Below are 72,089 nucleotides of genomic sequence, written 5' to 3'. Positions count from 1 at the left end.
GTGGGACCATGGCGCCTAGTGCCCTGGTCCTTTAGGACTAGGGTGCCCAGTGCCCTGGTCCCCCAGGACCATGGCGCCCAGCGCCCTGGTCCCCCAGGACCATGGCGCCCAACGTCCTGGTCCCTGGCCCTATTTTGGGCCCGGTCTCTTATGGGGCTTCGGGTCTTTAAGTTTGCAAATTGGAAAATAATGTTTCCTGGTCAGCCTAAGATCGGGAAAATCAGTCTTTCAACCCTAATTGACAAGTATATAAACTACATTTCCTCTCCCATTTTGGTAGATGGAAAAAAGGCGGAAACGATATTCAAACATTCAAGCATTCAAGCGTTCAAGCATTCAAGCATTCCTTCAAGCAATTGAGCATTCTAAGTTTCCATTCAAGGCTAAGTGTTGCATTCAAGACAAAGATTCAACCATTGAAGAGGAGATCACATACTACATACATTACACCTTCGCATGTAAGAATACAAACATTCTTACAACAAGGTTGCAGGTACGCAGTTGTAATTGAAGATCTGGAATCCTTGTGCAGAGACGAACAGATCCACCTTCGTTTCGCGGATTTTTCGGAGGACCGTGTGCACGCCGGGCCTCATCGTCCCGTCAACTTTCGCTCAAATTTGTAGAACAGCACCGTCTCGACATTTTACTGCTAATTCCAAGTCTGCAGCTTCATCCCATATCCCTATCTCTATTTATAAGCGAATCTTTCCTACTTTACATGCATTCCTAGTTCAATCTTTCTATCTACATTCTTTACAAAAGAGGGTATCCTTGATGTCTTAACCCTTGAAACTCATTTAGAATCCGATCTTGCATTGCGTGGGATTGGATCTTGTGGGTTTCAACCCCTCTTTTGAATGTAAAGTCTCCCCTAAGTGAAAACCATCAACCCTAGTGACTCTCCCTTCTCTCTCCTTGGAGTTGGGGAGGGGAGAACGACTAGGGTTTGATTTTTCCGCTTTACAAGTAGAAACATAGCTTTTTGAAAAATCAATTGTGGCTTGATGAAAGTGATGATTCCCCCATCATAGGGATCATCTATTTGTTATGCTCGTGCAAGACTTAGTATATCACATCCTTACCTACCACGGTGGGATTCATAAGGTATGTAGTACCAAAGTCGAAGAAATATCAAGATGTGGGCTGAATTTATCGCAACTGGCCATTTGACCTTAGGGATAAAGAGTGTTTGAAGTGTTTTCATTTTAGTCAAAGACCAAGTGCAAATTGAGCCGACTTCAAACTTTGGAAAACACCTAAAATACATTTAAAGGAAAAGGGTCATAAAAATTCCAAGGATTGGGTTGATCTAGACCCATACTTATTTGTGCCTTTTGAGGCAACATTCTTGTGTTTGTGTGCTTGCTTTGTTTTCTTGTCAAAGAAAGATCAAAAATCAATTCCAAGAACAAGTATTCATCCTACATAAACATTTTTAAAAAAACCAACAAAAGATCAAAAACAAAGAGCAAAAGTATCAAAATATATGCCCATTCTTCACATCTTGAGAAAGAAGAATCTTCATCAACACATCAACTTGAAGAAAAGACCATTGAGCTCAAAGGCTCTTATCAAAAGGAGGAAATTCTTCTATCTTAATAGAGAAATCTTCATCTCTCATAGAGCCTTCTTATGTCACATGCGTCTTTATCTTCAAGGGAAATCAAACGAATTTGATCCAGAGTCATTAAACTGCAGAGCTTTTACACAATATCGAGCTTTGAGTTACCACAAAAACAAAGGAGGCAAGATCAATCCTGACTTCTTTCCAGACATTTGCATCACATATAACGTATCTCGGGAAGAACAACCAACTCCCGGAAGAGAAGAGGAAGAATTTGTCCCATATGTGACACAAAGCTTTTATTGAAGTTAAACATTTCATCCATTATCATATCCATATCTCATCAACTCCCTTCCAACTCTCAAAACACCCAAAGGTTTTTATCCTAAAGTTCTATTCTAATATTGCTTGAATCAAACACAAAACATCACTTTTTAGAGTGTCTCTACATCTAGGATAAACTTGTCCTAAGAGACATTTCTACGCAGGTTAAAACTAGTCTATGAGTGAATCCTCTCATTACTATGTAGTTGAGTCTATAACACATCTCAGATTCCTCTAAACCTTATCAAAAACAACAAGCAAATCAAGAAGAAAACTTTGGTCACATCTACCTTTAAGTGCTAGAGATCCATATGCAACACACCACACCAACCATAAATCTCTCATTTCATCAACAACTCATCATCATTTTCACCCAACTTCAACAAAAACTTAAAAACAAAATGGCTCATACCAGATCACGATCTAGACAACAACAAATTGAAGAGGAAGAGGAATAAAATATCAATGAGTTGCAAGAAGCCCTTGGAGGAAATGTAAATAATGAAAATCCAGGCACTCCTACTCCTATGACAATAGAAAGGGCACGACACAACCCTCTCTTCAATATAATTTTTGATGAGATATTCAAGAGTAATGATGATGGTCACTTTTTAAGACTTGCTCAAGAAGGGGCTAAACTACCCTTTGACTTTGATGTTGCACAACTAAGACAAGCATCAGAACACCAAAGTCGTAATGAGGATGAAAGAGGTCAAGAACACATCAGATACAACTTTCATCAAGGTAATCCCCCACCTCCTCCTCCTCCCAATGAAATAGACATGTTGTGGCAACAAGTCAAAAATCTCGCCCAACAACTTCATAGTGTTGTAAAAACCAGTCAATTTTCACTCAATGACATTTGTCCCTATCCCTTTGATATGAATCTTCATATGCCACCTTTTCTATGAGGGTTTGAAACACCCAAGTTCAAAAAGTATAGAGGAAAAGGAGATCCTCATGATCATGTTAGAGAATTACATTTAGCTTGCCTCGAAGTGGCATACGAGGATACATACCTAATGCGCCTTTTTCCCCAAAGCTTGGGAGGAACAACCACATCATGGTTTTCCATATTACCACGTGGCATTAGGACATTTGAAGAGTTAGTCTAGAAATTTTTGGCACATTACTCACACAACATTGAACATGATATCACCATGGCTGATCTATGTAACACTAAACAAAAACCGGGTAAGCTATTTTCAGTCTTTCTACAACGATGGCGTCAAATGTCTAGCAAACATTCTCTTCAGTTACGTGAACAAGAACTAGTGGAAATATTTATTTCCAACTTAAATGAAGAAATGGAATTTTACCTCAACGTAAAAGACACACTCTTTCAATGACATGATCACGAAAGGCTTAAAATGCGAGTGGACTCTCATCAAGAAAGGACTTATCAAAATCTACAATGAACCAAAGGATGGCCCTTGTCCACGCTTCAATAGTGACAAACCAAAATTCTGGAACAAAAACAAAAATGTCGTCAATGACGGGGTTGTAGATGTGAGAACTATCAAAAGTGCACAACCTGTAGTTCTATTTGCAGGACAAAAACCCCCACCCAAGAATAACACAGTTGCTCCTCCAAATCAAGGCTGCATCACATCTCAAGACAAACCCAGACAACGTCAACAAAAACCAAAGCGAACATACACTCCCTTAGGGGAACCCATTGAAATAGTGTTACGACAGTTGGTTTCTCAAAATCTGGTAACCTTACCCAAAACATCAAATTATGAACCTCAAGTCAGACCTTCATGGTGGAGGGATACCGAACATTGTGATTTCCATCAAGGGAAAGGACATAAGACAAGAAATTGTCACAAATTGAAAGATCTTATTCAGGATCTTATTGACTGAGGTGAAATCGAAATCAAAGGACATGACCCAAAGACAACAAACAATGATCATCTCATGTTTAAAAGTCCACTTCCATCACAAGATCAAAGGGGTCCTTCCACTTCAGGGTGAAACATAGATACCACCAATTATACGCAAGCTGCATATAATTATACTGTGAATCACCTATACGATGCTAGTGAACAGATTGCGACTATAACCATAAAAAATCCCAGCTCCACTTGCAATATTGTTACACGTCGCAGCAAGATTACCATAAAAGAAGCTCCACAAGGCACCCCATCTATCCCAAAGCAGTATAACCTTGTGGAACAGTTAGACAAAACACCCACACTAATATCTATCTTAGAGCTATTGCACCTATCTCCATCCCATAAAACAATCTTGGATCAAGCTCTCCAAGAGGTGTCAGTCCCTGCAAACCTAAATATAGATCAATTCCAAACCATGGTCTGAAATCTAAGATCATCACCTTGTCTCACTTTCTCAGAAAGTGACAAATCCTCCTTCCAGCAACCTCATAATGACTCACTCCATATTGAAGGGTTTATCAACCAGCATAGGATCAAGCGAGTCTTGACCGATAATGGAGCAGACCTGAATATCTATACTCTACAATTAGTCACAGCTTTGGGATATGTGATTGAATTAGTGGATCCCCACAAGAAGATCACAATCAAAGCCTATGATGATGTAGAGCGTTCATCCAAATGCATTGTAGTGCTACCAATCTAAGTGGGCCCTGTGGTGAAACACATCATCTGTCAAGTTTTGGACCTTCCTCTGCCGTACAATTTATTGTTAGGAAGACCTTGGATACATGCCATGCAAGCCATTCCATCCACCTACCATCAGTTTATCAAGTTCTTGCATAATGGTGTAGAGATCACAATCCTAGGAGATGCAAACCCCTTTGCATATTGTCATAATATCAGTCATCAACCAGAGATTACCGTTCCTAACAATAGAGAAGCCATCTCCTCTACATCATACATAACTCCAGCCTCTCTTGCCAGTTCAAACATGACTATACCCAAGAAAGAAAAGCTCAAGATGAAAATAACAGAGGAAGGTCCTGGGGAATACAATTTGAGCCAACTCTTTTGTGTGGGACAAATGCCTACTTCTCCTAGAACACATGGCAAACCTCAACGGTTACTTCAAATGCCACTGGACAAGCCAGCATGTCCTTTAACGCCATTCATCCTAGGAAAGAGTCAAGAAGAAGAAACAAGAGATGAGGACTTAGCAGAATGGATCTATAAAGATCCCATCACCACCGATATTCCGCAAGCTAAGCTTCCCATAGATCAATATGGCAAAGGCCTTCTCATTATGCAAAGAATGGGATATGATGGTCAAAGTTCTTTAGGGCATTTTAAGCAAGGAAGACATGAACCGTTGCAACTAGAATTAAATCCCAAGGATAATACAGGACTAGGCTTTCAAAAGGAGATCATTCCTAAGATCAGATTCAAAGGAAAACCCAGCCAACCACTATATCAGCCTATTACAAAGAGGTCACCTTTGGTTATAAAAGCAACATCAAATGCCATGGCAACTACCCCATCGAGGCTAAAAATCCCAACAAAACCATCTACAACACCTTTAGTCCCACCAATCAAACCAACGATCCCATCAGCAACAACAATAACATCAATAACACTATTAGCAGCAGCAACTGTATCAGAACCCACAACAGTATCTATGACACTAGCAGTTCTAGTAGAAGCAGTAGAGTCAACACTACCGATACTCCCCGTATTGAATTCATTGATCCCCATAATCCTTCCTGCAGCACCAATCATTTCATCTACAAAACCGGTCACACCTACAGTGTTTAACTCAAAGGACATCCCAGTATGGTATAGTAATCAGATACTGGAAAGTGACTCAAAGACCGACTCACATGAATGGGAATTTGATTCCATCTAGCTTAATACTTCAGATGAGGAAGACACATCACTACCTCCACCCCACAAAGACATCCCTGTTTACGGAGAAGCATAGATAAAGACCTCTTGGGTTCCTAAACTGGAAACTTCTTCCACAGACCCTACGTCCCATCCTACGCCTGATTCTGATAGGGAGAGTACCATCAATGACCTTCACCACAACGTCTTAACCCTCACTGACACGTCTCACAAACTTAACCTAATTGTTGAGGTAATGCCCATTATCTATCCTAAACTCATCGAATGGAACCAACCTAATCCCCCATGTCTTGACCTTTTCCAAAATGATGAGGCGATCATTGACTTTTTGGAACTATGCGATAACATACCAAGTGGGGATCATAAAGCCGGATTCACCATTGAACTTAATAGCGCAACATACTTCAGGGTGAATGCCAAACCTTTCAACTACAAAAATATAACAATAAAACATGGATCTTCCAGTGAAAACCACACTGTGGCACTATTTGATCCCACAAAAGTAAAAAGAAAGAGCGTATCCAATGGTGAAAACCTCTCTGAGGCACTAGAGGATGAAAGGTTTCACATTCATCCTTGTAGTACACAACAGGAACGATCAACAATTCTCATTGAGGAAACAAAAGAATACAATGTGGGGACTCCTGAAACACCTCACCACATACATCTGGCATCTCTTTTAACTCCAAAGGAACAACCTAAGTTTGTAGAGTTCTTCCAGAGGCGTCAGATCAAGTTCGCATGGTCATATGCAGACATGCCTAGGCTTGATCCTGATTTAGTCATGCATCACCTCACCGTAGCAGAAGGAGCCAAACCTGTCAAGCAGAAGCTTTGCAAGATGCATCCTTAGATTGCAGTACTAGTTAAAGAAAAACTTAAGAAACTCCCAGATGTTGGTTTCATTGGACCAATTGATTATGCAGATTGGATATCCAATATTGTGCTTGTCCGCAAACCAAATGGGGGCATCCGTATCTGTACAGACTTTGGAGATATGAACAAAGCATGTCCTAAAGATGACTTACCCCTACCAAACATCAACATAATAGTAGACCTAACAACAGGCCATGCCATGCTTTCGCTCATGGATGGCTTTTTAGGATACAATCAGAAAAAGATTGCACCAGAGGATCAATATAAGACAACCTTCACATGTCCATGGGGCACATACTGCTAGAATGTAATGCCTTTCGGTCTCAAGAATGCAGGAGCAACCTATCAACGAGCAATGACCACCGTCTTCCATGACATGATGCATACCATAATGGAAGATTATGTTGATGAGTTACTGGCAAAATCACTCACAAGAGAAGGTCATCTAGACATATTGGAGAAAATCTTTGACAGACTAGAATAATATCATGTTCAACTCAACCCAAAGAAATATGTCTTTGGAGTAACTTTAGGGAAGCTTCTAGGATACATTGTCTCAAGCAAAGACATTGAAGTCAATCTAGCAAAGGTTACAGCAATCATGGACATGCCACCTCCAAAGAACATCAGCCAGCTAAGGACACTACAAGGGTGGCTTCAATCTATCCAAAGATTATTTCACAACTGGCAGATAAGTGTCACCCCTTTACACACCTGCTACATAAGAACATCCATTTTCAATGGGATGCCAGATGTCAGCAAGCATTCCAAATGCTTACAGACTATCTCATGAATACACCATTGTTGGTCCCACCAGATCCGAGTAGACCTTTATTACTCTATATTTCAGCAACTAATACATCATTAGGTGTACTACTGGCACAACATAATGCAGAAGGGAAAGAGTGTGTTGTTTACTACATCTCTCGCACACTGGTTGGCTATGAACTCAATTACACCCCTATTGAGCGAGCTTGCCTAGTAGTATTATTGGCAACCACTAAACTGAGGCACTATCTGTTGACACATAAAGTAAAGCTCATTGCAAAGATCATTCCACTCAAATACTTACTTAGCAAAGCAGCATTGACAGGTTGCTTGGCCAAATGGGTGATGATTCTAAGTGAATTTGACATCGATTATGTGGATTGTAAGGCTATCAAAGGACAAGTTATTGTAGATCAATTGGTCGATGCACCACTCATAGGCGATCATCCCCTCATTTCTAATTTTCCAAATGAAGAGATATTCATGATCACGGCAGCACAACCATGGAAATTGTACTTTGATGGTTCATACACTAGGCATGGCTCGGGGGTAGGCATTCTATTTATCACACCTCAAGGTGACAACATCCCAAAATCTTACAGACTCACATTTCCATGCACCAACAACATAGTAGAGTATTAGGCCTTGATCACAGGACTCAGGCTAGCCATACAATGGAAAGTACAAGAACTACAAGTATATGGTGACTCCCAACTGATCATTTGACAAGCAACTGATGAATATCAGACTAAAGATGATAAACTCATGCCATACAAACAAATGGTGGACAAATTAAAGGCATCATTTACTACTATCACTTTTGAGCAGATACCAAGAGATCAAAATCGAGCTATTGATGCTATGGCTACCATTGCATCTCTCCTAGATCTTCCACATAATTCAACATGCTACGAGTTCTTGGTAGAATAGCTTTGGATCCCCACTTATGATATCCCCAAATCCGAGATGATATGTTGCCTTATCAGTTCCGAATCCCCATGGTACAATGAGTTCTATACCTACCTCCATGATCACACACTTCCTCCTAACCAATCGAATAACCAACATAAAACCTTCATTTGCCAAACCGCTCGATATACCATTATTGCTGAAACCCTATACCGATGCAATCTTGATGGTACTCTCCTTTGATGTCTAGAACAGGATGAGATAAAAAAAGGCTTTGGAAGAAGTACATGAAGGAATTTGTGGAACTCATGCAAGCAGTCCGTCACTAGCCAAGAAACTCCTGTGCACTGGATACTATTGGCCATCTATGGAAAAAGACTCCTACTACTTTGTCAAAAAGAACAAGAAATGCCAAGTTCATGGAGACCTGATACATGCACTGACACAAGAATTGCAACCAATCACAACACCATGGCCTTTTTGTCAATGGGGCCTTGACCTTGTGGGTAAAATCCATCCATCTTCATCTAACGGCCACAAATTCATTATTACTGCCACCGAGTACTTCACAAAGTGGATCGAAGTTGTTCCACTTACCCAAGTCACTGACAAGTAGATCGCCTCATTCATCCTCAATTACATCATCTGCCGGTATGGTGTACCCATGTCCATCATCACAGATAATGGACTTCCATTCAAAAATCAAGATGTTCGTGAGCTCTGTGAGAAATTTCACATCCAACATCGCTTTTCCACTCCCTATTACCCACAAGGAAATGGTCAAGCTGAAGCATCAAACAAAAACATATTAAGAATCCTAAGGAAGACAGTCAATGATGCTGATCATGATTGACACGTTCAATTAAATCTAGCACTATGGGCATACCGCACTAGCATTCGAACCCCTGCAGGCGCAACTCCCTACTCACTAGTCTATGGCGCAGAAGTTATCTTACCTATAGAGGTTGAGATACCATCTCTATGAATTTACTTGCACAATCTCATCGATGATGAAGCATATAGAGTATCACGTCTCCAAGATTTAGAGCTACTTGATGAGAAACGACAAGCTGCGTACAATCACCTCAAAGCCTATTAGCAGCGCATGAAAAGGAGCTATAATCATCGAGTTAGACCTCGTACATTTGAGGTAGGTGATCTTGTTCTTCGAGAGAATCTTCATAACCAACCAAACTGAGAACATCAAGGAAAGTTTTAATCAAATTGGCTGGGTCCATATGTTATCATTGTTGTATTTGGGTCCGGGGCATATCAGTTGGCTACTTCTGAAGGAGGACCGCTAGCAGATCCGATCAACAACATGCACCTTAAAACATTTTATACATAAGCTACATAGAGAATTAGGCTCCCATACATATCAGAAAAACACCAAAAACATTCAAAAAAATGACCTAAAGAAAATACAAAAAAATCAAAATAGTAAAGAAAAATCATGCATCCAAACGGTGAACAACCACTCCGGTGGCACCTTGGGTAAATGCGATGGTGAAAACCTGGCAAATAAGTGCCACTCATAAATGCTATGGCTCCATTGTCTTTTATAATTGTTGCGATCACATTCATTACATGCATACATCCATCCGTCCAAACCATGGCTTGTTATTGATCTGCAATCAAGAAAGTACTTCATGCGTCTTGTATCCCGCTTTTTCATGGTCATGTCTAGAAACTAGGGGCAATGACCTTAACCTATTTGATAGAAGTGGATACTACATTATTTTTTGATTCACTGAGTTCTTCATTTCAAAACTATCTCACAAAATACCAAAAACATTGGAAAACAATCATCAAAATCCAAAAATATTAAAAAAAAATCACAAAATCCAAAAACATCAGAAAACATAAAAAATCAATCAAAAACATGACAACACCTTGTACATACATTTTTCAAAGTAGATACCAAACAAACACTATGAAATACTCCAACGATGACCACTTATCACATTTAACCAAACAATCAACATCAACACTCAAACTGTCTTCAACAAGGATGCATCCTTCCTTACCAAAACAAAGACAAAATGACATTTTCTTTGACAAGAAAATTCTATTTAAGCTATCAAATACTTGGTTGATTTGTGGGTTATTTATTCATATTAGGTTCCTACATCATTGTTTGTGTATCTTCTGCACATTAATCTGATGAACTACAGGGGCATGTCCTAATGGTGTCTACGTGGGAAGTTCACTAAGCTACGTGATTATAGGCAAAGTACGGTCATAGATCACTACGACTTGATAACTACAGCGTATACCTCGACCATATGAGCATGAACCATTACCAAGGATCCATATTATTTATTCTTTATATATGTTGTTTGCTTATAGGTACAATTCTCTTTCTTTGGTTCCTCCTACCTCATCCAAACTAGATAAAGGTTTTTATCTCTTATTATGGTATGAACTTGTCTCAGAATATGATCAGCCCAAGATCAAGGAGGACGATCCAAGTCATGCATGAAAGGTGATGATCCTTTTTTGTTTCGCAAGCAATACTCAGGTCAACTTGACCCATTATATCAAGTTGTTTGTATTAACTTGCTATATCAAAATCCATGTAAAAGAATACTCAGGTTATCTTGAATCATTATGTCAAGTTGCTTGTATTTTCTTACAACATTTTAAAGCTCGATGATGAAAAATAAAGCACTATGGATCGTCATTTCATCTCATCTGTTTATATTGCATTCCATTGCATACTGTCCATCCATTTACTCATTCATTATTCATATATATGATTTTGCATGCAAGTGTGAACAAAGTTAAAAGTGAGCAGTTATGCGAAAATTGAGCTGGTTTTGGATAAAATCACGACCGAGTACTCTGATACATCATCAAGTGCATCATGCAAAGTCTAAAACAACCTTGCATTCATCTATCATGATCATATCATCATCATCATTACATTTAGTTGCATTTGCATCAAGTCCATTTCATATCATTTTGTTGCATAAAGTTACATATAGTTCATTATCATTTATTGACATTAGTCTTATTATATCATTTCATCATTGCATAATCATGACCTTTAGATTCATTCATATGATACAAATGTCTTTGATTGTATTAGCCATTACTATGCATTCATTTAGTATCAAGTTACCAATCATCATTTATCATCATTTATCGTTGCATACATCTCTTTATCTATCCATTAGTTAAAATGAATTCATTTATCCATTTAGTATATTTTTATATTCATTCAATGCTTTTCATTTAGGATTCATTACAAACATGCATTCATTCTACTTTTTAATTGCATTAAGGTGCAATTATTCATAAGTTGCATTATCATTTCACATCATCATATTTTTCACCATTTAGACTCATAAACAAAACCATTTGTTCCCACATAGGTTCATATACATTATCCATATACATTCATTTAGAAATCATCATTTCAACATTTTGTACTTTACATTTGTTACATTCATCTAACCAACACCTAGATGCATTTACATATATAAATCATCCATTTACCGCATTAAATCCTAAAAACATTGCATATCATTATCTCATTGTCTCATCAAAATCCAAACAACCATCATAATCATCATTTTATTATGTATACATAACCATCATGGCATTACATACATCAGGCATTCTATCCCAAAACATCAATGCACACATATATCAACCTGCATCCACATTTTAGCATAAATCATCATAACACATACATATAGGAATCATCTCATAAACACATACATATAGAAAAGAACAAGTATGCATCTAAGCATAAACTCCATACATATCAAAATGTATATCATCACAAAATATGGGATCTCCTCATATATATCATCTCATATCTCACAGTACAATGAAGTCCACAAAATCAACTACCAAGAGCCATCCAAGGTACAGTCCAAAATGACAATATCAGAATATACAAAATTCTCTCTCAGATGCCACTCTGACCAGATGTTGCACCACCATCACCACTTGCTCCCCCACTAGTCCCTGCACCATCTGATCTATCTCTTCGTGTAGGCCCCATCAAACCCCCACTAGCTCCTGCACCACCTGACCTATCTCTCCGTAGAGGACCCATCACACCCCCACTTCTCTGCATCCTCTAAGACCACTCTGATCTGGCCTGCTGCATCTGTGAATAACTCAGTACCCATCGACTAGATGGCACCTCCTGCTCATATAGGCCCCGCCAGTAATCCACCTCTGCACCTACTCTCTGTATCTCCCTCGCCAAAGCCTCCACAGATGACCCCTGTCCCAGTACTACCTCAAAGGCCTGCACTCTCTCCTGCAACTGGATCACCCTATCCATGGCCTGATCTCTCTCCTGCAGCACCACAATAAGCTCTAACTCTCGTGCAAATAATTGCACATCTCTAGCTGAAACCTCTGCCTCCAGATCCTCCACCTGTGTCTCGGTTACTATAAGTCGAGTCTGCAAATGTAATATCATATGATCCCAAAGATCTCCAGTGGCTCCCTCCCCTGTATCCATAGGTGCCTCACCTGTAGCTCCCTCTCCAGTGGCTCCCTCCCCTCTATCCATCAGTACCTCCCTCTCCCCCATACCTCTCCCACCCAATCTAACTCCTCCCTGCATCAAAGGTCCTTGTGATATCCGCAATGGCAAACCACCTCTCCCTCTCCGCTGAACTTGACCACCACCGCCACCTCCACCTTCAAATCTACCACCTCCAACATCCCCCCTTCCTCCACCTCCACCTCTAAATCCACCACCTCCACCATTCCCCCCTCCTCCTCCTCCATCACCACCATCCCCTCTCCCTTGTCCATCTACTATAGGTCCTCGACCTCCTCTCCTCCTCTGTCTCCATCCCCTATCCTCCTCAAAATTTGGAATTGGCTTTGCCGAATTTGATATCAGAGGAATTGGATGAGCCGCCATATACTGCGTATACTCCTCTAACACCCTTGCATCTACCATCTTCGACCGTATATCCCATGGTCTCACCTGTAGCATCCGAAACTTTGCTAATGTCTGATTATAAGGTAGTACTAGCCCCCATGCATACCTCTCTCGAACCACCCTGGCATACTCTCCCGAACCCCTAGGAAATCTCTGTCACCGTCCAAATTGTCTCAAAACTTTGCTAGGCAACTGTCTCTCCAAATGGTAGGTTGTCCTCCCAATGAGGAATTGGGTCATGAACACATACGGCAATGCCTCCGCATCATCCTCCCAGGGCTCACACTCAATATACGGTCTCCAGATCATCAAGTGCTTGCCGCCACCACTCTAACTTCCCCAGGTGGGGCTAACTCATCATACCACTATACATATATACATATGGTTGGTCAACTGCCCAAAATCTCAGACTAACTGGTCAGGTAACTGGTAGAGGCTTCGACGCCCAAATATGTAGCAATGTGACTCCCACTGCCAAAGAGCTCCTCCCTCGGTATACTACCTCATGAAGCTCCTGATATAAGTGCGCCAGCATGCATGGTCCCCATGCAAACTGGGTCCCCTCTATCATCATCTGCTCAATCACCTGACCCCAACCAATAGCAAGTCCATGTGATCATCGATCTGGGCACAGTAGTCCCCCCACAATCCCTAATAGCACTGCTGGTAATGGCTTGTACAAAGTAGCTATATCCTCCTAGACTATCAAACCATCATCAATAAAGACATCCTCATCAAAAAATCTCTACACTGCTAGGGTCCCCCATGCTCTGTCATACGTCACCAGCTCACCTCAAATGGGAATATGCAGGATGTGCCATACATCCTCCAGTGTCACAGTCATCTCCCCCTACGCCAAGTGAAATGTGCATGTCTCACTATGCCAGCGCTCTGCCAATGCTGTAATCAAACTATGATTCATCTGAATCATGGACATATACATCATATCATACAAGCCAGTTGTTGCAATACAATCCACCTCGGCCTCAGTCAACCGATCGCGCAGCCCCTATGTGGCAGGATGCCTCTCGCGCAACTGTAAGACGCAAAGATCCTCCTACACAAGTGCATCAGCCATCATCATCAGTTATTTTGTTTCAAACTTTCTTAAGTTTAAACCTAGACTATCAACAGATACTTTAATCAAGTATCTTTGGGTTTCAACAGGTAAACAATCATGACACACCTAGACTTCAACAAACATTTATTCTAATGACCTAAGTCTCATTGGGGCTGCTATGGTTCAAAAAAACTCTCACCTTCATCTCTCCATCCATCCATCATTGGCATCAGGAGATTTTTGTTCACACACACTGGGGCATCTATTTTCCTGCACAAAAGCACTATCTTGCAAATACAAGCACTATCTCCTAACAATAGCGCTAATACCCTAACAAAAGCGTTCAAATCGCAAAAGTGCTACATTAGCTATGCAATAGCGCTACTTAACATCAATAGTGCTCAATCAACTACTCCATAGCGCTAAACAAACAATAGCACTCCAACACCTAGGAAATAGCGCTAACCTTTACAGAAGCACTAAAACAACTACACAATAGCACCATTGCGGCACAATAGCACTAATTCAATTAACAAAAGCGCCAAAACAAAGTTCTAGCGCTATTGTCTCAACTCAACTTGGACCTAGCTAAAAACACATAAAAAATGCATAAAATTCAAATTCACCTACCGTTGGTCCATAGTCATCTGGCTGCTAGAATCGACGGACTCGCTCTAATCGGTGCTCTGCTATGGGAACTGTCATCCTGACTGCTCCTTGCTCTCCCAGAAAGTCACTATCAGAGCTACAATTTCACTACAGTCGCGGATATAAATGATTCTGTTTTCACCCCTTTCTCCACATATAAACCCTTTGTCATACCCCTAATTTTTTCCCGCTCACCGCCGTGGTCCCTGTGAACTTCCTGAGCCTCCCATTTCTCCATTTTATCTCCGATTTCTTCTATTTTTCACCAGCATTGCTAAATTCTTCTCTTCTATCACCCTGCCAATTTTCATTCTTTTTTGAGAGATTGCCCGATTTTTTGAAATTTCTCGGCCCATCTCTCGAGGGGACATACCACCCATTAAAATAACATTTTATGGGGCATTTCTTTACACCTATTTTTCTTTCTTTGAAACGACACAATAAACCACACCGTCTCAAAGAGGGGCAAATGTAGTCACATAAATCTGTCCAGTTTAATTAAATGAATATTTGCTATCTATTTGATTAAAAACCCACTAGCCATCAGTTAATTAAATTAATATTTAATTAATTCATCTTCAAACATTCTCCTATTAATTAAATAAATTATTCAATTTATTTTAATTAATTCACTATACCAAATTCACAAATCAATTAAATGAATAAATTCTATTATTCAATTTAATCTCCTTTCCTTTTTTAAATAAATTAAATAAAACATTTATTTAAATCACTATTCCCCCCCCCACTTGCATTTTCCTAAAAATGCAAGTTGCAACCACAAGTTGAAATAAATTAAATTTATTTTAATTAAAATCCTATTTTCCCTCACCCACCAAATCCACTTGCACTTCTAAACCCCCTTCTAGATTCTTCTAACCCCTTCCTAATTAACCTAATCCATCTCCTAATTATTGTCACAATCCTAAGCAACTTGAAGCCACTTCTCAAAGACTTCAAAGTCTTTGAAAATCATTAAATGCTTGGGGTGATCAACAAGTTAACCTCTAAAGTCTTCCAAACCATTAATGGCTCTTACATGACCATTTATGGTTAACCCCTAACTCAACCCTCATATGACTCAAGTGTCTCTTCAAGCATTTATTGCTTTGACCATGGTTATCCCTTTTACCTTTTCACAAGAGTTTATCCATTGGATAAAAGCTTTATTCTTTGAATAAAGAATTTATTCACTCAACCCAACCTTGACCTTAACTCCCAAGTTAACTCTCAGGTCATGTCAAGCATTTAATGCTTATTCCCTCTCCTCTCAACCTATCTCATATGGACACTTGTCATCATGGGATTGGGTTGAAAGCCATCACAGGGATTGAATATCATTCAATCCTGAACCTTGTTGAGATTAGTCAAACTCAACCATCCATTGCTCCATTTTTCCTATAAATAGAGCCCATTTCTTCATAATCCAGATCCTGAAACTTGTATGCATCTAAGTTATAGTAAATTTTAGAGAGCATTTAGCATAAATCACTAATATCTTGTTATTTTGGCCTAAAATAAATCAGTTTAGCATCATAGCATCTAATATTAGCTTTTAAACATTTCAGAGTAAACATTTCAATCTTGAACCTCCATAAGCATCCATAGTGCAAAAAGCTACTGAGAGCTACACTAGTTTGGAACTTGGAGAGGAGAGGAACAAAGGAGAAGGAGCTAAGAGCATGTTAGGAGGCATTTGGAGATGTCTCGTTATATTTACTTTCCTAGTTAAATATTTCTTCATGTTTTTGGTGTCTCTTTTGATATGCCTGCTTAGATTAGTTTTTGAATGGATTAACACTAACGATTTCTTGGGTTTTTGTGTGTTATTCCACCACAGGTTCTAGTCTAACCTTCCCTCATTTCGCAGAGCATCACTTACTGCAAAATTATTATCTAACTATGGGTAGGCTTCCCATAGTGGTTTTTCCACGTATAAATCTTGGTGTCATGTGGATGATATTTATTCTCTGATTATTGTTTATGCTTAATTGGTTTAACTGCTATTCTGGTATTTGGTTTAAGCATTCTGATATTAATGTTTTGGGTTCTGGTATTAAATTTTTGATTGCTAAATGTTCTAATAATCTGTGACAACTGATTCACCCTCCCCCCCTCTCAGTTGTCTTTCGGTTATTTGAACTATCTAACAATTGGTATCAGAGCTCTGGTCCTCTTTGTAGAAAGCTTAACCACTTGAGGAAGATCCTATGGTGACTAATAGTTCAAGTTCATCTAGTTCATCTGGAGCTATCTTTCGGAGAGATATTCCTAGTCTTGGTGGAACAAATTACACAGTATGAAAGATTTAGATGGAGACTCATTTAAGATGTCTTGGCAAGGAGATTTGGGAGATCACATAGAATGGTGTTACACCTCATAATCCGACATCTAGCGATCCTCCTCCAACAAACTTGGATAAGGAGCTTGAGAATGATTGTAGAGAAAGAGAAGCCCTCTTGTGTGCATTTTTTGATAAGCAAATAATGGGATTAACTGGCAAATCATCTGCAAAGGTTATATGGGATAAGTTGGATACTCTTAATGAAGGTGACCCTACTGTAAAGATTGCTAAATTTGATGGTTACCGAGTGAGATATGAAAACTTGAAGATGGAAGAAGATGAAAGGATTACTGCATTCATGGAAAGGGTAAATGAGATTGTTATGGGAATTCAATGTTGTGGTGGAAATCTGAGTGAAGATGAAATTGTTTCTAAACTCTCGAGAGCCCTACCACTGGCTTACAAGATGAAGGTTACTGCAATTAATGAATTGAGAACAATGACTAATACTTTTATCAACAGAGATATCTTGGTTGGGAAATTATCTTCTTTTGAGCTTGAAGAATTTGGACCTTCTGGAGCTGTGAAAACTGAACCTGCTTTTCATGCATCTGCATCAACAACTAGTAAGAAAGATTGGAAATCTTTATATGCAAAGAAATTGGATGGTATGAAGAGAGAAGATGATGCATTTGAGCAACTTGAAGCACTATTTTCTAGAAGAGTACCTAAAGGACCGATAGGATGTAAGTATGAAGGAAAAGCACCTTTTAAATGTTTTACATGTAATAAGATTGGCCATTTTGCATCCTAGATGTCTTGAAAGGAATTCAAGATTTGAAGAGAGAGAGTTAGAAGATCTTGTAAGCCTAACCCTAGATATCAGAAGAAGTATAAGTACAGGAAAAACATAGACAAATCATGCTACATAGCAGATGAGGAAGGTATTATTGACTATGATGATGAACCGACAGAAGACTCCACTAGTGGTTCTGGCAATGGAAAGGAATGGGTGTTCCTGGCTATCAAGGAAGATGATTCGACATTGGAAGAGAATGTACCTGAAGAGAAGGCATATGCTGCTAAAATTGAAGACACAGATGAATGGGTATTTGATAGTGGTTGTTCACATCATATGATTGGAGATAAAAGGAAGTTTCTATCTTTGCAAGAATTTGATGGCTATCTGGTTAGATTTGGAGATGACAAAGCATGCATGATCAAAGGAAAAGGAACTATATCATTGGATGGTAAGAACAATACTGATAATGTTTATTTTTTTGAAGGTTTGAAGCATAATATTTTGAGTGTAGGACAATTGGTGGATAAGAGATTTCAATTACAGTTCAAGGATGGAAAATACAAAATCATTAACAGATCTGGTTTGGAGATTGCAACCGGTACACAGACAAAAGGTAATATATTTCATTTGAATTCTAGTGAGAAGACATGTTTGATTGCACAAATTGATCAGAGTTGTCTATGACATAAAAGGCCATGTCATGTGAATTTTGATTGCATTGTAAAGATCGGTTCAACTAAGGCAATTAGAGATATACCTAAGATTGTGAAGCCCTATAATTCGGTATGTAAAGAATGTCAAATGGGTAAACAGGTCAGAACCTCTTTTAGGAGTATACAAGATAAATCTAATGATGTTCTTGATCTTATTCATACCGATTTGTGTGCCCCTGCTAGAGTTAAAAGTTTTCAAGGTGATAGATATTTCATGGTAATCATTGATGATTATTCTAGAATGATGTGGGTTACTTTTCTAAGGGAGAAATCTGAGGCTTTTGAAAAGTTTAAAATCTTTAAGGCTAAAGTGGAAATTGAGACAGGATTGAATATTAAATGTTTGAGGTCAGATCATGGTGCAGAATTCACATCAGGTGAGTTTAATAACTTTTGTGAGAAGCATGGTATAAGGAGACAATTTTTTGCTCCCTGGACACCTTAGCAAAATGGTGTTGTGGAAAGGAAGAAAAAAATTATTTTGGATGCTACTAGAACAATGATGATGGAAGATAGTCTACCTCATAGCTACTAGAGAGAAGCAATGAGCACAACAGTTTATACATTCAACAAAGTACATATCAAAGGAGAAACTAGTAAGACATTGTATGAATTATGGTTTGGCAATACACCTACAGTTAAGTATTTCAAAATATCTGGTAGTAAATGTTATATCAGAAGAGATGATATCATTGGAAAATTTGATCCTAGATGTGATGAAGGCATATTTCTTGGTTATTCTAATGAAAGCAAAGCATATAGATGTTATAACAAGAGATTGCAGAGAATTATGGAGAGTGCTAATATCAAGGTGGATGAGTTGAATAGAGGTCAAATCAGAGTTTATGAGAAAGAACTGGTGGTGGAAATGATTATATCTAAACCAGTAGCACTGTTACCAGAACAAAGTGTTGAACCAGTTACTCTGAAAGTATCTGAAAATTCAACAGTAATTGAAGAATCGACAAGAGGAACAGAGAGTAAGAAGACTCCTAGGTATGTGAGACTGAATCATTCAGAAGATCAGATCATTACGGATAAGAACAATGGAGTGATGACAAGAAGAAGACTAGCAAGTAATGACATATGTTTAATTTCTCAAGTTGAACCAGTATCAATAATTGAAGCATGTAAAGATAAATGTTGGTTGAAAGCTATGGAAAAAGAATTAGATCAGATTGAGAAGAATAACACATGGACTTTAGTTCGCCGACCTAAAAATAAGAATGTTATTGGAACTATATGGGTTTTTAGGAATACATTGAATGAGGATGGTCAAGTTATAAGGAAAAAGGCTAGATTGGTTTGTAAAGGATATTCTCAGAAGGAAGGAATTGATTATGGAGAGACTTTTGCATCAGTAGCTAGGATTGAAGCTGTAAGATTATTTCTTGCCTATGTTACTCATAAGAACTACAAGATTTATCATTAAATGTGCATTTTTGAATGGGGATCTTGATGAGGAAGTTTATATTGAGCAACCTGATAGTTTTTCACTATCAGATGATACAAACATAGTTTGCAGGTTAAGGAAAGCTTTATATGGATTGAAACAGGCACCTAGAGCTTGGTATGAAAGGTTGGATAAATATCTTTTGAAGCTTGGTTTTACTAAGGGTAATGCTGACAATAATTTATATTATAAGTTCATTGATGATGATATACTGATTATTGGAGTATTTGTTGATGACATTATTTTTGGAGGTGAAGATAAGTTGTGCATGGAATTTTCTAAGAATATGGAGAAAGAATTTGAAATGTCTATGATTGGGGAAATGAAATTTTTCTTAGGTTTGTAGATTACTCAAACTAAAAAAGGCATTTTCATCTGTCAAAATAAGTATGCTAGGGAATGGTTGAAGAAATTTGGTATGGGAGATTCTAAACCGATAAGTACTCCTATGGTTACAAGTGAGAAATTGACAAGGAAAGATGTTTCTGCACTGGTAAATCCTACAAGATACAAATCTATGATTGGAGGTCTCCTCTATTTGGTTCAGACTAGGATTGATATAATGAATGTTGTTTGTATTGCATCTATATATATCAGAGTGATCCTAGAGAAAATAATGAGAGTGCGGTGAAAAGGATTTTTAGATACTTGCAAGGTACATCAGAATATGGTTTGTGGTACCCTAAGGATGATGACTTTACTTTATGTGCATATATAGATGTTGATTGGGCTAGAGATGTTGATGACCGGAAAAGTACTTCTGGTGGAGCTTTATTTCTTGGAAAGAAGTTGGTTTCATGGATCAGCAAGAAACAATCATGTACTTCTTTATCTACTGCTGAAGCTGAGTATGTTGTTGCTGCTGCTAACTATACACAGGTTTTATGGATGAAGAAAATGTTGAAGGATATCAAAGTGCATTTCATTGGACCGATAGTTATTCACTGTGTAACTCTGCTACTATTGACATATCAAAGAATCTGGCCTTTCATTCTAAGGCAAAGCACATATCTATCAAGTATAACTTTTTGAAGGAGAAGGTGGAAGAAAATGAAGTTGGACTAGTTTATGTGAACACTAAAGAGCAGATTGCAAATATTTTCACTAAACCTTTTTCTAAAGAACCATTTGATTACTTGAGAGACAGGTTAGGGGTTTCTGCCCCTTTGGCAGAAAACTGATTGATGTGTTTTGGCATCAATCCGATATGTATGATCAAAGATATCATTCATTCCGACACTGATGTGGGGATGCTAATGCCCAGGGGGAGTAGCTAGGTTTGTGATTCAGTGGTTTTTGTTTTTTATTTGATAAATATGTTAGATTTCTGGCATTGATGTCAAAGGGGGAGAGATATATGTGTAATCTAGAGCTTTACAAAGATATCATTCATAGGGGGAGTTTGGTCTTTGTTTTAGAATTTCATTGCTATATCTTTATGTGGGCGATTGTTGGCTATCTTCCATTGGGGAGACTTATTTGGCATTTATTGGTACTTAGATGATTTTCACATCTAGTGTTGCCATCAATGCTAAAGGGGGAGATTGTTGCTCATTTGGAGGAATTGATTAAGTGTTGCATTGATGTTTTATTATTGATGTCAACACTATCTATTTTGGATTCTTTACCGACACCCTTCTGGTCAGGATAGAATGTGTGGTTCCTGTTTGGATTGGATCTGGCATGATCTGGTATGCTCTAGTATGGTTTGGTTTTGGAATTGGCTTATTCGTGATACTCATGTTCATATTTAGTAAGTTGGTTTTGGTCTAGTGATCGGATGCTATCCTGTTTGCTTGGAAGCTTGGTTTGTGGTTTCGGTGAGGGTTTCATCGACAGAGCTTTGATGAAGATCTTTTGATGATATGCATAAGTGGTGTTGGTGCAACTTCTGATATGGATTCAGGATGTTGATGGTGATCATGTTCAAGACTTGGCGGATGGAGATCATTGCTTTAGTGTGTGGACCTATATTGGGTCCTAGTTGATCTAGGTTATGGACAGACTTAATGTAATGTATGGATTAGAACTCTCAATGTGTTTCTGGGATGTCCTATGTGTTGGATATTATTTGTCTGGTCTAAGGCCGAAATGTTTTGTAATTATGTAATTGGTTTATTGTCTAGTGGCCAACCTGATTGTTTATGGTCGAGGGTTTATATATATATGATGTAAGATCTCATTATAAATCATTAGGGATATAGGAATGGGATTTGGATATGTAATGTGCGAATAATGTAATATCATTCAGGCAGAGGCTTTGGTCGATCATTGGAGATCGAGTTGGGTTTATGTAAGAGGATTTAGTCCTTCGATATTGAGCTTAACTGGAACTGTACTCAGACATAGGAGATGCTATCTTTGTAGTTCATTCATTCTTCTGGATTGTAGTCTGGATTTATATGTAGTTAGTGAGACTCCTTTTGTGATGAGCAGTACACTCTAGGCTCATGGCCTTCCTATAAGTGCAGGCCCCTCAATTGTAATTCACATACTTATTGCAGAATTATTATCTAACTATGGGTAGGCTTCCCACTGTGGTTTTTCCCTTTATCGGGTTTTCCATGTATAAATCTTGGTGTCATGTGGATGGTATTTATTCTCTTATTATTGTTTATGCTTGATTGATTTAATTGCTATTCCGGTATTTGGTTTAAGCATTTTGGTATTAATGTTTTGGGTTACGATATTAAAGTTTTAATTGCGAAATGTTTTGGTAATCTGTTACAACTGATTCATCCCCCCCCCTCTCAATTGTCTTCCAGTTACTTGAACTATCTAACAATTTGTGGTGTGTTTTCATGAAATTATAGGGCTTGAGTATTTTGGGTGTCTATGATAGACACGTTTATTCAACAAGTATCTTATGCAAAAAATGAAGATAGGGGAACTATTCTTATCAACGTCACACATACATCGACCCTTAATACACCAATCCTAGAATGGATGGAAACATTCCTTGTCTAATTAATGTCTATTAATGCAATGGGATCACATCTACACCTTGGTCTTTCATACCTCGATGCAAAAACTTCCATTTGCCACATAATAAAGATCAATGATGATAAAAGTGCACTTATAAAATCTCAAACTCATCCCACTAACTTTTCTTCACCTCTCACTAATCTTTGTTCTATCAATCAATCAATCAATAAATAAATAAATCTCATTCTATTTATCCTATATAATCACTCAAGAATTTCTTCATCTGATATCGATCATCTCTCAACTAACATTCTTCCCTTCTTATTAACTAATCTCCTCTTTCATCATATTTCCTGTTTCATCTAACATTCTTCTTTTTCTTTCGTACACAAACAATCTCTCGAGGGGGCATCCTGTCTCCATCCCTTGGGTTGCTGGGGCATGATCTTTCAATTGTTTTTTTGAAACAACACTAAAAAATGCATTTCTTCAAAGAGGGGCAAAATGTAGACACCTAAAATTGTCCCACGCTTGTAAACACCAATTTTACTAATGATTCTCCTTGATAATTAAATTATTTTGGCTTTGTTCTTCCAAATTGACCTTTTTTCCTCTAATTTCATAATAAATTCATCATTAACCATTCTTTCTCTAATATTAATTAAATAATCTTATTATTTAATTAATCATGATTATTAACTTTAATTAAATATTCTTAAAATTGTTTAATTAAATTCAATTTCTACCATATATCCCACACTTAATTTCTTTAAATTATTTAATTGGCTAATTATGTCCTCTCAATTAAATAAATTTCCAAATTTATTTAATTTTATTTATCACTCATTTCAAATTAATTTAATTTTATTTCAAATTCAATTATTTCTCTCCACTTTTCTATATTTATTAAATAATTTTGAATTATTTAATGTAATTGCTAATTACCTTTTTCTTTTAGATAATTAAATTGTTTTTTTTGTTTAATTATTTTCATATGCATTAATTAAATAATTTTTGAAATTATTTAATTAAAAATCTTTCCTCAAATTCGAAAATGGAAAAAAATATCTTTATTTACTTTTATTGATTTTCAAAACTAATCACTTTGGCAACTCATTTGATTTTCTTAGTTTTAAATTGAAAAATAAGATATGCATATCTAAAAATCAAAAACTTTCCATTTTCTTCTTCAGTCTCTCTTATCTTCATCTCTTCTCATCCGATATTGGCCATTCATCTTTCTAGGATGAATTTAATCTCAACTATTCAATCAACTCTCGATTTCTATTTAATCCCCTTTTCTTCTATCATTTCAGCTAGTCACAATCATAATCAAAACCACTATCCTCAATATTTTCTCACTGTCGTTATCACTTTCAAGCTTACAATTGGCTTCTATGCACTTGAAATCTGAGAGATATTTTCAAGAAAATTAAGAGGAAACAAGGAAGATTCTGCGAATTCGATGGTTTGATATTTTAATTTTAATTTCATTTATGCTCTGAATTTGTTTCTCTATTATTAGATTAGGATCTTTGCAAATACTTTGAGTTTTTAGTGGTTGCTCTTATATTCCTTTAAAGTTGATTTTTCCTATTCTACACTAAGTTTTTTGTAAAACAACTAACATGGCATCAAACTAGAGACAATTACATATAGTTTCAAAAAAAAATGATAAGTTTAGGTCAAGTTATGCTTGTTGTACACAAGGGTTTTTCAAAGCAACAATTATACCCAATAAAAAATTAACAAAAATTACCAAAAAAATCCTCATCAAAGGTGTGTGTTACAAATCTTTTCCCAAAAGGATTCAGAAAAATACTTTCTTTTAGGTCAAATTATGCTTGTCATACACGGGCATGGTATGATCGCGAAAAAAGTGACTTTTAAACTACAGGTTTTTAAAATGCCTATTGAAAATTAATATCTATCATCTGGGTATTAAAATAAATTATATGTTTGGAAACTAGACTTCAAGCACTACATTTTCTATTACTAACTTTTTTTAAGATTCATTGTTTAAGTGCTTCAAATTTTCAGGTCAATTGGGATGCATTTAAAAAATGAGGAAAACACTTCCACTTTTTGGCCAAAAAGTGGACTCAACTTCTTGCACACACCCATATATCATTCTTTTGAACTATTTTTTGACATCATTATCCACCACAACTAAGAAATGAGCTAGACAGAGTGGTGACCAAAAGAAATCTACATTCACAAGATAAATAGATACTAGAAGAATGTAATTGAGTTATATGAAGTGGACTCATGGGCCTTATAGGAGGAGAAGTGACATGTTGGCCTATTGATGTGTCTATAGAAGAGAACACGAAACATCATATTTTTATTATTCCTCACAAATTCTTTGTTGGCCTTCCAGGTAGCTTCCTTGATTTCATCTTGAATCTATTTTCTAAGACCTAGCTTCCTCAAAATTAATTTGTCCTCTCTTTGTTTCAACCAGAGTTCCCTCAATTTTATCTAAGCCAAGTTTTCTTTTTGTGCCTTGGTGGCTAAGGGGAAAGTTTCCACAATTGTCTCTTCTTCCAAATTATCTTCTTTTTGTACACCCCATTCTTGCTTTTGGCATAGTGCAATAGTTAAAGGTCATGGGAATTTTCTAAATAGTACTTCTAATTTTGTGTTGGGATCCACCATACATTTTACAATGGTTGCTTCTTCTATAGTTGTATCAGGTGCTCCCATCTCCTCATACACCTGTAAGGTGTGTTCCAAAACTCCTTTCTTAAACAACTCATTGTAGATGGTGTTTGCATTCATGAGTACCTTTAGTTGTTCTTCTACTAATTTCTCCTCTTCTTTTCTTACTTCCTCTGTGTGGGATAACTCTTTATGTGTTTTATGCTTCAATATCTTTTATTTTCTTTCCACACTCATTTGAAGGAGTGACGCTGATGCCACTTCCATTGATTGTTCTATATATGGTGGTGTGGTAGGTAGTCTCCTTTTTATTTTTCCTTTGTTTCCTTTAGATTGTGTGGCTGCTACTGAAAATGCACCTACTTGGAGTCTTCTGAACCTTCACAAAGTAGATGTTCTATGTTCCTCTAATTTGGCCTTAGATAAGCCCCAATTTTCTCTGAGTTTTTCTCAATTCTTATCCATATTCTTTTAAAATTTATTTTTGGCCAAGTGTTTATAAATTATCATTAAGTTATAAACTTGTTTGTATTAGGGTCTTTTGACATCTGAAGCAATTTTCCCACATATGAGTTGTATCTAAGACTTCATATCGGAGTTTGGGGTAAGTGCACAAACATGTGACACAGTTAAGATACCACTTTTTGTTTTTGTTCCAAAATGAGGATTTGACGAGTGCCAAATTTGGTGTGCACCAAATGGCTCAGAATGACCAAGCCTAATCTATTCAAAAAATTTGGCAAGTGCCAAATTTGGTACTTACCAAATACTCTACATTAGAAAATTGTCTCTCTCTCTCTCTCAATTTGATTAAATGTTTTGAACTCAAGTCAAACTCAATATCCTAGACAAACTATACATGAAAAGTATAAGTCACATTTCAATATGTCTCTTTCCTTTCATATAATTTAAGATATATTTCATGTTTATATTGGCAGGATGTTTGAGAGTGGTTTTAGATCTCTAGGAGTTATAATGAAGATTCTAGCTTTTAGAAGATCTTAAAAAATTTTAGATAGTCAAATTTCAATAATTAGTAAACTTCTCTTAGCATTATCTCACTCTCTTTATTTCCCCTGAACTCTAGACCTATCTCTTTCTCTATCACTCTTCCTCTATCTCTTTTATACCTCTCTCTATCTTACTCTATCCTCTCTCCACCAAGATCTAGCCCTACTTCTATACCTCTCTGTCACCCTTCATTGTCTACTATATGTCTCCTCTCTCTCTTTACACACCTCCCACTCACTCTCTCCCTACCTCTATTTATCTAGTTCTCTCCCACCTTCTCTCCATCTCTACCCCACCTTCCCTCCTTACCCCCATCTCTATCTCTCCCTCTTTTTCTCCCTTCCTCTCTTATTGTTTCTCTTCACTCTCTCAATTCTCTCGATCACTACCTCTCCCTCCCACAGCCCCTCTCTCTTCCCATCCCTAGGTCTCTCCCTCCCTCCATCTTTACCTCTCCACCTCTCCCTCCTTATCTCATTACCCACCTCTCTCCCCCACTCTATCTCTCTCACCTTAATTTCTCACCCATGTCTGTCACTCCTCTCTTCGTAGGCTTTATGTCTCTCACTCCTCTCTCCTTAGGCTTTATGTCTCTCACTCCTCTCTCCTTACGCTTTATATCTCTCACCTCTATATATATCTCTTCTCTAGTTCTTTCCCACCCTCTCCACCTCTCTCCCTACCTCCTTACCCCTCTCTCTTTGTAAACTTCTCTTATTTTACCCCTCTCTCTTCCCCTTCTCCTTTCTCTCCCGATCCTATTTTATTTATGTCTCTCCCTCCCACACACTCTCGATCCCCTCTCTAGGTCCCTCCCACCCTCTCTCCCTCTCTCCCTCTCCCTCCTTATCTCATTACCCACCTCCTGCTACTCCTCTTTCTCTCCCACATCTCTCTCTCTCCTAGGTATCTCACCCCTCTCTCCCTAGCTCTAGGTCTTTCACCTCTTTATATCTCCACTCTCTAGTTCTTTCCCTCCCTCCTCACCTGTCTCCATACCTCCTTACTCCTTTCTCTCTTATTTAACTTATGTCTCACATTTTGTTCTCTCTCTCTCTCTCTCTCTCCCTCCTCTCTAGGTATCTCAATCACTTCTCATCTGCCTCTCACTCTCTCCCCGACCTCTCTACATCTCCCCTCTCTAGGTCTCTCAATCACTCCTTGTCTACCTCTCACTCTCTCCCTCTTTATCCCCCTCTTTCTTTTTATTATTCTCTCTCCTCTTATCTCTCCCTCCCTTCTCTAGGTCTTCAACTCTCCTCGCATTTTATAGGGTTTAGGTAATGTGGTGTAAGATATAGCCCATTTAGGGTATAGGGTTGAGTATATAGGGTTTAGGGTACATAGGGTTGATGGTATTGATTGTATTGATACTTCTCTCTCTCTCTCTCGCCTCTCTTTCCACTCTCTAGGTCCCCCTCCCTACTTACCCCCGTATCTCTCTCGCTCCCCCACTCTCTCTTATTATATCTCACTCTCTTATTCTCTCTCTCAATTCTCTAGGTCATCACATTTGCCTCCCATCATTTATGTCCTCTCTCTCTAGATTTCTCCCCTCCTCTCCACCTCTCTACCTCTCCACCTCTCCATCCATTTCTTATTAACCACCTCTCTCTATTCCCCTCTATCCATCTCACCCATCTCTCTTCCTATCTAGGTATTTCACCTCTCTCTCCCCCTCTAGGTATCTCACACATCCTCCCCTTATCCCTCTCACTTTATGAACTCTCTCCTTTTGTTCTCTATCTCCTCATTCCCTAGGTCCCTCACTCCATAAATGTATACCTCTCCTCCATCCCTTCTTACTCCTATATATTTTTTCTTTTGTCTCTTCTCTTATCCTTCCCTCCCCTCTCTAGATAGTTACCTCTCCCTCCACTTTATATGGTATAGGGTTTAGGGTATATAAACTATTGATTGGGAGACCTTGGAAAGGAGGAGATAGAGAGGTGAGGGGAGAGAGAGAAGAGAATGAGAAATTTCATAAAGAGAGTAGTATGGGGGGAGGGAGAGAGAGGGATGAGATAGATAGAGGGGGATTATGTTAGGGTTTCAAGCAGATCCGAAGCAAATATGAACTAACAATTATATGCAGATTTAAATACAAAAGATAAAGGAATAAAACAGGACACAGATAACACAGAGATTTAACGTGGTTCACCCAGAATGGGTTACGTCCACCATACATAGCCGTCCAATCTTTCTTATTATCCAACAAAAATAGTACATCAACCTTACAATGCCTTAAGAATCCCAGCCACTTATAACATGTGTTTTTAGGGAAATAATCAAAGTCGACCTTTTTAGGGTTTTATTACAATGTTGGTTTTCATCAACAAAAATACCGCCAAAAAAAAATTTCTTGGGGGCTCTCGCCCCCGAACCCTTGCCCGAGGCCCAGCCCAGCCCCATACCCTAATGAGGATATGTACTGAGTGTACAATACTTTTCTGATCAGTCACCACATTTCAACAATCTCCCACTTGGAGACTGATACTACACGACACCACTGTACATGCAGCATCTGCTAGATAAAACACTAGGACTCGACTGGTATAAATTCCATAATTATCAATCAAGAAGACCAACAGAAACTGATGAAGAAATAAACTTCTCATGTGGAACTGCCTTCGTGAACATATCAGCAGGATTCTCACTTGTGTGAATCTTCTCAAGCTGTAACCGACCCTCCTCCAAAATAGTCCAGATGAAGTGGTACCTGAGCTGAATGTGCTTTGTCATTGAATGAAAAGCAGAGTTATTCGCAAAATGAATGGCACTCTGGTTATCAATATACAATGGGAGATCCTCCTATGTCTAACCCAATTCCTCCAGGAAACATTGTAACCAAATCATCTCATTGCTGGCTTCTGTAGCAGCAACATACTCAGCTTCAGTGGTTGAAAGTGCAACAACCTTTTGTAGCCTAGAAACCCAATTGACTGTAGTTCCCCCTATAGTAAAAGCATACCCTATAGTACTCCTCTGTGAATCAATATCACCCACCAGATCAGAGTCAACAAATACACTCAGAGCAGCATTAGATTCTTTGAAACATAATGCCTTCGTAGTAGTTCCTTTCAAATACCGAAGAATCCATTTTATAGCATTCCAATGTTCCATACCCGAATTACTCATAAACCTACTCACAACTCCCACTGCATGTGCAATATCTGGCCTTGTGCATACCATTGCATACATCAGACTACCAATAGCTGATGAATACGGGATGTTAGACATTTTATTAACCTCTTCCTGTGCCTTTGGGCACATCTCCTTAGTCAATTTGAAATGACTAGCCAAAGGTGTATTAACTGCTTTTGCATCCTGCATGTTAAATCTTTTCAACACCTTCTTTATATATTCACTTTGGGACAAATTCAAGGTTCTATTTTTCCTATCCTATGTAATCCTCATACTGAGAATTTTCTTTGCTGCACCCAAATCTTTCATAGCAAATGACCTGGCTAATTTTTGTTTAAGATCATTTATGTGTTCCATGTTAGAACCAGCAAGAAGCATGTCATCAACATAAAGCAACATGATAATATAACTGCCATTATCCAATCTCTTAAAATATACACAATGATCAGAATGACATCTATGATAATTGTGTTCAGCCATGAAACTATCAAATTTTAAATACCATTGTCAGGGTGCTTGCTTTAGGCCATACAACTTTTCTTCAACCTGCACACCAAGTTCTCCTTTCCTTTGACCTCATATCCCTATGGTTGCAACATGTAAATTTCCTCCTCCAAATCTCCATGGAGAAAAGCTATTTTGACATCTAATTGTTCAAGATTTAAATCATCTGCAACCACAAGACTAAGTATAGTTCTAATTGAAGTCATTTTTACAACTGGAGAAAATATTTCATCATAATATATACCCTTTTTCTGTGCAAAATATTTTACCACAAGTCTCGCCTTATATCTTTTCTGACCTCCTTCCTCCTCCTTCAGCCGATAAACCCATTTGTTAGGCAAGACTCTTTTTTCTGCAGGTTAAAGGACTAAGTACCAAGTATTATTTTTCATCAAGGAGTCCATCTCCTCTTTCATGCCTAGCTCCCACTGTTGTTTGGCATCCACCTACATTGCTTCTTCATATTCTTCTGGTTCACCAGAATCCATTAATAAAATAGAATACAAAGAAAGAGAAAATCTTTTAGGGGGTCTACTTGTCCTCATAGAATGTCTAACACTTGCAGGAGTTTGTGGGACAATCTATTATTGTTGAGCATTAGGTACATGTGGCATTTCATTTTCAGGAATCTCATCCAACACCACATATTCTTGTTTGTCCTATTCATGCTTATTTTCCTGCATCTGTTCTTTATATATAACCTTCTCATTGAATATAACATCTCTACTTCTAGTTATTTTCTTATTTTCAAAATCCCATAGCCGAAGGCCATATTCATCTATCCCATATCCAATGAAGGTACATTTATGAGATTTAGCATCAAGCTTGGTTCTGGTTTCTTTATCAACATGGACAAAAGCTTCACAACCAAAAGTTTTTAGAAAAGAATAATTTACCTTTTTACCAGTCCATGCCTCCTCTGGAATACCACCATCCAAAGGGGTTGAAGGTCCTCTATTTATCAAATAGATAGTAGTATGTATAGCATCTACCCAAAAATGTAAGGGCAATCCAACATGCAATCTCATGCTCCTCGCATGTTCCGTGATAGTCCTATTCATTCTCTCTGACACAGCATTTTCCTGTGGAGTTCCTGGAACTGTCTTTTGCTTTCTAATCCCATTGAAGGAGTAGTAATCCTCAAATGCTTTGCTACAATACTCACCTCCATTATCCGATCTGAGACACTTCAACTTTTTTCTTGTCTCATTCTCAACCAAAGCTTTCCATTTCTTAAAAGTTTCAAAAAAATTTGATTTTTGTTTTTAGAAATATATCCATGTTTTTCTTGGTTGAGTCATCAATAAAAATAACATAATAACAAGAGCCACCAAGAGATGATACCTGAGCCGGTCCCCATACATCTAAATGTACAAGCTCTAACTTCTCACTCTTCTTCTCTTTCCCAACCTTGAGAAATCTGACTCTTTTCTATTTACCATAAACACAGTTTTCATAGAACTCTAAATCAATCTTCTTTAGTCCTGGCAATAGATTTTTGGAGTGAAGGGTTTTCATCCCTTTCTCACTCATGTGCCCAAGCCTATGGTGCCACATTATCAAATCTGTTCTTGCAACATTTATTGTTGTTGTCCCTGCAGTAACTTTATCCGTAGCAGCTAGGGTAGAGTAAGTGTTACCTATACACAGATATAATGTGCCTACCTTCGCACCTTTAGCTATTACTAATGATCCTTTAGCGACCTTCCACATACTGTCTAAGAGGGTAACTATGCAACCTTCACCACCTAGTTGCCCTGCAGAAATTAAATTTATTCTTAAATTAGGAACATGTCTTACCTCCTGCACAAACCAGTCATTTCCATTCTGCAACTTGATCTTTATCTTTCCTTTTCCAACAATTTGATAGGGCTCATCATCACCCAAATATACCTGTCCAAAATCACCTTGAACATAATCTAGAAAATATTTTCTATGGGGTGTAGCATGAAATGAAGCCCCAGAATCTATTACCTAGGAATCATTAACATTATCCAAACATAAGATTAAAGCATCTTGTAAAGTATTACTTGCAATATTAGCTTCCTTACTGTCATTTTCATTTTTGTCTCCTTCTTTGTTTTTTCAAGACCAACAGTCTTTCTTTAGATGACTAGGCTTTCCACAGTACCAACAATCTTTCTTTCCTCTAGATTGAGAGCATCCTTTCTTTGAATTCCCTCGCGACTTCTCATTCCAAGGGCCTTTTCCTCTTTCCTTTGATCTTCCTCTATTCTCCACATTCAAAACACTACCTGATGATGTTGGAGTCTCACCTATGCTTTTCCTTTGCATTTCCTCACTTAGGATAACACCAACAATATCATCAAATACCAAAGTATTTTTACCAGAGACAGAGTTACTTACAGCCATAACCAAGCTATTCCAACTTTCTGGCAAAGAACATAAAATCTAGAGAGCCCTAACCTCTTCTGCAAAGGTAATTTTTACCGAAGACAATTGACTGGTAATTGTATTAAATTCATTTAAGTGCTTCGCTACAACTCCTCCCTCACTCATTTTCAAATTAAACAAACACTTCATAAGAAATACCTTATTCGAAGCCGAGGGTTTCTCATACAACTTAGCCAATGTTGCCATCAAATCTACAGCCGTTTTTGCTTCTGTTATATTGAATGCTATAGATGATGCAAGGCACAATCAAATGGATCCCAGTGCCTTTCTATCTAAAATGTCCCACTCTTCATCTGACATTGTGGTCGGTTTCTTTGCCTTTCCTTCCAATGGCCACCACAAATCCTTTTGATACAGGTAATCCTCCATCTACATTTTCCATAACTGATAATTTTGGCCGTTAAAATTTTTGACCTTGAATTTGGAATCCTCCATTGCTCCCACTCAAATCTGAGAGTCCTGCCAATTTACATAATACCTCGCTCTGATACCAATTGTTAGGGTTTCAAGCAGATCTGAAGCAAATATGAACTAACAATTATATGCAGATTTAAATACAAAAGATAAAGGAATTAAACAGGACATAGATAACACAGAGATTTAACGTGGTTCACCCAGAATGGGTTACGTCCACCATACACAGCCATCCAATCTTTCTTATTATCTAGCAAAAATATTACATCAACCTTACAATGCCTTAAGCATCCCAGCCACTTATAACGTGTGTTTTTAGGGCAACAATCAAAGTTTGCCTTTTTAGGGTTTTATTACAATGTCCATTTTCATCAGCAAAAAATACCCCCAAAAAAAATTTTCTCGGGGGCTCCCACCCTCGAACCCCTACCCAGCCCCGGACCCCGACGAGGATACGTGCTGAGTGTATAGTACTTTTCTGATTAGTCACCACATTTCAATAGATAGAAGATGAGAGAGGTGATGACCCAGAAAGGGGAGGGAGAGGGGAAAAAAAGAAGAAATGAGAGGGTTAAGGTGGTAGGGAGAGAGAGGTAGACAAGGAGTGAGCGAGATACCTAGAGAGGGAAGAGGTGAGGGAGAGAGAAGAAAATGGGAGAGAGAAGTTGATGAGGGTAGCATCCGAAACATAGAAAAACATAACAATAGACAACCAAAAGATTATTTTATTACTAATTGAAATATATTTTCATTACATGCAATTAAAAACAAGAGGAATAAATCCTCATAGGTTGCAACACATTACAACTTTTAGAATTTTCTAGAGATTACCCTTTCCCACAATCTAAAAATTTTCAACCCCCAAAAACTATTACAAGTTTTCCCCAAAATGGGTCCTAAATAGCCTCCCTATGGTTTGGAGCCAAAAATTAAAATTTGAAATTTAAAATTTGGTAGTCTGGTGCCAAAACATGAAATTGGAAATTCAGAAATTGAGCCAAATTAAAAAATTGGAAACTTCTCGAAAAGTTTTCCAAATTTTGACAACCATAACTTTTGATTTGGTAGTAGGATTGACACACTGTTTGAACCGTCAAAAATCTTTGAGTGAAGAATATGCTAAGAATCTTCTCTACCGATTCCCACCATTTTTGAGTTGTTCGAGGCCTTGTAGTTCCTCAAATTCAACTTAGAAGAATTTTTAGCAGATTTTTGAGAAACTGAAACTTGAATAACTTTCAAACTGTGAATGATTTTGATCCGATTCTTTCGCCAAAGTGCTTATTTTTTTGTTCTGAAGCTTCTCACAATTTTTTTGGCTCCATCTACCTTCAAATTGAAACTTTCTAAAAATAGCAAGTTGGCTAGAAAAAGCAGCTGGACAATTCTGATAGCTGGAAATTATTATTCACCCAAATGGGTATCCAAAGATGCAAAAACATTAAAAGAAAACTATTAAAAGGGATTTTTCTTTTTGGGTGATGCAAGATTGCCCTTACACCACTGATTTCTCTTGCATCAGACACCCAGGGTTGTTTGATAACTGGCCTCGTCACGTCTCAGCTTGTTAAGGAAAATCCAAATGGTCAACCTCTATCTTAGACAACCATGATGAATCTTCAACAGGTCTTCCCCTCCATTTCACCATATATTCCTTGTACTATCTATTTCCTGTACTCCTTCCCACACAACTATATAGAATTGCTTTGATCTACTCCTTCTCTGTTAGGTGTAGGGATTTTACATTGTTCTAACACTAGTGCCTCCTCTATACCACCTTCATGATATTTTGTTAGGTCTGCAATGTTGAACATAGGGGAAATATTAATTCCATCTAGCAACTCTACCTCATATGCATTCCCTAAATCATGCTTCTTCAAAAATTTGTAGGGATCAAAGTTATTCATCTTCAGCTTATTGTATGTTCCCACTGGGAACCTTTCTTTCTTAAATTGGACCATCACCTCGTCACCAATCTAGAACTCCTTATACCTCCTTTTCTAGTCTTCCTTAGCCTTATACTATAGATTCATCTTGGTAGTGTGCTTATTCACCTCTTCATGAACATTCTTGATGTGTTCTGCAAAGTCTTCAGTTTTGGCACTTTTATGCTTCTCCTAATCCATCTTCCTCAATTCTGGAGAGGTCCTTGGACTGCCTCCATATATAATTTGGAATGGTGATCTACCTATGCTCCTATTGAAAAAAAATTTCTAAGAAAATTCTTCCTGTGGTAAGATCAAATGCCATCCCTTGGATTTATCTCCTACCAAGCATCTAGGTAGGTCACCCAAACTCTTGTTCACTACTTTAGTTTTCTCATCGGTCTGCAGATAGTGTGTAGAACTGAACTTCAACTCTTTCTTCAACTTCTTCCACAAGGTCCTCCAAAAGTATCCACAAAACTTGGTATCACGATCTGAAACAATACTTTTTGGTAGACCATGCAGTCTCACCACCTCTCTAAAGAAGAAGTCAGTAATGTGGACAACATCATGGGTCTTTTGGCATGGGATGAAATGTGCCATCTTTGAAAACCTATCAACCACCACAAATATTGAATCATTTTCTCTTTGTTTCCTTGGTAAATCAAAAACCAAATCCATGCTTCTATTCTCCCATGGCCTCTCTAGTACAGGTAATGGCTGATACAACCATGTATTTTGGCTTACTCCTTTAGCCATCTGAAAAATTTTACTACTTTCCACAAATTTATTCACATCCTGTGATAATTGAGGCCAATAATAATTGTTCACTAATAATGGCAATGGTCTTGTCTTGACCAAAATGTTCTGCCATTCCTCCACTATGCTTCTCCTTGGTCAAGTTCTCTCTCATTGAGCTCCTTGGAATACACAACTGGCTTCCCTTAAACAACATTCCATCTTGGATTATATTTTTCAACCATCTTATCCTGTCCAAAGTAATAGGCTGCTTGAAAGATTTCCAAGCCTCTACAAAATCAAATCCTCAGGATACAAGGTCTTGAGTTCATTGAACCCAACCACATCAAACTACATTTCTATCAACAAAGTTTGCCTCCTACTTAGGGAATCTACAACTCTGTTAGACCTTCCACTCCCCCTAGGGATCAAGTCAATTTGATTATTTATCTTTCTTACTAGTGGTAAACCCTCGGGTATATTATCAGACACAATGTCCTGAAACTCATTCAACAAACCAGAAATTTCTATAGGCACCTCTTTATTATCTTCTTTATCCACTCTAAGAATTAAATAAAAACACATAGGTTTGTGTAAAATGCCTTCCAAATTTTTTCTTCCATTAGCAAAACATATTCTAGTACAGCTACATACCTTTTCTTCCACCTCCTTTAGGAGCTTTAGCTTATGGCGAACTCCATCCTTTATTAGGGTATAGGTATTAGCATGACCATCATGTACAACACATCTATCAAACTGTCATGGCCTCCCTTACATCATATGACATATATCCATAGATATGATTCCACAGAATACCTCATTATGGTAAATGCCAATCTTGAATTTCACTAAGCACTGCTCATTGACCAAAACTTTGTGGTCCTACAACTAGGCAATCCAAAATGGATTTGGATGTCTTTCCCCCTTTAGCCTCAACTTCATGACCATCTCCTTAGACACTAGATTATCAATGCTTCCATTGTCAATAATCACATCACAACACTTATCTTCACATTCACATCTGGTGTGAAATAGACTCTTTCTTCGATCCTCATTTATTAGGGTTCTCCTAAAAACTAGGGTTTTCCCCTTTCAACATCATCAGAATGGGATTTTTTATCTACATGCATTGGCTTCATTTCTTCTGTCTGTCCTTCCTTGGTGTTGTAGGCATTCATAAGCTCAATGCCCTTCTTCACCACATTGGAAACAAGTTCCTTTGAAACTGCCTCTCCCAGATCCTTGCCCAAGTCTTCCTTTTCCTCTTCCTTGTTGTTCAGAAATAGAAATTATCACCCTTTTGATTTCATCTAGTACCCACATCTTCATTTTACTTTTGATCCTCATTTCAATTCCCAAAGGATCTTCCACCACCCCTTCTGCCTTAACCTTTCCCTTTTTGCTTGCCTTCAAATCTCTTATTCAATTTCTCCTCCACCTTCAAAGAAAATTGATATGCTTCTTCAATAATAGTAATGGGAAACTTTCTCCTTGTTGGCCTCTACATGGCCTATTCTGATAATCATTTTGTAAAATTATTCTGTATACTCCTTGACAGACTTGCTACCTTGCTTCGGTCCTTGCAATTTATTCAACAAATCCAACTCATAACCCATTGGAATGAACAGCTTCTTGAGCTTCTCAACCATTTGATCCCATCTGGTGATCTTTCCTTTTCCTCTTTGGTTTCTTTCTAGCTAGACCTCCTTCCACCAAAATTCTGCATGACTCTTCAACTTTGTTTTTGCAAATTTGACCCAATCTAGGTCCTCTATCTCCTCATACTCAAAATATTCCTCCAACTCATTTATCCAATCGATCAGCTCTTTCAGGTTCAAATTTCCAGAATAATTGGAAACTTCAATTCTGGGTCTCTTTCCAACCTGGGAAATGGCCCTTAACAACCAAACTTGATTTTGATCTACTACTTCTTCTACTTCCTCCTCAGATGTATCTTCAACTTATTCTTCATCTTCACTTTCTAATCTTCTCATATTAATCCCTCTTCTCATCTCCTCTTGCAATGCATCAATATGTCTCTAGAGGGCCCTAAAACCCTTGTCTGCCAAAGCATTTCTTCCACTAACATTTCTGCCAAGAGCATTTTTGTCATCACACATCACTCTTGGAGACATCTTGACCTCGATCCTACAACCACAAGTCCTGGTGTGAACTGCCTCATGTTTTGCGATCTGTTCACACACTGAGGAACAACCTTCTTTGATACCACTTGATGAGGGCAAAACCCGAGACATAGAAAAATACAACAATAGACAACCAAAATATTATTTTATTACTGATTGAAATATATTTTCATTACATGCAATTACAAACAAGAGGAATAAATCCTCACAGGCTGCAACACATTACAACTTTCAGAATTTTCAAGAGATTACCCTTTTCCACAATCTAAAATATTCCAACCCCCCCAAAATATTATAAGTTTCTCCCAAAATGGGTCCTAAATAGCCTCCCTATGATTTGGAGCCAAAAATTACAATTTGAAATTTAAAATTTGGCAGTTTGGTGCCAAAACATGAAATTGGAAATTCAAAAATTGAGCCATATTCAAAAACTGGAAACTTTCTGAAAAGTATTCCAACTTCCGACAGCCATAACTTCTGATCTAGTAGTCGGATTGACACATCGTTTGAACCGTCAGAAATCTCTTTGAGTGAAGAATATGCTAAGAATTTATTCTACCGATTCTCGTCATTTTTGGGGCCATTTGGGGCCATTTAATGCCTCAAAACTAACTCTGAAGAATTTTTAGCAGATTTTTTAGAAACTAAAACTCGAATAACTTTCAAATCGTGAATTATTTTGACTTCAATCTTTTGCCAAAGTGCTTATTTTCCATTCTGCAGCTTCCTGCAAATTTCTGGCTCCATCTACCTTCAAATTGAAACTTTCTAAAAATAGCAAGTTGGCTAGAAAAAGCAATTGGACAATTTTGACAGTTGGAAATTCTTATTTGTGCAAATGGGTAATCAAAAATGCAAAAAAAACTAAAAGAAAAACTATTAAAAAGGGGATTTTGTTTTTGGGTGATGCGAGATTTCCCTTACACACCAGATGCTCCTACATCAGAAGTTCGCAGAGAGAGGGGGGATGTAAAGAATTAGAGATGGGAGAGACATAGAGGTGAGAAACTTAGAGCCTACAAAGAGAGAGATGAGAGACCTAGAGGGTGGGATAGATTTGAGAGATAGATGAGAGATGAAGGTGGGTAATGCGATAGGGATAGAGTGGTAGAGAGGTAAAGATAAACAGAGGTAGAGACCTAGAGAGGGGATAGAGAGACGGGGTGGGAGGGAGAGGTAGTTATTGAGAGAATGGAGAGAGGGGGGAGATAAACAATAAGAGAGGGAGAAAGAAGAGACAAGGAAAGATAGAGGTGGGATAAAGGAGGAAAGGAAAGGTAGAGAAGGCGGGAGAGACCTAGAGAGGGGAGAGAGAGGTGAGAGAGAGAATAGAGGGGTGGAGAAAGGAAAGTATCAGTAGAGAGGGAAGGGGGTAGGGAGGCAATGAAAGGAAAATTCTAAACTATTGATCATTTACCAAGAATAGATTGTAGTAGCTATAGGGAGATTGGTATTGGTTCATCTCATTTAAAAAAATTCTTATATGGTAGGGTTTCATAAACGTTTCTAGCAAACTCTATCCATTTTTTCTCCTTGGTATTATTGATGGCATGACACAATTTGTACAAAATCTTGAGGTAAGTGACTTTCCATCATTTTAGTGAGTTTAATTTTTTGGAATCTATGCATGGTTGGATCATTTTTCTATTGTGTTTTATTCATTCTAAGATAATTTTATTGTTATTTGTTAAATGAAGGTATTGATTTTGTAGTTTTATCTATGGCTATTTTAGTATATGATATTATTGTAATACTTAGTGTTATATCCCTATTTGTTTCTTCACATAGAGATCTTTTGAACCATGTACGAAATTTTACATTATTTGGTAATTTTAATTTTTTTCTTATCTTGTTTTCCTTGTTATGGAGGTTATTTTGGTGACAATCTTATTAATAGAATTATTAAGTTAAAATTGAATGGACACTACCTACTATTGATTTTGTAAATGCAATAGTTTTTAGAGTTAGTTTCTCATAGAGTGAATAGTAGACATCAGACCATATTCATATGCTAAAATTATTATATTCTTCACAAAACCTTATAAATTGTACAACACATTTTTTAATAGTTTTCTGCCATTATATTCGCTCTTGCTCTTTAAACACCAAACATCACAAGGCAAGGGATTTACATGACACAAAATAACAATTTTTTTGAAAGGTTGTGTTGAACCAATGACTTGTTTTACACAATAGGTACATCCTTGACATGGTTGGTTGGTTACTTAGTTATGACTTAATGGTACAATTAGGTACTGATATGCTTTTGATATTACTACATTATTTTTTAAAACCATTTTCCTATATTATTTCAACCAAAACAAGGATGCTATAGTTGAGAGATCATCTTCATGCATACAAATAGAGGTAGCATCTTTATACTTTGGCACTTATGCAACCATTAATCGCCAAGTCTTGGGCCCCCACTCATTTTCAATTGATAGAATATATGAAACTTGTATTCCATACTTGTTCAAAACATTAGTTGCGCTAAAGAAGAAAGATTTCTATTGGTCAAAAGTCATGTTACTAGTCAAATATATGATGTTAATCTAATTAGTTGTGAGTTAAAATAGCTTGCCAAAATACTTGTGGACATTTTTTATATTTTTTAGATGTAGATATAGTTGTTTTAATATTGTAGGCAAGCAATATTTGTATATATTAACATGACTTGATATTTCATGTATTTAATTAGAAAACGACATTGAATGTTGTTTTGTAGTTCCTATCTTTATAGACATCTAGCTACATGTACTTATTTTTCATATACAATTAAATACTTTGACTTGTAAAAAAATCTTTAAAAAATTAAGAATTAAGATAAGAATGATTAGATGCAAATAAAGACAATAATGGCGTTCCTTTGAATTTCCTATCATCATTTTTTTCACTTAAAATTATATATTTTATTTTAGCATGATAAAAGATTAAATACATATGAATGACTTGGCAGATCATCACATTTGACATTGAAACTTTGAAAAGTTGATATTTGTTTTTGATAAAAAAGCAGTTGAGATAATGAAGAGGCTATAATTATATAGATGAGTCTAATGGGCCCACCTCCTATCTTGAATGCAATGGGCCCACCTCCTATCTCCCTATTAATTATTATTTTTTAACTTTACTAAATAATGTTTTTTATGTAAAATATCTTAATAACATTTAATTATTATTTTTATAATCTAGAAAATTCCCCTCAAAATTGATAGGTAATCAAACTAGAGAGTTTCTTTTCTATTTTGGTTCTTTTCCCATATTAATAGATATCCCTCATGTATAATTTGATTTAATTATATGGGTTACAAATTAATATGATATCGGTTAAAAAATTTTAATTTTAATTTATTTTAATGAATTATTTTAGATTGTATTATATTTGTATGATATTATGATATTATATTGAATTAAAAATATTTTAAGAATTTTTATGTTTAAATTTAAATAAAAATTTAATGATACAAAGATACATTTTAATTGAAAATTTGATAAATTAAAATTGTTAATGAAAGAGATTTAAAATGGTACTAAATATCAATATGTTAATATTAACTAATTTTATTCATGTATGAAGTGCAAATATTCTCTATTTTTTTATAAATTCCAAACAATAATATCTAGGAGAGAACTGAATTCTCTAAATTTAATCACCAATTTTTTTTCAAAATATTTTGTTTATAGATATAATATTAAAATTGATGTAGTGAACATAATTGATATTTCTCTCTCCATTAAATCCCATAATTTGTTCCCCTTAAAACATTGATACCATTCTAGGGAACCTTGATAGGTGGAAAGTGCACAATACAATACATTATTTAATTGATGGGGAACCCACAATAGTGGGTTACACTTTTTTGCCAACTTTGACACTACAATATTCATTTTCCAAAAAAAAAAAAAAAAAAAAACTTTAGATTTAGACACTTATTACTTCTAAACCGTAATGAATTAGTAGATGATGTGAACTAGCGATTTGTGTCTTTTTCTATGTAGATTTTAAAAATATTTTTTTGATAATCTTTGGAATCAATTTGCTTCCATTTTTCTATCTCCCTTGAAAACTAGTTTTTTTTCAAAAAACAACATTTTTAAAGATGATACTCACTTTGTATAGTATAACTATTTTTTCTATAATAGATATGAATGTGATTCTTTCGAATCTAGTTTTGTAACATCCATATCTAGTGTTTTCAATTGGTTTTGTAACATTATATTCAATATTTCATATTTTATTAAGATTTGAAGTCGTGTTAACTATAATTTCGACATATGTCCATTTGATATTACATAACTTGTTGTATATGTAACGAAAATCATTTTTTTTTAATTGGAAAGAGGACTTCAATACCTAGTGCATAAATATTTTTCAGAATTTGTTGGCTGACATTTACTATTTTTCCATAAGTATTGAATAAAGAAGTTCATGTTCAGTGAAAACCCTACATTCATAAGAAATAAAATAAAAATATATTAATGAAATGAAATATATTAAAAATTATACTATTTGGAAAGCTTATAATAAGGGATAAATACTTAAAAAAACAAAACTTCTAAATGAATTCATTTGACCCCCCAAAAGCTAATGTAAAATTGGTTTTTTATCAACATTTGATAGATACAAAGGAGACTCCATTGCAAGTATGATTTAGAAGTAGAGAGGTTCTATCCAAGAAATTTTGATCTAAGAGCCACATGAAGACATAATGATATTGTATGTTGTCATTGATGTCAATATGTGACATGGTGTGAACCGGCACATGTGATAGGTGAAAAGAGAGAGGAACCGACATATGTATGAACTGGTTTATATGCCAAAGTGAAGAGGCATATTTGTTCAAGATGAACCAACATGCAGTAATGGGAACCAACACATGGAAGCATTGTGTTACTACTGGTTGGTAGGTAGTTTCCACTTCAAGATTTCCGATTGGAGTATCTCAAGCCTGTGTGACTCAATCAGTGATCTTTGTGTGATGAGTTAGCAGTATAATGGAGAATAGATCATGTTGCCACGTAAGCTTTGTGCGTGTGAAGGATCTTGCATGAAGAAGACTATTCCTATCTACCTCGGGAATGTGCAAAGTTTGTCAAACGGTGATAACACCTGATGGGTTATCAGCTGCCATGAAATCGGTGGAAAATGGACGATGGAGAATGTCTTGAGGTCGATTCAAGATTGTTGCATTTAATGCAGTATGATTCAATGGTTAGGATTGAACCACTTGAATTGCTTAACCTAATAGGCTTAGGGTTTAGGTTTTTTGCTATCAACCTGTCTATTTCCTATAAGGTCGATGATGTGTTTCTTTCTAAGGTTGTTGGCAAAAGTTGTGAATGTGTATCCAAGGGCAGTGATATGTGATTCTTGCCAGACCAAAGGAGAGAAGAGATACCTGCAAAGTGAATGTGCAAAAGGAGAAGAGGAGCCAAAATGGATCTGCATTAGCATTGAGTGTTGTTAATAGATCATTGTAATTCTTGTTGATCTCTAACCACTTCAACAGTTGTGAAATCCCTTAACAGGGTAGCCTTAACTGGGCTTGATGCAAAATCCCCTAACAAGGTAAGCTTTAACCAGCTTGATTCAAATCCCTTAATAGGGTAACTCGAAGTTAATGAGTTCTGAGAAGCTATAGAGCTCTGGAGATCCTTTAGCTATTGAATTCTTGAAATCCTCTAACAAGGTAACCCTACCGGGTTTAACCCTTAACCGGGTATTATAGCCATCCCTTAATTGGGTGATCCCTAATAGGATCGGTTCCTAGCAGAACCTATTGTAATGTCTTTAACCGGACAAGGCTCCTAACAGAGCAGACTTCAAAAGAGTTCAAAAGCAACTTGTGGGTATTCATCCCCACTGTGGTTTTTCCCAGTTGGGTTTCCATGTGAAAAATATGTGTGTCATGTGTAATGCTTCTATCTTGTGATGCTTTGTTATTACTTGTTGAGAATATGTTGGTTCTGTGTTTTATGCCTGTCTATAAAACATATTGAACTAACTGTTATGAAGATCTGATGTTAGATTACCTGTTTATGCATAAGGGTGAAATGGTAGTGTTGCTTTGAGTTAAGTGAAAAGCTAAATGTTCAACTAGTTAATGTTTGTATTTGACAGTTTTGGCTTTACCGGTTGCAGTCTGTGTTGAACTGGTATCATTTTTTATCAGTCATTTGAAGTATTTGTTGTCAAACCGGTTTAAGACTATGTTTTTGTCTATATTGATTCACCCCCCCCCTCTCAGTACTGGTTTGGTACTATTCGTTCATCATTGAGTTATCAATTGGTATCAGAGCCCCTCCAGGTTGTCTGTGTTGTAAGCTTAACTGCTTGAGGAAAAGATCCTAGTCAAATGATGAAGAGGGAAGGTCCAAAGTTGAATAGGGAAAACTTCAGTATATGGAAAGACAAAATGAAGATATTCATCAGAAGCATGGGTGTTCAACAGTAGAGTTATGTTGAAAATGTATATGTTGTTCCTATCGGTACTCTCACCAATGACCAAAAGAGAGAGATACAAGAAATTGGGCAAGTCATGGAAGCCCTCACCAGTAGTTTGTCTGACATTGAGTTTATTGATGTTCAGGACAAGGAAAATCCCAAATAGGTATGGGATGCTCTTGAAAATATCTATGGTGGTGATGAGAAAGTAAAACAGGCTAAGGAAGAAATCCTGAGAGGGAAGTTTGAAGACATGTGGATGGTTGAAGAAGAGACCATTCAACAGTATGGATTAAGAATCAAAACGGTTGTTGGAGAAATCAAGAGTGCAGGTGGCAAAATAGAAGATTCCACTATGGTAAGTAAAGTCTTGAGATCCCTATTGCCAGTCTATGCAATAAGGGTCGCTGCTATTCAGGAGCTGAGATCAATAGACAAGTCTAAAGTATCCTTGGACTCCATCATAGCCAAGTTAACAGCCTATGAGCTAAATAGTTTTGATGGCAGTGTTCAAAAGACTGAATCAACATTTAAAGCCTCTGGTATACCATCCAGAAAAGGAAAAGAGGCTAGCACTAGTGGGGAACCTAGTCAGAGCAGAGAAATGAATGATGAGGAGATTCTGATGGCATTTGAAGCTCTCCTTGCTAGAAAGCTTCCTAAAGGAAATAGTAAATACAAAGGTAAGCTTCCTTCGAAATGTTTTTCTTGTAACCAGATAGGACATATTGCTATAAACTATCCTAATGACGATAACAAGGACAAACCAGAATGGTTCAAGAAATTCAAAGGAGGAAACCGGAGAAACTATTTTGTGGCGGTCGATGAAGGTGTCACATATGAGGAATCAGAAGATGAAGAGAATGAAGACATTGTATTTGTTGCTGTAAAGGAAGATGTGGCAAACAAGAAAGCTCTTGTCTCCCAATTTGATAATTCCAATGAGTGGATCATTGACAGTGGCTATTCTCACCATATGAATGGTGACCGAAGCAAGTTTCTATCCTTGGAGGAGTATGATGGTGGTGTGGTTCACTTTGGCAATGATGCACCATGCATGGTCAAAGGCAAAGGGTCCATCTCTCTGAATGGAAAGAGCAGTGCTGACAATGTGTACTGGGTTGATGGTCTCAGACACAACCTTCTAAGTGTTGCCCAGCTAAATGACAGTGGCCTCACTCTGGAATTCAAGAATGGGGTTTGCAGAATCAACGGAAAAAATGGTAAATTGGTGGCCACTGACATGTAGACCAAAGGAAACCTATTTCATTTGAATGCAAATGTAAGTACATGTCTTATGGCTAAGCTTGATGATAGTTGGATATGGCATAGGAGACTCTGCCATGTAAACTTTGATAACATTGTGAAGGCTAGTAAGATCAAGGCAGTTAGAGGGTTGCCAGTGCTAAGCAAACCGAATAATACCTTGTGTAGAGAGTGTCAATTGGGGAAAATGTCTTCCTCAACCTTTAAAGGTAAATCTTTCACTGCTGACAACTTGCTTGATCTTGTGCATACTGATTTGTGTGGTGCTATGAAAACTAGAAGTGTGCAGGGTGATAGGTAATTCATGATCCTCACTGATGACTGCTCAAGAATGATGTGGGTCACATTCTTGAAAGACAAGTCTGAAGCTTTTGGGAAATTCAAAGCTTTCAGAGCATTAGTGGAGAAGGAAAGTGGTAAAAGGATCAAGTGTCTCAGAATTGATCAAGGAGGGGAATTCACTTCCGGTGAATTCAACAAGTACTGTGAAGAATTTTGCATCAAGAGATAGTTGTCTGCCCCCTAGACTCAACAACAGAATGGCCTAGCAGAGAGGAATAACTGGACTATGGTTGAAGCAGCTAGAACCATGTTGATTCAAGGAAAGGTAGCTCACACCTTTTGGAGAGAAGCAGTGAGCACTACAGTCTACACTATGAATTGGGTACTCATCAAGAAAGGTAAGGACAAAACTCCTTATGAGTATTGGACCGGTAAGACACCTGTGGTTAGCTACTTTAAGGTATTTGATAGCAAATGTTACATCAAGAGGAGTGAACATCAGGGAAAATTTGAAGCTAAATGTGATGAGGGAATATTTCTAGGATATTCCACCAAGAGTAAATCTTTCAAGTGCTACAACAATAGGACTCAGAGAATTATGGAAAGTATCAATGTAAGAGTTGATGAATCCTTTGAGAAAACTGAGGAAACTGGTAGTGAGCAAGCTGTAAATGAACCAGTTGCAACTTTTTGGGAACCGGTTGTTAGTCAACCAAATACCAGTAACAGTGTCCTTGAACCCATGAATGCTGATACTGATGAAGATTTGGATGAAGAGGAAAAGCAAGAAGAACCAGTTAAGACCATTCCTCAGTATGTCAAGTTGAATCATGATCCTAAGCAGATCATAGGAGATAAGGATGCAGGAATCCTTACAAGAAGAAAGATCAGAGAAAAATCATGTATGATCTCTGAATTTGAGCCTAAATCATTCAAAGAGGCTCATAAAGATGAAGACTGGATCAAGGCAATGGAAGAGGAACTTGACCAGATAGAGAAAAATGGTACATGGTCCTTGGTACCCATACTAGAGCATAAAAATGTCATTGGCACCAAATGGGTGTTCAGAAACAAGTTGAATGAGGATGGCACAGTGATTAGGAATAAAGCTAGATTGGTGTGCAAAGGATATGCTCAAGAAGAAGGAGAAGACTATAGAGAAACCTTTGCTCCTATAGCCAGATTGGAAGGAGTTAGTATGCTTCTTGCATATGCAGCTTTTAAAAGGTTCAAAGTATATCAAATGGATGTAAAATCTGCATTCCTAAATGGTGTACTTGAAGAGGAGGTATATATAGAGCAACCAGATGGGTTTTCCCTATCTGAAGATAGTGATATGGTGTGTAGGCTACATAAAGCCTTATATGGTCTAAAGCAAGCACCTAGGGCATGGTATGAGCGCCTACATTCCCATCTTGTGAAGATTGGATTTGAGAGAACAAGTGAAGATAGTAATATCTACCTGAAGTCTGAAGGAGATCAGATCCTAATCTGTGAGGTTTTTGTTGATGACATTATCTTTGGAGGAGATGACAAGATGAGTCATGAGCTTGCTGATGAGATGAAGAAAGAGTTTGAGATGTCACTCATAGGGGAGATTAAGTTCTTCATTGGACTGCAGATCCAGTAGATGGAAGATGGAATCTTTATCACTCAATCCAAATATGTCAAAGAGGTATTGAAGACCTTTGGCATGGAAGATAGCAAACCGGTTGGTACACCAATGGTGACCGGTTGCAAATTGACAAAAGAGGATGATTTTGCACTGGTTGATGAGAAGGAATACCGATCAATGATTGGTAAGTTGCATTATGTAGTGCATAGTAGATCGGATATTGCACATGTAGTTGGCATTACTGCAAGGTTCCAGAAGAGTCCCAGAGAATCCCACTTGATTGCAGTCAAGCGAATTCTTAGGTATCTAAAGGGAATAGTTGACTATGGATTGTGGTACCCATACAACAATGATTTCAATCTGAAAGTGTTCACAAATGTTGATTGGGCAGGTAATGTGGATGACCGAAAAAGCACAACCGGTGGTGCATTCTTTATCGGTGGTAGACTGGTCTCATGGATGAGTAAAAAGAAGAGTTGTATCTCTCAGTCTACAGTGGAAGCAGAGTATGTTGCAGCTTTCATGAACTGCACTCAGACAATTTGGATGAAGTATGTACTGGAAGGCTTCAAGATCCCTATTTCTGAACCGGTAAGTATATTCTGTGATAACACAAGTGCTATCAATATATCAAAGAATCTGGTTTTACATTCTAGAACCAAGCATTTTGAGCTGAAGTATTATTTCTTGAGGGAAAAGGTTCAGAATAAGGAGATTGCACTCGAACATGTTTCTAGTAAGGAGCAGTTAGCAAACATATTCACAAAGCCTCTCCCAAAGACTACATTTGTGCATTTGAGAGGTGAATTAGGGGTATTGCCCCTTCAGGAGGTGAACTAAAAGTAACTGTTCCACATCAATCAGGTATTGCAAAGTCAAATTTTTGTTGATTGATGTGTTGAAGGATGCTACTCCTCAGGGGGAGCAGCATGATGGAACAAAGATGCTTGTGCCTCCACTTTGGCATTGTTGTCAAAGGGGGAGAAGGAGTGAAGCGAAAAGATATTTGCAACAAATGGGGGAGAAGATGTGAAGCAAAGAAGATATCTTTGTATATTGCCATGAATGCCAAAGGGGGAGATTGTTGGCATTATGTGAACCGACATGAAGACATAATGATATTGTATGTTGTCATTGATGTCAATATGTGACATGGTGTGAACTGGCACATGTGATAGGTGAAAAGAGAGAGGAATTGACATATGTATGAACTGGTTTATATGCCAAAGTGACATGGCATATTTGTTCAAGATGAACCGGCATGCAGTTATGGGAACTCACACATGGAAGCATTGTGTTACTACCAGTTGGTAGGTAGTTTCCACTTCAGGATTTCCAATTGGAGTATCTCAAGCCTATGTGACTCAATTGGTGATCTTTGTGTGATGAGTTAGCAGTATAATGGAGAATAGATTGTGTTGCCATGTAATCTCTATGCGCGTGAAGGATCTTGCATGAAGAAGACTATTCCTATCTACCTCGGGAATATGCAAAGTCTGTCAAACGGTGATAACGCATGATGGGTTATCAGCTGCCATGAAATCGGTGGAAAATGGATGATGGAGAATGTCTTGAGATCGATTCAAGATTGTTGCATTTAATGCAGTATGATTCAATGGTCAGGATTGAACCGCTTGAATTTCTTAACCTAATAGGCTTAGGGTTTAGGGTTTTTGCTATCGACCTGTCTATTTCCTATAAGGTCGATGTTGTGTTTCTTTCTAAGGTTGTTGGAAAAAGTTGTGAATGTGTATCCAAGGGAAGTGATACGTGATTCTTGCCAGACCAAAGGAGAGAAGAGATACTACAAAGTGAATGTGCAGAAGGAGAAGAGGAGCCAAAATGAATCTGCATTAGCATTGAGTGTTGTTAACAGATCATTGAAATTCTTGTTGATCTCTAACCACTTCAATAGTTGTGAAATCCCTTAACAGGGTAGCCTTAACTGGGCTTGATGCAAAATCCCCTAACAAGGTAAGCTTTAACCGGCTTGATTCAAATCCCTTAACAGGGTAACTCGAAGTTAATGAGTTCTGAGAAGCTATAGAGCTTTGGAGATCCTTTAGCTATTGAGTTCTTGAAATCCTCTAACAAGGTAACCCTATCGGGTTTAACCCTTAACTGGGTGATCCCTAACAAGATCAGTTCCTAGCAGAACCTATTGTAATGTCTTTAACCAGACAAGGCTCCTAACAGAGCAGACTTCAATAGAGTTCAAAAGCAACTTGTGGGTATTCATCCCCACCATGGTTTTTCCCAGTTGGGTTTCCACGTGAAAAATATGTGTGTCATGTGTAATGCTTCTATCTTGTGATGCTTTGTTATTACTTGTTGAGCATATGTTGGTTCCGTGTTTTATGCTTGTCTATAAAACATATTGAACTAACTATTATCAAGATCTAATGTTAGATTACCTATTTATGCATAAGGGTGAAATAGTAGTGTTGCTTTGAGTTAAGTGAAAAGCTAAGTGTTCAACCAGTTAATGTTTGTATTTGACAGTTTTGGCTTTACCGGTTGCAGTCTGTGTTGAACCGGTATCACTGTTTATCAGTCATTTGAAGTATCTATTGTCAAACCGGTTTAAGACTGTGTTTTTGTCTATACTTATTCACCGCCCCCCTTCTCAGTACCAGTTTGGTACTATTCATTCATCATTCAGTTATCAATTGTCTTCAATTAATTACCTCAAATGGGACCTCTTAAAGCTTAAATCATTATATTTTCTAAAAAATGTATGATTTCGACAAAAATCAGGATGTACGAAAAAGTGGGAACCAACATTGTGAGTTCACCCTGATATTTACTATGCTTCAAGAGGAAACATTTTTTAAATATTCAGCAAAGCATTTTACAATAAATAGATTTTTTATGATGATTTTATAATGGAGATCTCCTATTACAAAGTTAAGAAAAACCCCAATGAGTTTAATTTTTTTTGAATCACCAATATCTCACATGATTAAAAATCCTTTAGAATTTCTTAGGCCATATTACATAAAAATTACAACCCCTCTCACATACCTACCTCTTAGGTAAGTGATTTTCTTTGACATTATTTTGGGTCTTTCATAAGATCAAAGTCGATCACTAGTAACTCTCTAGTGTTTGATGCATTTAAATTCTATAAAGATTTTTTCCTAGATGATTCATAAGGATCCCAAAAATAGTCTAGAACAATAATTGAAGGTTCTTCCAAAATTTTAAATTGTGTAAGCATTTTTCTGTTTTAAACAATTGAAATTATTGATCTTATTTAACTAATAACTTTAAAATTATAGTGAATTTTAATATTGTTGCAATCATCATGACTTAGAAATCAATGATCTTGTCATGATAAAAGTTAAAAATAAGAAGTTGAATAATTGGGTATTTTTGCATTTCAATTGGTTTAAAGATGGTTATATTGCATACATAAGTCTATGAACATCTTTTAAAAGGACATGAAAGTGATATAGATAAGGTTGAATATGTTGAAGGATTAATCTGTATGAACCTACCAAAAGGAAAAAAATAACTATAGCTCATAAGAAGTTTGATAAAGACAAAGAATGAGTTTATGATTGTAATCTACTCCATGTAACTTATTTTCCAATCAATATAAACTAAAAAGATGTGTTATTGGCTTCTATCAACTTGTTTTTTCTTTATCTTGGAAGGTTTTTCAAGTTAAAGATGACTGTTTGTTATTCATGATTGCTCATTTAAATATTTTATTATTTTTCACACAATCAAACTCAATTATAGATAGATTTAATAGTTCTAATAAATATAAACAATAAATGGTGATTCATAGATTTAATTAATTTTATTTATAAAATTTTGTATCATTTTAGTAATTGTGGGAAATTGAGTAGAAATTATATGATAATGAAAAGGTCTTTAGAAGATTAGAACTTACTCCATAACAATAAATATTAGCACAAAATGGTGGAACAAAGAAATAAAAATAGAAAAATAATAGAATTCATAGGCATCTACCTTGGATGGTAACATGTAATGATTAATGAAACACCAACAAAAGACAAACCAACTAGAAGATAAAACAATTTAAAAAAAAGAACCTTAATTACTAAGGAATGGGCATCAAAAAATATATTGATGCACACACTATCCAAGAAAATTAGAATTGGAGTTGATGGACAAGAGGAAAAGAGTATAAAGGAAAATTTTCAAGATAAAAAAAGATGCTAGGAAGAATGGGGTAAAACCTAAAATTACTCCAATTAAGGTTGTGGCTAAAGTTTAAGTCAACAAATATTTAGGAAAATAAATTTATAGTTATTAGATTCATGAATAAAGAAAATGGATGTATATTTGAGTGTTCATAATGTGAATAACATGTATTTCATGCAAATATACAAACTTAAATATGCATCAAATCTAGCCTATTGAAACCAAATACATGCAAACCTCAAAAAGATTAATGATAATAATGTGTTGATAGATGAATGTGGTTGCTCAATATTTCAACAACATGACGATATGATCAAGATGATTCAATAGAAAATCGGACAACATAACAGTAGCATAAGATTGTGTTAGAAACACGATTGTTGTTGCACCAAAAGATCAACCTGTTAATGCCCAATACAACTGTGAGACTCAATGAATCCATGGGAGATGGTTAATCCATGTCACAAACCCCAAGTGTTGTGTTGCACAATGTAAGGAGATATAGGGCACACACCTTGCAACAATCCCCCTAGCACAAGCAAGGGTTTCAAACTCGTGACCCAATCTCTCATACCACTTGTTAGAAACACAGTTGTCATTGCACCTAAAGATTGACCTATTAATGTCTGAGACAATTGCGAGACTCAATGAATCCATGAGAGGTGGTTAATCCATGTCATGAACCCAAGCACTACACTGCACAACACAAGGAGACTAAGGGTGCACACCCTGCAACATATTGGATATGCAAATTGGATGAGAGACCTCTCATTTATAAAATTATTATACAAAATCAAGGGTCAAGATGGATTGATTGATGGATGACTAGGATTGATTGAGGATTAAGGTTTAGATCAAAAGTTGTAGTCATGTGGCAAGTGTTACATGGGGATAAGAGATAGGGTTTAGGATGGATTAGGGAAATATCCTTATGTTAATGGTTAAGATTTGGAGATGTAGTATGAAATGGAGATATGAGATGAAATTTTTTGGATTAAGACAAAAACAGGTTTTGAAGGGGCCCTAAAACCCTTTACAAAGAAGATTCTAAAAGGCTTATAATCAAAGCATTAGATGATCCAAAACAAAATAGGTTGCAAAAGATAGGACAATTCATAGAGCAGCCAAGAAACCAACAAACGCCCAAACGAGCAAACAAAAAACCAGCAAAAAACCAGAACACAAAACAGAAAAACATAGAATTTGATTGTTGGCAAGTATATAGATTCAATGAATTTGGACAAGATATTATTTAGACATGTGAGAAGGAGAAGATTGTAATCCATGTGAGTGAATCTAATGACTAGAATTTAATGGACAAGGATTGAGTGATAAAGGTGAAGGTTAAAATAATTAATTAAATAATAAATATTTATTTAATTAATGACTATGACAAAGTGGAAGAAAAGGTGAAGGATAAATTAATTAATTAAATAATACTTATTTAATTATGACTTAGGATAGGTTGAAATTAGGTGTGATTAGGTATGGATTAATTTATTTATCAACATTTTGCCCCTCTTTGAGTTTAGAAGAAATGAGAATGATTGATTCCACCTTGAGACATTGCACAAAGAAGTTAAAATTAAAGATATTTTTCGGTGATATCTCGAAAAAATAGAGGAAAGGGTTAATTAGTGTGAAGAAATAGAAGGAAAGGTTAGTAGAAAAAATTAAAAAATGGAGGGAAGGGGCAAAGCACTAGCATTTACCATCATCTTATAAGGCTCACTTAAGATTAGAAGGCTTATGAATAGGCAAAATATGCCATTTCAAGTTATTTTCACTCAAAATTTGGAGAGGTGTAGAAGAGAGCTCCACACTAAGTGTAGTTCAATCATGGGAATGTACCGTTCCAAGTTGTTTGACAAGCGATGATCATCATATACTACCACTGCCATGCATACAACAAACTTTAATTTCTTTCAGTGACAGGCATTGTGTAACAACATGGGATCTCTCACATACCCACCACTATCATTCTACATGACATCATCTGTGTTACTCTCCCTCTTTCTCTTCCTACTTGTTGTTTCCTTCTGAAAAACATATTGCAGGTACTCTGACTCATCACGTTACTTTGTTGACACTATTTTCCACATCTACTCTGCTCATTAAAAACACAATCGAGAATAATATTGCTACATGTTTCCTTGTGTGTCACTGTAATACACCTGTGGCTCAATTTCAAACCATATTCCTCCTATTCAATATACACACACAAATCCATCAGTCATTTTTTTTAGGAGAGGATACATGATAAAAATCAATGAGGAAATTGTAGACAAGAAATAAATTCACTTACTTCTATAGAAGTGTAGACACAGTTGCAGTGGGGTATGGAGGGAGGGAGGGAGGGAGAGAAGAAGAGAAAGAGGGATGGGGTATGGAGGAAGGGAGAGAGAGAGAGAGAGGCACCTTGTATGCGTTTGAGAGGGGGAGACAATACACTTACATGTGTATATATATATGTTTAATATATTATATATATACATATATTATATGTATATAAACATATTATATATACAATATCATATTATACACATATTATATATTACATATATTATATGTATATACACATATTATATATTACATATATTATATGTATATACACATATTATATATAGAATATCATATTATACAATAGCGCGTACGTGTTGTTTATAGTAAAGGTAGCACGTATGCACTGTTTATAGGTGTAGACGTATAAAAATGACCATATTCCTAAATGAATATTTTATGTTCATTTCTCTATTTGATTAAATCCAATTAAATTAAATTATCCACATTCCTCTATTTAATTAAGTAAATTACTCAATTTATTTAAATTAAATTCACTATACCATTTATTGAATAAATCATTTAATTCAATTAAATCCCCCCTATCTACTTTTAATTAAATACAAATTTAATTAAATAGTTATCCTAAATTGAATAAATGTAATTTATTCAATTTCCCCAAATTGCAACCAAATTAAATAAATCATTTATTTCAATTAAATCCTATTATCCCTCCATCCACTTGCAAAATCCCAAACCCCTTTCTAATCCCTTCTAGAATCTTCTAATCACTTCTAATTAACCTAACCCCTCCTCTAAACTTTGTCACATCCCTAAGCAAAGGGAAGTCACTTCTCAAAACCTTAAAGTCTTTGATAACCATTAAAGGCTTTCAACCTTCAACCACTAAATGGCTCAAAGTCTTTGATAACCATTGAAGGCTTCCAACTTTCAACCACTTAATCCCCAAAGTCTCCAATAACCATTAATAGTTAACTCAAACCCTCCTACATGGTTAAAACATTTGTTTTGACTCAACCTTCATCCAACCCAAGGGTCTCATCAGGCCATTAATGCTTTGACCATGATTATCTTTTAATCATTTGCACAAAGGTTTATCCTTGGATTAACTCTTAATCTAGTGGGTAAGCCTAACTTAGACTTGACCCTTAGCCTTTAGATAACCATGAGGTCTTCTCAGGCCTTTAATGCCTCCAACCCCTTCTCTCAACCCAATCCTATATTGACACTTGTCACCATTTCATTGGTGCCAATTATGCACATGGATCCCCAACTTTCAAACTCAGCCCTTGATTAAACAATTCAATCTTGACCATCCATTGCCTTGTTTATGCTATAAATAGAGCTCTCATTCCTCCATTTTTAACAATCATCCTTCAAATTTGTAGCATCACACTTATGCTCAAATACATTCAAGCTTTCTCATTTCATATATGCTCATCATTTAGCCTCTCTTTAGAATAGAAATTAGACTAAATATGCATGTTTAGAATAATTTCTTTATCATTTTAGCTCAATCATAGACTAAATATAGTATGCTAGGATAGTATTCATACTAATCCTATCATCTTATCATTTAGTTTATTGCATTTCTAAAGATCATACATAGCTTAGCATACATCTCATACTAAAATCTATCAAAGCATCCCTCGTTCTTGCATTTGCCATCCCTAAACCATTTTGCTCAATGATCTGAGAGCAAAAACATTGGTTTGAGGGACATTGTGAGATAGAGAACCATGGGACCCACCTTGGGAAGCTGAGTAATACTACGTTACTCCATAGTTTGCACCAAGAAGTCCTGTGTGTGTGTGTGGACTAGTATTTAGCAATATTTTCACATATTAAGTTTTATTGACCCACTTTTCCCACATACAATAGGAAAACAAGCGCGTATGCGCTGCTTACACTAGAAGTACCCCTTACATGCTTTTTAAACCATAAGTAACCCATATGCGCTTTTGACTGTTTAGGCTTGGAAATAGGCCTGGATGACAAAGCTATGGTTTGGAAGTTTGATTTCCCTCCATTTCTCTCATTTTTTATGTGTTTTATTTTATCAACTTGGTTTATCGACTTTGTCATCATCAGGTTTACACTTCATAAGGTTGGTATTTCTAAAATTGCCACCATATTTTTACCCATCTTCTAAGCTTTCTAACCATATAATTTGTTTTCAATTTGAACAACAATAACATATTATTATTGAATTTTTTTTACCAGTGTCTACATAGTTCTCACAGACATAGGTGCACCATTTTTTGAATAAATTTTGATATACTTATCCAAATTTTAAAAAAATTATCAAATTTTTAAAAAATTATATATTATTGTAGTGCACTTGATTCTTTACAATTTAAAAAAATAAATTGTATTTTCGATTTGTTTAGTGCAACTTATGCTTTGCGCACGAATAGGTACCTAATTTTCAGGATGTGCTCGATTGGAAAAATCATAAAAAAAAAAACTCACCAAAAAATTACAAAAAAATACACATATTCTAGTGCTCACTCTTAACTATCTTTCTGCCAAAGGATTTGTCAAAATACTAAATCTAACTATGACTATTTTGATGCACACGTCAAACACTATGTTATGTTTTTCATAAAAAATCAGGGTCATTTTTTCGTGCGCAAAGGATTTGACCCCCTTAATCTTATCCAATTTTGAAAAAGTTTAGTAGTTTGGAAACTAGATTCAAATTACTACAATATTTGTTCTTTGATTATCTTCATATCTTGAGTGGATGACTTTCAAATTTTGCCTCCAAGTTCAAGTTCACCTAATTTCAAAAAAAAAAAGTGTCCACTTATACATACCACCATCTTTGTGCACTTACCCATGACGTAGAAGGAAAGATAGGATAATGAAGTAAACCAAATTGGATGAAAGTGGAGGAACCCATTTGGTAGGTGTGGGTTTCATGAGTGTGTTGGATGGGGGTGATGGGAGCTTGTGGAGGATTATAATCATGATGTGGAGATGAAGGGATACTTTGATCTTGACTTTGGGAGGTATCATGAGATGGAGGAGGGAGGAGAGTGGATGTCTTGGTATTGATTAGGAAGGGGTTCATGAGATTTGATGGAAGGGGTGGCTTGGTCTTATGATGGAAGGCGATAATTGGATGACATGGAAGGAATTTTTTTATCTTGATTAGGAAGTGGATAATGAGGGAAGAATGAAGGGACAATTTGATATTGACGTGGGGGGCCGGGGGGGGGGGGGGGTTGTGAGATGGAATGGAAGGGATCGGATTAAGAGATGGAGTAGAAATGAAAAATTTCTCTTGGCATGGAGGGACATCAGACTAGTAGGTATAGGATCATGTGGTGAATGGATGATTTGATATTGAGATGGAAGGTGACCATGAGATAGCACAAAAATAGTGTTTTGATATAGACATGTCGGGGAGTTTGTGTTGGCATTCTTTGGATCAAGGGATTGACATAATAATTTTGTGTGGATGGTGTGGTGGGAGAGGAAAGTTGGATATACTCATTATGTTGGGTGGATGGAGGAATATGAGATTCATGAGGCTTATAGGATTGGGGTTTGTCTCAATTTAAAGGAGATGGAGGTAGATACATGACATGGGGAAGTTGTATAAATTTATTTGTATTTGGGGACTTAGCCTTCTTTGCAAATAATCCTTGGACAATTCATCAAGAAAGGACTTGGATGATGGACATTATGTGGATTTATAGTAGTATTTAGATGGAGGGATTGAGGATTTTGGAGGATTAGGATTATATGTATTGGGGGGTTGAGATTAATTATTAGGGGATTAAGTGGAGGGTCTTAGAGGATTGTAGGATAAGGTATTTTGATTATGTGTGGAGGAGATGGAGGGGTTATACAAGATTGGAGATAAAGTTATTGGTGTTAGATGAGGGGTTTATTTAGGCGAGGGATAAGAGGGAGATATGGATGGGTGATAAGATGAATTTCCATTTTAAAAGGTAAGATAATTTTGACCAATAGGCATGTATGGAGGTGTAACAAGATAGTTTGTTCTATTCAATACTTTCCCAGAAGGAATTTTATTATGGATGGGCAATCAATGAAAACTTCCAAGGAGCAAGTTTACTAGCAACAATGGCATCAAGGCCCACAAGAATCTCATTATTATCATATGGATCATATTTAAGTTGGTCAACAAGACTATAATCATCATCAATATAATTAGGGTTACCCTTAATTGCAATAATTGGTCTTTCTAGGGGAAGGTATTGGTTTGTGATTAAGGAATGAGGTTTGACATAGATTCATTAACTTTCATAACCTTTTTGACCAAATCATGATGTTTGTATGTGGGTTTTGGATTATGATTAGATGATATCTTCGGTGGTTATTGGGATTGGATATGAATGATATTTGGAAGATGAAGGAAAATGGATGTTTGATGATCAAATATCAAGACCTTAATATGATTTAATTTGATGTATGATTCTCTATACTCAATATAGACTAATTATATTGAGTAAGAGTTTATTTTATTTTATTTTGACTTACGATAGGCAAAGTTATTAAGTAGGAATTAATGAGATTTGATAGCTATACTTAAGATAGAGTAATGTTCTTAAGAAATTTCAGATTTAGGATGGGATCAACTCAAGGTCTTGGTTTTTGATTGGAAGGTTATATTTGAAATGGATTATAGTGGATTTGGGCTAGGATCCATGAGTGAAGTATTTTGGCGATGATAAGATGATATTGGGGATTAAGTCCACCAAAATTTGATATTCAAAGGATGATATTCGATTAAGGATTGGATTCTTGATTGAGATATATAGATTAAAAATTGACAATTTATTATGGATTAGATTAGGATTTTGTTGGAAATGGATTGTGTTGATAAAGTAATCATATTAATATGATGGTGAAGAATACATGTTAAGGATTATGTTGAAGGATGGGGATTAAGGTTAATAATGCATAGAGAATAATTAGGAAAAAGATGAATGATAAATTATGGAGGATAATGGATGGAAGATGATTAGGATAATAATTAGGACCTTGATTGGAGTACAAGAATTGATTACGGTTAGGGTTTTAAAATGGTGGATTGAGAATAGGGATATATTGGGGATGATTAGGATAAGAGGAATGATTAGGATAGTTGGGATGATTAGAATGATTATAGACTAATAGGATAGGATGATTAAGGAAATAATTATAATATTTTTGTATGATTAGGATAGGATGGTTAGGATGGGTGATTAGTATGAGGGATGATTATGATGAGATGATTAAGATGCCTAATTAGGATGATAATTTTGACTTGGAGATGATTTGGATAACTTGAATGGAGGACATATAGACCTAAGAAATAAAATAAAAAAGTTTTGTTTGGTATTTTAAAATATTTTGATTTTTTCAAGCTTTTTGATTTTTTTTAAATTTGAATTTTGAGTTTTGTAATTTTTGATTAAAGATGAAAATACACAAGGAAAGAATGCAAAATACAAAATCATATGACTCAATTTGGATGATATATTCCCTTTTGGTTTCAAGTGGAGAATGTGATCTAAACATGTAGACACAAAAGGAATATGAACAAGCCTAACTCAAGTTGGTTTATGAATCCTCTTAGGAAAAAAGGCAACACAAAAAAAAAGTCCAAAAAGTCTCAACTAGGCTTCACACGCTCAACTAGGGGTATCCTCTATACACCACAAGGTACATGAGACAACATTCATAGATGAAAGGGAATTTTTTCAAACAACTGGGAGGAGAGGGTAACCACATACCACCTTCACTTCTCTAAGGTATAAATTTCTCAAAGGGTTAGAAACATGGCAATTATGAAGGAGAAGATCAAGACAGTGATGGCGATGAAGACTAAGAGTTGTTTGAACTATTACATGTTGCTTCTTATTTCATATTTATATACCTCATATCTATGTTAGTATATATTGGAACCTATTTCAAAATGTACTCAGCTATGTTGGATATCATATTTTGTTAAACTACTATATTTTAGCTAGTCCGACTAGCCTAGTTGAGCTATAACGAGTAATCTGCTTGATCACTTATATATGTAATGAAAAAAATTCTTTTCAATTAATTCTATTGGTAAATGAACTACAATTTTTTTAAAAATGAAGGGGACTAACAATAGTGAACTTTGTGGATAAACATGATTATTAGTAAATAGAGACAAGTTGAGAGACTCAAACTAATATCTCGATTAAGAGTTATCTTTTTTAATTTTAGAAGATATAAATAAGTAATGGTAAAAGGTGAAGGCAACAAGGAATAGAAGGAGATGAACATACAATACAATGGAAAATCTTATATATTGTAACTCAACAAGCTCAAAATAAATAATTAGTATGACCTACCTAGGAACATCATAAACTAGTTAGTTAGAATTACAATAGAGATTATCCTTAGAGAGCAAGACCCAATTTAAAGCCCATAACCATATATATGGATATAATCATTTTGACAAAATGAATTAGTATGATACATGTGAGAGACTAGTTTTTTAACCTTACACAAAGGCAATAATATAAAACAAAGCATCAAAGAATAGTAATGGCCATTGGGGTATAATAATTTAATAAAGGAAGCATGTGGTAGATGTATTAGAATATTAAAAAAAAGATGAAAATTAATAGTATATCTAGTTAAGGATCATAGAAACTGATAAATATTAATATAGTTACATGATATTATGTATCCTATAATTCCAAATTGTATGAGAAACATGATATATATTGTGAACACCCTTATTCATTCCTAAAGAGATATATTGTAGCCTATAGTAAGCTCAAGGAGATTCTATTATTAGAAGACTTCAATGCAAAGACAATATATAAACAAGCCAACATTCTAGAGAGTAATACAAATATAGATGTAAATCCTATTTAGATCCAGAAGAAGAAGAAAATAAATGGGCCAAAGTTTTGGAAGATACACAAGGAACATCATGCACTTTAGAGAAGAGTTATCTTAATGAAAACTACAAAAGTTGATTATTTATAATGGTATGAGAAAATAATGAAAATAGGAAAATATATGTACAAACCTTATAATAGATAGAGTATAACTAATTATGTTATATGATCACAAAATTGTAGATCTAGAATAGAAGAGCTAGAGGTATAAGATTCTCTTATGGACCTTAGTCAAATAACAACTCAATTTCTATGTAGTTTTAATTATGAGACAAACAAAATGATGAGAAAAAATGGATCACCTATTTAGCAAACCTTCATTCAAAGGAAACGCCCTCTTAATAAATGAAAATTAACAAGACTTTAGAGTACTGTTGAATAGAAAAAGGCAGGGAGAGGAAAGCAAGCGAGCCTATGACAGTTATTTAGGTTTTAGTAAGAGTGAGAAGTTAATGTAGATCATTCAAGAAGCCATAATCACATGCAAGAGAGCTAAAATTGAGAAGAAGAAAATAAATACTTCTTGATGAATCTATAGTATGATGGAGAATGCAAGATAACATGAACATTTCTAAAGAAATCAACAAGATAACAAAGAAAAACAAAAAAATGTAAGTAATTGGCATGCACAAAAAAAGAACAATACAAAATAACTAGAAGGAAGGAGCTTGATTACTTAAGGAAACATGAAATAAAGAGATTTTGAATGGATTCATAAGGAAAATATGTAGATAGAGAACAACATACTAGTAAGTCAATGGTTGGAGTATGCAAAACAGTTGCATGAAAAAGAAAACAACAAAGATGCGCCTCCTAAAATCATTGTTAATGAACATATTTTCATAACCAAAGATATCATTCAAGGGTTTGAAAAGAGAAATGGGTACATCTTGAGACACATACAACCTACAAGTGGAGCATACAAAATGGGGAGGTAAAATACTAGCACTTCAAATCAAATAAATTTTCTATGAGGATATTCAAAATGGTTTTCAATAAAGTGGACAACCAACTTAATCATACTTTTTCTTAATTTAGGTGGATACATAAATAATGAATTCAAATCATCATACTATCATGGTCAATCCTCTCTTTACAATCTATTCAAGATATGATAGAACATAGATTTAGTAGTTGGGTAGATGAACATTAGAATAAAGCGAAGGGGAAAGTGGGCTTTAGACCCAATCACTCAATTATCAATTGTATCACACTCAAACAAATGGTTGAAAAAATTTGAGATTCAAAAGAGGGTGCACGTTGTTTCTTTCTAGAATTTAAGAAAACATTTAAAAAATTTACAAAGAGCATTTGTCATGGATAAAAATAAATGAAATTTAGGTCTTAGCACTTTATAGAATAGCAAAATTTCACAAATTATACAAGAACGTAAAGGTTAAAATAAAACATAAGTAGGGTTGTCCTTGAAAATTTTGGCAGCACTGATGCAGGTGTAAAACAAGGTTCCTGCTATCCTCAACTTTATTAGATAAATTTACATTAACAAGTTGTTAGGATTAGATAAATGAATTTGGAAGGGAGGGGGTCCATCTGACCAAGTATGTGGTGAAACTTTTGCTTTATGTAGATGACCTAGAATTCTAATGATAGATACAATTCAATATTTAAGAGATCATCTTTGATCTTTTATGCTCTTCTATAAAGAGGTAGGATGTAGATGAACAATGAAAAAATACAAATTCTATAATTCTCATTGAAAAGGAAGAAATATATTTTGACTTTTAGTTTCAAGGAAGACCTCTTGAGGTAGTGTTAAAATACAAGTAGCTTGGTCTTGAATTTGACAACAAATTTTGTTGAGATACATATTGGATGAAAATAATATAATGAGATTGGAAATATCTTTATGCACTAATTCTATAATAAAATGTTATGGGATTAGAAGACTTTTAGGGTCATATTTGAGTTACTTGTCACATTAGTGGTATTGTATGATGTGAAGTATGGGATAGTCAAACATCAAGTTTGTAATGGAGACAAATAGAAAGTATCCAAAAGTGTCTAATTAGAAATAATTTCAAAGAATTAGAGACATGCACTTCCCTTTAGAGGCAAATGATATGGCTAGGTTATCATGTTACTTGAAAAAATAGAAAACATTAAGATTCACAATTAGCCTAGTGTTACAAAAGCTAAAGATATACACAAAAAGAAAGACACATGGATGAAATAGAATCACAAATGGATGAATAATTGGAACATTAGAATAAAATATGAATCCCAAAACAACAAAGATATAAAATTCCATGTGTATGTTGAATTGCAAACCTACTATAAACTCCTAGTTATCCCAATCACAAGCCTAAAATCTACAAAATTATTCAAAAACACCCATGGAGCCACTAGTACATTCGGGTCAAGATTTTGATAGCAAATCGTCAGAATTCCGACACAATTTCGTCACACTACTGACAAAAAAATTCATCGAAAACTTTTTGTCGAAAGTTCCGACTATCCTTGTGGTCGTCGCAATTCCAACATCACCTCCAACCTTTCCGACGGCCGCCATGGATGCTCATACCCCGAAAGAATACCGTCGTGATCTCGGCCTATCATTGGAATTCTGACTCCAAAGGGTAAAATTCCAACAGAGGAGTGCTGTCGGATGAACAACATCCTCGTCAGAACTCTCCTGGAGGCCGTCGTAATCGGAATTCTGACGATAGGCCAATTTTTCAGAAAATTCTTTTTTATAGAAAAAGATTGACATTGGTATCTCTCTTCTGTCTCTCTTCTCTATCCCTCTCTACTATCTCTCTTCTCTCTCCCCTCTCTAGGTCTCTTTCTCCATCCCTCTCTTCTTGTCTCCCTCTCTACTTCTCTTTCTCTACCCTCTCTAGGTCATTATCTCTTCCTCTCACCCTCTCTCTCTCTCTCACCTCTATAGGTCTCATCTTCCATTCCTCCATCATTACCCATGTTGTCAAGTTGCAAGATATTTCCCAAAGTACTTGGTTGCTAGGGTTGATTTGCTTAAGTGTTGGAGTCAGAGTTAGATGAGACCTGCATGATTAAGCTGTATTAAGTGATCAAGTCACCAAGATCTCAATTGTAAACATGACTAGGTTCTAGGGTTTTAGGGTAGCATAGGTCAAGATTGAGGTATGGTGGTCAAGAATTACCTTCCAATGACAAAAGACATCCAAATGATGAAGAATGAAGGCAATGAACTCATAGAAGTTTGTAGGAGATAATTTGACTAAGTTAAAATTTTGTTTAAGTCATGGTCATGATAATAGCTTGCTCATCAAGAGCAATTTGTGTGAATGAACCCTAGAAATGTGCCCATGCTAGAGAAGCAAGAATTCCAATAAAACCTAAGGCAATGCTAGTAAGGGGTCAAAATTAAAGAACTAGGGTACAAAAAACAATATTTGGCTAAGTCGAGATGTTGCTCAAGGATGACCTAAATCATGGAGTGTAAATCAGTCATGAAACATGAGAATGGATAGGTCTTGACCCAAGCAATGTAAGTCCCCCTTGTGATTCCAACAGATATCACATCACAATCATTGAGTCTATCTGCAATATAAAGTCAAGACCTGACTATTGGAATCTTGGAGTCATCCCATTTGATCACGTAGTTTAGCACTTGGGAGGATTTTGTTCAAGAGAGGATAGAATACTTAGTATTTTATTTTGTGTTGCATAGTGCATAAAAAACACATCAACATAAACCATTGAAAGGTTTGGTTAAAGCCTTCAAATCACAATCTCTATGAGAAGCTATCAAGAGTGCCCAGAATTTAGAAACTTTAGTATCCAAGAACATAATTCATAAGGCACCACTTTTAGAGCAACCAAAGAAGCCTATCAATGTAATATTTTATTTACCTTGGATATGTTTTATCCTAAGTGTGATATTCCACTATTAAAAAGCTTAATTAGGCAATATTTTTACTTAGGTAGAATAAGATAATGAGTTGCACATTCTCCTTCTTTGAATGAGATTCTACTTTTTCCTTGTCACAAATTTGGAAACTTGGATAAGCAATTTCTTTTTTTGGTTTTCTACCACTTCATGATCCTCATGGATTTGGAATCTTGGAAGCTATATATTGTAGGTTTTTCCTCGATTAACATATTAAATGAAACTATTGTGAGCTTTCATATCTTAACATACCAAGGGCTTAAGTTTGGGGACGATAGGGGGATGACGAAGGGGGCAGGGTGGGATGCAAATATATATACAACTTAAAAATTTAATTATAAAAGGATGTGTATAGAATAAGTATAAAAACTGTAAATAAAACTTTGCCACACTATGTAAATTTTACAATAAACATTAAAAATATGTCAATGATTGCATTGAAATTTGAACATTAACAATGGTGGTAGAGTTTTGGAACTTTGTGAACAAGCTAAGAATAAGTATAAGAATTGCAGATGAAACTTTGGCATACTAAGTGTTTAAACTAGTCAACATAAAACAAATGGAAACGATTGCATTAACAATAAGAATGGTGGGTAGAGGTTTGGGGTCAATGGGTAGTGCCCCTTGTCGGGGGTTTGGGGCAGAGCCCCCATCAAGGTTAGGGGGCATTGCCAAACCTTTAATACGGATGACATTTTCAAAATAATTTCACCAATTTTGTTTAGAATTGGAGTTTCTAATTGGGGGCCATGGGAGACTCATAGGCATCCTCAAGATGGTCAAGAGACTCCTTGGAGCCCCTAGGACATCCCTAAGTGGTGCGGCAAGGGGATGTTTCCCCTAAGTATTGCATCCTGAAAAAATAGGGATTTTGGAGGGGGGGAAGGGGTCCCCATGTTTCAATGGTTTCAAAAGATTCTAAGTTTTTTTTTTATCTTGTCATAACAAAATATACTCCTCTTGCATCCTTGGATGATTTGAAAATTGAAAACAATTTGACAAGAAAAAACTAACTTCTAAAGTTTAGACTTAGTTTTCTATTTTAATCCAAGTCACTACAACATTTCAATGATCAAAGTAGATTTTTTTTGGTGGTTTCGAAGCATCCAAAAGGCTTGATAAATTCAATATTATCTTTCATTCCACCAAAATTGGAGATCAAGAAGCATGCTCACGAACAAGGATTTGTTTGTAACTTAAGGCAATTGACTAGTTTTGGGGGCATTTTCAGATCTAAAGAACCTACCATTATGTCGAAAAGGCCCATAAGACCCCATTTTCATCTAAAACTTGTCTCTTTTGGTCATAGAAGCATTTAAGGAAAAAAAAATCACACAACCAATGATATGCCTATACCATACATATTTGAGTTAAAATAAAAATAAAAAATTGACAAGGTTTGGAGACCATTGAACAATTTGGGAGATTGCTAATACATACACTCAATTTATAAAGTCTCAATTTGATGTACTTAATCTTTGAGAGGCCTATACAAAAGCATATTGTAATTGCGAACTAAGATAAATTTCCATTTTTGGCAATTTTCATCATGGATTATGGTATTAAATTCCAACATTATATTGTCAAGATAAATTCAAAGAACCATTTGTACTTAAAACAAGGGATAGTGAAAAATTACATTATGTAGGATCTCCTACCCTATCTCATTGAATTCATTCCTACACCAAGTGACTATGAGCAAAAGCGTAGGTATTTAACAACAATGACATGGTCCATGGACTAGTGATCCTCCTCTTGATTCTCCATCTACAAATGAGAACATCTCTCATACACGTTGCTACTTCAGAATTAAAAGTTGCTTCTTCTAGAACTTTCCATGATTCTTTGCAATAGGATTATATGTCTTCTAGATTCACCCCACTAGGACACATTCCTATCAAGCATCTTTACTTTTTTGAAAACTAGACCACATTTTAGATCTAGATGACACAATAATGACTTTGATTTCCTCTTGCAAGATATTCCTCCATCATGTATTGCTTCATCGAAGTTCAAATTTGCTTCTTCAAGGGCTCTCAATCATTCTCTATATAGGATTCTTCATGTCTATGAGATCCACTTCATTGGGAGGCCTACTTAAATATTTCACATCTGTTTGTGGACTCTCACCTTTCAAATATTGATGAAACAATTGAGAATATTTGTCTTCTCATTGATGACAATGCCCATCGAGTTACATCATCTCCCATTGTAAATTAACTTGTTCTATCCCCACCATATCATGCAACATGACACATTCTATTTCACATTAATTAAGGTCTCACACTTCAATGATTGTAGTCCCTGAATCTTCTATGGAACAATCATAGCTTAACATCAACATCAAGACACATGAGTCACTTCAAAAACCATACATCTGAATTCCTTTCTACATTCCACTTGAATAGGAATTCAACAATTTGACAACTCAAGATTTCCCTATTGTGAAAGGAAGGTGCATCATTTCTTGCAAATGAACCTACTACAACATTCACCATTCAACATTTTGCATTGCTTTTCTCTCTTCTTTGTGGAGGCACCAACTTTAGGGGATGGGGTGGGTCTATATTATCCTTCACATATGTCACTTGGGATAGAGTTTTGTCCTATGGATTTTCTAGTCTCTACTTCAAGAGGGTACACTCTCTTTATAATTTGGGGTTATTTCATATTTTACATGGATACCTAACCTTGTGACCCACTTCTTCTTACCTCAATTGCACTTAAGGGGGTGTGCCAATGTACCATTTTATTCACCAAGTGGATATGTTTTATCGTAAGTATGATATTGCATTTGTTTTTTTAGTTTACTTAAGTAATTTCTTTTAACTTGAGATAATGACTTGCACATTCTCCTTCTTTCATAGGATTATGTTTTTTTCCTTATCCTCAAAAATTTGGAAACTTGGATAAACAATTCCTTGTCTTTTGGTTTTCTATCTCATCCTCATCTTCATCCTCATGGATTAAAAATCTTGGATATCGAGTGAAGATATTGTGAACTTTTTCATTTTCTCTCTTATGAAATCAACTATGTTATGCTATTTTGATTTTATTATCATTTATATTTAACAATTTTTAAAATGTTATCACTTACATTAATTTTTAGGTTAATATTTATTTTATAGATTCTAATAGAATTGAATACCATACCCAAACAATATCTAGTATGAACTAGTTAGTTACAAGCTAGGTTCCAAGCGTACTTGGTAACACAATTTTTGAGATTGTGTTTGTTTATGATTTAACGATTGATGCATCTAGCTTTGCTACACATCTACTTTGAATACAATGAGAGGGTGATTTTGTCTAAGCCAAGAGACCCTGCTATCTAATATCACCCAAGAAAGATACTAATATTTTACCTTGGAAATATAAGCCTTTTGTAAGTATAATTCAATGAATTGTGATAATAACTTAAAACAAAGTGAATTAAAATTTGATTGAGTTCCCCATTGTATTTTAACAAATCACCTAGGAAGATGTTCGTTCCTAACAATTTCCAATTCTCTTTCCAAAAGGATGAAAAAGAAGAGAAAGGAACTAATTAATGTTGGGACAGAATTTAGAAGACCTATGTTTTGTGTCTGAAAGTTACTAGCCTAGAGAGCATGGAAACAATCTGAAGTCATGGGAGAGAGTTTCAGTTCTATCTCTAGAAATTGTGTCCAGTACTCTTGTATTGAATTTTTAAATCCTTCTAAGTTTAAATGTTCACGAGGAAACTCTAAAATTTTAATAAAATACATAAATGAAAACCAGTTTTGTTTTCGTCAGAATACTTTTGAAAATCACATCACCTCAGTAATTGAACTGTAACAATAAGATTGCATACAAAGTGCAGGTTTGCTATGAACCATGTTAAAAGTGTTAAACTATTTCAATTAATACAAACACTGGAACTATTAAACAACAATAGCTTGTTGGTAATCAAGATTTTGGACTATACCCACATTTTACACCTTTTCATATAGTTACAAGGAACATAGAAAACATGTACGTGGAACTACAGATTCCAACATATGTAAAAATACAACAATCTAAATAAGAATGGGAAGCATGTGGAGAATGGTTAAGACATGCATAAATAAAAGGAAAACAAAAATCTCTCAATGTGTATCACAAACAAATCAAGGAAAAAAGCTTTTAGGCAAGGGACCGATAACCATAAAAATTTCAAAACTTCCAAAGTATAGAGCATTTGAGATTTTACAGAGAATGTGCTAATTCAGCTTTATTCATGATGAGGCATATTCACAACTTTTGCAATCGCACCATGGTGTTGTTCGTGTTCGCTCTATTGGACCCTGCAATTAAGATTCAATATATGTACATTATTCAATAAGATTAACTGTGCAACATAATGAAATATTGAAAAGTGTGTTATCTTATTGAGCTTCACTTTGTTTCAAGAATAGTTTAATATTCTCTACTTAATAGGGCCAACCACGTGAAGGTGGAAGCTCATTTGCCCCCCCCCCCCGCTAACATCACTCTAAATTCCCCGTTAACATCTAACATTCATTCATTCTTTCATCCATTATTAAAATATAACATTCATTCATTATCACATAACGTTCATTAAAACATAAAATTCATTAACTTTCATTAACACGCAACATTCATCAATAATCATCAACACATATCATTCATGAACATTCATTAGCACATAATTACATTCATTAACACATAAAAATCAGTCATTATCAAATAAGGTAGATTACAATCATTTATTTCTTTGTTTTTTTTTGAAGCTATGTAAATTCTAAGTGGAGCATCATCTTCTTCATCATTTCCCCCATCTTCAGATGTTCTGCCCTCTTCTCGTGCTCTTGATGTATGCCTAGTCCTATACAAAGGACAAGGATGCTAAACCAAAGGGGGGTCCTCTGCAATAACAAAGAATTGGGTTAAATTCAAAACATTTTTTTATTATTGTTACAAGTATTTCATTAATTTAAAGAACACAACCGTTACACTCTTTACCTGATGGGGCGACATCATCTTCCACATCATTTTGTCTAGCCTCAACCTCGACATGTTGAACACCCTCTAGATCCTCTGGAGTTGAAATACGAAATGTTACATTAATCAATACACCAATTACAATTAAATTTGTTTAAAGGAATAGCAGTGGTCCTCTTTACCTGATTGGGGAATATCACGTTCCTGATGTTGTCTACCCGGATCATGCTCTACTTGGTCACCACCGAATACATGCTCTAAAATATTAACAATAAAGGTTACATTAATTACTACACTAATTTTCAATTTAAGATGTTTAATTGTATTAATAATTACATAAAAAAAATTGAATAGCAAATGAATACCTCCACTACTAGGATGCACATCCAGACCTTCATGTACAAGTTTTGTTCCATGATTATCATGTTGCATTCCAATGTCACGCGCAGTGTTATCATTGCTTGCTTATTTAAAAAAAATATAGTCACTTTATGTTGAAACTTAACATCAAATAGATTATTGGTTAAGTATTCAATTTGAAATAATTTTCATTTAGCTTATTTACCATTGTGACAGATGCATCAGAATCTCATGTTTGCCCACTCAATTCTCGTAGTTGTTTGGCCACAGCTATATAGTCTTGCTAGTAGCCAATTCTCTTGTCATCTTTTGTGGGCACTCTATTGAATTCAGAGCCCTACATTTTTGCTTAGTATTGTGAATTTTGCTTGTATTGTTTGATCAAAAAAAAATTGTTTACGATTTATAAATATTTTGATGTGATACTTAATTTACTGATTCTTACAATTCGTGCGGCAAGTTTCATATAACCACCAGAGCTGCGTTTGTGTTACCCATGCTTTTCTTGTCTTGCCTTGGTTGCCTTTGACGTGTCAATCAATCTATGAAAAGTTTGAAATATGGTAGATTATATAAATATAATGAATAATTAGTACATATTCACATTCTTAATAGTATCACATACCTTCTTCTGGCGTCTGGTGATGTATTTCCTTTTTTCCTTTCAATTCTCTCCTTTGCATCCAAAATCAGGTCCTTCCACTCCCTCTCTGGAATCATGGGGGGACGCTCATACTTTACGTTCTTCTCTAAATGTGTCCTATATTGGTCCCTCACATACTTTAGATATGTGCCAGCTTTTTCCAGGAGTTTAGTCTTGTCGAATGTGTCATTTCCAAACAACCCTACCATACGGTTTGTGATTTCATCTTTTAACTTTTTTTCTTGGTCATTCCACCTTTAAAGCAAAAACAAACCTGTTAGATTTAGAAAGAAACTGAAGCTACCTTTGATATAGTTCAAGAAATGGATAAAAGGAAAACTATTCTAACAATGATATGAAATCAAAATAGTGGATAAGGGTTAGTTCACGTATGATGTTCCACCTTTTATGTATGGTGGGCCCAAATATCTGCAATGTAATGTCATTAAGATTTTTATAAAAAATATCATTTCTTGCAAAAAAAACATGGGATCATTAGTCCAAAATGAGTGATCAGTAAGTAAATTACAATTAGACTATATATAATAATAATTTTAAAGTACCTGGAACCTTCTGTATCTTCAAGGGAATCAATTCTTCGTCGCTCACCACCAATGTGGCCTGCAACGTTCCCGTACTAGCAATACGAGAAGATCCAAGAAATGATGGTATGTTATCACCAGTAGTCGCCTCTGGTGCATCCTCATGTGCATCTCTTACCACAATAAATGAATCCACTATGAAATGCCTCCAAGAAAGAACACTTCAAGGGTAATAAACACATAATGAAAGAGAGAGAAAAAGAGGGATCTACCACCAGTGGGCGGGTCAACATGAGCTAGTGCAACAGAGGATGTCTGCATGATACGTGTTGCCGACATTGCAGTCGGCAATACAATTGGGGTCAACCTCGGACCCATGTCAGCACCTGAAGAGTAATACATTAAATATATAAAACATTAAAAAAGCAAGTTCACAAGTCCAAAGGAGTGGTTTTAATATATAGAACATGGTCATCACCTGAACTACCCGCAATACCCTGATCATCACCACCAGGATGATGAGCCCTTATAAATTTCTGTAAAAACAACACATACATATTTTAGTTAATGACATAAAAGAGAAAAAAATATAAACCATTATTGAACTTTTGTTATGATTAAAGATTTCATTACTGCTTACTTGCAAGTTTTCCACTGTCCGCAACAATAGTTGCACCCTCTCTGTTATCTC

This window comes from Cryptomeria japonica, chromosome 9 (genome assembly GCF_030272615.1).
Source record: "Cryptomeria japonica chromosome 9, Sugi_1.0, whole genome shotgun sequence".
Lineage (NCBI taxonomy): Eukaryota > Viridiplantae > Streptophyta > Pinopsida > Cupressales > Cupressaceae > Cryptomeria > Cryptomeria japonica.
This window is presented reverse-complemented; position numbering follows the sequence as displayed.